At 32.4% G+C, this 72,089-nt stretch overlaps 2 protein-coding genes and 1 non-coding gene across 3 annotated transcripts; 2 read left to right on the top strand and 1 right to left on the bottom strand.

Moving 5' to 3' along the window:
- Positions 1-20,925: 20,925 nt before the first annotated feature.
- Positions 20,926-20,997, bottom strand: TRNAK-UUU. Its single transcript has one exon. It is a non-coding gene; the product is annotated as a tRNA-Lys (tRNA).
- Positions 20,998-33,351: 12,354 nt separating this feature from the next.
- LOC116024757 (carbamoyl-phosphate synthase large chain, chloroplastic-like) lies at positions 33,352-38,742 on the top strand. The gene is made up of 3 exons (XM_031265744.1): positions 33,352-35,051; positions 35,478-36,170; positions 36,928-38,742. The coding sequence occupies exons 1-3, from the start codon at positions 33,735-33,737 to the stop codon at positions 38,482-38,484; spliced, it is 3,567 nt and encodes a 1,188-aa protein (XP_031121604.1). The 5' UTR covers positions 33,352-33,734; the 3' UTR covers positions 38,485-38,742.
- Positions 38,743-55,166: 16,424 nt separating this feature from the next.
- Positions 55,167-56,664, top strand: LOC116025733 (LOB domain-containing protein 1-like). The gene is made up of 2 exons (XM_031267067.1): positions 55,167-55,454; positions 56,163-56,664. Exons 1-2 carry the CDS (start codon positions 55,212-55,214, stop codon positions 56,538-56,540), a joined length of 621 nt encoding a protein of 206 aa, XP_031122927.1. The 5' UTR covers positions 55,167-55,211; the 3' UTR covers positions 56,541-56,664.
- The last annotated feature ends 15,425 nt before the right edge of the window (positions 56,665-72,089 follow it).

Consider the following 72,089-nt stretch of genomic DNA (forward strand, 5'->3'; position numbering starts at 1 on the left):
GTAATAAAAATTAACAAAGGACATAACGGGTAAAATAGTCTATCCATACCACTTTTTCTTCCCATCTTCCATGGGAAACAAAATCCCACAAAATCCTTAGTCCAACCGAGGATTTTGTTTTCCTTAAATTTGAGGTATTCATTTTTCAATGGAAAATGAATTCCATGAACCAAACATAAATAAATAAATAAATAACAACATTATATTTTCCTTCCCTCTAAGGAAAATAATTTCCATGGAAAAAATTTTCCACCAACCAACACATCCCCTTAGTAATTATAGTCCTAAGTTTGACTTATTGTAAGAGGTGTCTATTGATATTCTTCATTTGAGCCGATCAACTTCAGTAATAAACAACTTTATGATTTTTTTTGAGTTTATAAACAACTTTATGATGGTTTGTCTTATTGTGTCATTTGTCAGCTAAGATCTAAAGACAAGCTAAGCTTCACTTAGAGCACACAATTACAATAGTGAGTGTGGACTTTCTCCCAAATCAAATGGAGTTTTAAGACTCCAAACATAGATGTTTAGTATTTTCTCAACAATTAAATTCCAGTAAAAATATTGTCAAGAAATGAATTTGATGGAATAACTTTACAATTAATAATAATAATAATAATTAACATGTTTAGTGTTACATTGAAAACATTGGAATTAAATTAACTAGAAAATTAATTAAAATGTTTGGTCCATTTAAGCTCTCCTATAAAAAAAAATTAACCTCTAATATATCATTGTTATATACAAACATTTAAAAATAAATAATTAATAGTTTAATAAATCACTTGTAAATTAATAAATCATATGCCAAAAGATTTTAGTATGCAACAAGAACATTCAAAATCCAAAATAGTATGTATGTAAAAAGTGTTGAGAGAATAATTTTCTTCATAAATTTTTTATATTTATAAGAAACTTTTATCATGACGCAAAAATAAAAAGTTAAATATTTAATTGAATATATTCTCTAAGTGAGATTTACTTTTCTTGATATCATTGAATTAGATACACGAACTTTCATATTAAAGATTATACCAAATGTGGGAATAACTTTCCGGCTTTTTAAATTCTCATAACTTTCTGACTTTTTAAATTCTCATAACTTTCCGACTTTTTAAATTCTCATAAGAAAAATGACTTCTAGAAAATGACTCATTTTCAATAAAATGTTTTCCTCTGGTTGCATTTCAAAAAACTGTCTTGGTGTGTTTGGTTCATTATCCAGAAAATGAACAAAATTGTATAATTAAACATTGATTCCATAAACATTGTTCGAACAATGGTTTCATTAAAAAAAATGGTTCCAATTCGAATTGGTCTCTAACGAAAACTATAAAGGTTCCGTCGATTTTTCTGGTTCCCATAAAAAACCAGAAAACTAGTTTCGGTTTGTCGCAAACCAGTTTTTTTTCGTTAAAAACCAATTTGAGGGATGCTAGTGAAGTCTTTGCTTGACCTTCTCTACCTAAGAAACAATGAAGTCTTTCGTGTGGAGAAGCTTCATGAAAAATGACTTCCCTAAAAAAAAAAAAAAAAAGGAAAGTCATTTTCTAAAAAATTGACTTAGTTTTTCTTTGATGATTTTTCATTGACTTTAATATTTTCTCCTTTTTCAAACACGAGAAAATCAATAAATAATTTTCATAAATTATTTTTCAAATTTTTAAACACACTCTTAGTTACTAAACTCTCTCTAAAAATAATCTTATTTATGTCTGGGAAGAATTTCAAAATATCATAAAGCACTCCCTCATGGTTGCATGTCCTCATTTTGATTCCACTTGTCCGCACCTCACCACAATTTTTGGCCGTCCCTTGCATTATTATTCACCCCATGGTTTTCTATTTTAGTGTGTATGTGTTTTTTTTTAAAGACAAAACGCTACACACTTACATAGCATTTATACATAGCATTTATATTAAAATAAAACCTTTAAAAATTGATAAATTAATATAAAATATTTGTATTTTGTAATAATTATAATTTCTAATTTAAAAAATTCAATCTAACCCAAATTTTTTGAGTTTGTATACAAATTATTTAAAAAATTACAATATAACATCATATTATATATATATATATATATATATATATATATATATATATATATATATATATATATATATANTATATATATATATATATATATATATATATATATATATATATATATATATATATATATATAATATTAAAATATAACTTTATAAGACTAAAAGTTTAAATTAAACTATTTAAAAATATTTTACATATATAAATATATATTTAAATATTATAGCTACCAATTAATATATACTTACATCAAGAGTGGACTTAAATTTTTTAAAAGGTTAAATATTATAATTGATTAATTGAGTATAATTGTCATACATACAAAAGTTTAGAATTTTTCATCAAGTTTTAAATGGTAGATAGGATAGTCACAAAACACAAATATTTGAACTTTTTCGCCATCTTATATAAATAACTTTTGATTTATATGATATGTTATAATTTATTGTATATTCGTCTATATTTGATTATTAAGGATATATTTTTATTAACTCATAGTAGTTGTTGTCCAATTCATAAATAATACATACAAACAGAGTTTTTTAATCAATGTTACATCATGTAAGGATATTATGTAGTGATTCGAATAAGAGATTTTTCTTTTTAAAAACTTTGGTCTTTTTACCTTTTGTTTTCTATTTTTATTCTTTTTTTTTCCTCTCAATTTAGGAAACATGTTTTTTTTTTTTTTTGCAAAAACTTGTGTGAGACCGTCTCACCATGAGATGGGTCGGGTCGGGTCGGGTCAAGATGCAAATACAGCACTTATATGCACAAATGACATACTTATATGCTCAAATGTAATACTAATTAGGAATAAAATTTCTGTTACTTATTAGGGTAAATGTAATACTTTTAAGGGAAAATACAATACTTTTACATTTCGATTTAAAAGTATTACATTTTTTTTCAAAAGTATTATATTTGCCCTTATAAGTGAGAGGCACTTGTCAACATTACTTATTATGAAAAATGTATTACTTTTTCTCTTATAAGTAACAAAAATTATATTTTTGATTAGTGTTACATTTGAGCATATAAGTGTGAGATTTGCATGGTGCTTTGACCCGACCCGTCTCACGTCTTGAGACGGTCTCACACAAGTGTGACCCTTTTTTTTTTGAATACTACTAACTCTATTACAATGCAGTATCTGTTCATAACTACTTTCTCAACCTATTGAAGCACAAGAAGCACAAGAGTCAGCATTGCCTTCACTGAGGCTCGAACCCACCACCTCCCGTATAAAGGAAAGGGTTTGATGCCACTGAACTACAAGGTCCTTGGCAGGAAACATGTTTATCAACACTCATTTTTCAAATTAAAAAAAAAAAGAACTATAATGGTATAAAAATAATCACAAATTCAAAAATTTAAGTGATTTTTTTAGATCTAATCTTTAAATATATTTGATTTGACCAACATTTATTAAAAAATTATTTCCAGTTTAATATATGTAAAATTTTAGCTTTCAACAAATTGACCAAAATTATATTTAGATATAATATAACTAAAATAATTCAAACCAATAATTTTATCATGTTCACCCAAAATGTAAATTGAAACTGGTAACTATAGGTACAGAATGTATTAACTGACAGTATATAATTTTTATGTTAGGGTTCACAATGCAATATGGACCCTTGTCCATGGTATATATAACAATTGTTGCACGGGGTCTTCCTAATTCATAGTGCTACTTACGGGCCATTACACAATATTTGAGTATGCACACTCTTGAATAGTGGTTGATGATTTCCTTAGTTATAAAAAAAATTGTTTGCATTTTTCACTTATATATACTTGTCAAATTACAAATAAAAATATTATCTTTGTTAGTTAACTTATAGAAAATTACTATAAATTAATTTGTACTAAAAAGTACTCCGTATTATATTACCTTCAAAAAAAGTACTCCGTATTATATATTTAACATTCCTCTGTGTGCAACAATATTACAAAAACTTTTATGTCATAAGTATAATGATTCAAAATTAGAGAGAGTAACATGGGGCAGAATACAAACTCCCACGAACTAATCAATTGCTCCATATTAAATATGAGCTGATAAAGGGGGAAAAGCAAAATAAATGATTAGAAGATGTTAACGTTGACCAACCAAAATACTTTAATTATCCATTTAAGATAATTACAATGCTGAAAAACCAAACAAACTAATCAATTACGTTAGGAATCATCATTAGAAATCTAGTTAATCACTACAATATTAATTTTTAAGGTTCTCTAAGGATCAAAACTCTCAAGTTGTAACACAGTCTGTGAATCTAAGTTTTATTAGTTTAGCTAGAAAATTTGGTTCTATATCAGATTGTATAGAATGACTTTACATTTCATTGAACCTTGTTGTAATTGTTTCTAATGTTTATTAATGCAATCTATCGTTCAAAAAAAATTCATAAATTTTATTTGTGTTAGAAATATGTTTGTTGTGTCCGTTGACCTGTTAGCTCCTAACTGGTGAATCATTTGCAGGATTGGATCAATAATCTAATATGAGTAAAACAATATAATAGAGATAGGGAAGAAATGAGAGTCTTTCATTAGATCAATCTTGCCAATACAAAGAGGATACACACATATATATAACACTAGTAATAATACAATCATAATGGTGACCGTTACAACGGTTACAAAATAGTGGCCACTAAATAGAGATCTAAAATTGCAACAAAACTAAAGATAGAAATAGTGATTACCTAATCAAGATCAAGGTAGAATCCAAATCAATGCTTGAAAGTAGATTGTCTTCACAAATTGAAATCAAATTGAACTAGTCTCTCTCTACAAGCTGGGATTTAGTTCTCCCTTCTCTCTACAATGTTCTAAGTGATAAAATGTAATAAAATTTGGCTCTCTCTAATTTCCCTTGGCATTTAATTTTCGGATTGACCCGTCCATCCATAGGCCCACGCGTGGACACCGGCGTGGATCGTCTCTGGACTTTCTCCACGCCGTGTTCCACGCTTCGGTCTTTCTCCTTCGCTTTGTTTCGCTTGCCAAGTTTACATGCTTCGTGTTCACATCTCCAAAACTACAAAACCATTCCAAGTGTACCAAAATAGATCTTGCACTAGATTTACATATTAGAGCTTAGAAATGCCATAAATAGTTCACAAAAAGACACCAATTCATTCCTAAATTGCCCCAACTTAGACCCTTAGCCTAGTTATCTTTGGCGCTTATCATTAGTCACCATCTTGAAGTTGCTTGAACTGAGCTAACTACTGTTCTGTTACGCTTCGGTCTTTCAGATGTTGAGATAGATACTCCTGCAACTGAGAGCGGAGGATTTACTCCTGTGGTTTGATGCTCGCTTTGGCCATTATCTAGAAAAACGGGGGAGTAATATGGACTTAGGGGGAGTAATAATGAAAAATGGAGTTTGTTTTTGTTACTTGTGTTACAGACCTAACACTGAATGTTTTTTTGTGCTTAGTTTATGGTATAAATGGTCTATATTTTGGTTTTTGTATTAAATTGTTATAGTCGTTTTGAATATGGACTTTCTTTGTTATGTTTTAGTAGAACTGCTCTTTGCAATGGAATTGTATCTTTGTCTTTATTGAGTTGTTTTGCCAACTAATAGCCAATGTGGGAGTTTGTTAGTATTTTAAGTCTAAACCCCATTCTTGTAAGTTGTAATTGGCTAAATTATTATTGCAAGTTAGATAGGTTTTAGTTTAGAGTTTGTCAGTGTTAAGAGTAAAGACCTGATTGATCAGACTCTACACCAGAGCGGCCAAAATGTATCTGTTGGACTTCATCAACTTATGTCAAGAGGTGATATTACAAGAAAATCTCTATTTCTTGAACACCTCAAAGAATATAACGGTAATCATTTACATGGACATTCAAATTAAGATTACCATGTTTACCTAGAATCAGAATTCTCTTTAAAGGGAGTTAATTCAAGAGTTAAGCAGATTGATCGAAGCCAATCAAACTTGAATCACAACTATCTCTCCCTTAGTTTTTTTTTTTTTTAAAATATACTCTGATCATCTCATCTTCTAAAGACCTAACTTCTGGATATCTAAAGAAGAAGAACTTGAGAAGATATTCACTTATGCTTAATTTGTGGACGCAAAGACCATGCAGTTGTGGTACAGTGTAGAGTGAGTCAGCAAATCGGACAACGGCAGAGCAACTCTCCAAGAAAGGGATTTCTTTGGACTTCTGTTGCACCGATCTCCAAGTTCGACAATCTACTATAAGCCTTGGACAGTTTGGTACTTACCTTGTGGGGATCACTTAGATGTGATTGTATCACCTCTTACCTTTTGTACAATTGGTATTGGAGATAGTAGATTGGACGCACTAATGGTCGTCCCCCAAATGTAGATACATGTTGTATCGAACTAGGTAACCAATATGTATGTCAGTTTATATTCTGCCTTTACATTTCCACACTAAATATCTATACTGTTGAATTCTCTGATTGATATATTGTTTAGGGTTTTTACATGTTAGAGAATAACATATAAGTTAAGCAAAATCCATGTCAGTCATTAGGGATTATCAAAATAAGTAAAATCACACGTCTAATTTTTCCCTTGTGAAAATGAAATTGTTTCGCCATTTCCATAGCAACCAGAGAATAATAGAAAAGGTTCACGGCTAACCAATGCCATTGCCAATAATTTCATTCTCGGCCATTAGGTTGCGCCTTATCCAAACATCAAAGCTGGTGTGTACGTTATGACCTTCCGGTTGATAAAGCGCATCCCAAATTGCCATGGCTTTAGGGAATTTATGAAGGATATATATGATCAAACGTTTCATCACAACGTGTCTTGTAAAAAGTGAGGAAAGATCTCAGCAACTCATCACGATTCATTAATGGTTTGTAAAGTTTTTAGTAAAAAAATATGGAGTCAATTTTATAATTATTGAAAACTTTCAAAATTTTAGTACTTATAATAAGAACCCCATATTATATAGGAAAAATAATCATATGAGAACTAAAAACCAATCCTTTTTTTTTTTTTGAAATAACTAAAAAACAATCTTAGCTTTACATCTGGAGAAATCACATTATTTAGATTAAATTTTTTTAAAAGGGTGACGTTTTTGTAAATTTTATTAACTTTAAAGTGCATTTTTAAACACTGTAGAGTGCACATTTTAATACTATGGAATGTACTTTTTAACAATATAATGTGCAATCACACAGTTCTAATGATTTTTTAAAAACAAATACGGTGGCATTTTTTAAATTTCATCAACATTAAAATGCATTTCTCAACACTATGGAGTGCACTTTTATGACGATATAATGTGCATTTCTAAATAATCCAATGCACTTTGGTTTTATTTGATGTTTTGGTTTTACGATTAGTTTAGGAATTCACATTTTACTATTTAGGGTTTAGTATTTATGACTTAAGTAAATGCCATCTAAGGTCCTTCGAGTTTGATGGTTTCACCACGTTTAGTCCTAAACTTTTAAATCAACCACTTGTGGTTCTTTGAGTTTCGAATTTCGACTTGCTATACACTTTCCGTTAACATCTGTCGTTTGCCGTACATCTTCTTCATAACAAACCTATTGACCAATAATGTCATCTTGTTCAAGTAGTACTAGGAGGAGATATAATTTTGGGAAATCCATAGACATTCGAGAGTGTGAATGTGGGAATGAGCTTGTTATTCAAACATCTTGGACGAATTGAAATCCCAGAAGGAGGTTTTAGCATTGTTATGAATCATCGGTGAGTATTTTCTTTATATTACTTATGCTGGATTAATTTTTTTTTTTGTTTCATTACAACTGTTTTTTAGGGAAGGGTTGTGGTTTTTTGACTGGGCATATCCTCCAATGTGTCCAAGAGCAATAAGTATAATACTAGGCCTATTGAAGATGATAAATAGAGACAGAGAAGAAATTGAGAAATTAAAGGCCATGTTATACCTCATTGTTAAGGAAAAAGAAGTGAAGCTTAAGGAAAAGAGTTGTTGCAAAATCATAATTTTAATTGTGTTTGCAAATTTGTTTAGAGTAAGTAATTCCCCTTTCTTACTTGCCTAGCAACCTACTTGTTCGGATGGGTGTTCACCCCAAAGTGTTCCTGGACCGCTGTATTTCATATCTTTAGCTATTATAGTACTCAATCAGTAGGAAGTGTTAGAATGCTCCCAGTCAATTGATGTTGTAACTTTAAAGTCTTTTTTTGACCAGTTAGTGTAAGTTTGTATTGTTGATTTTATTGGTTTCAATAAGTAATTGTCTACAGGAAGTGGAGATACTGGCTTTGACAGAAAAAAAGATTAGCAACTGTCTACCACTTGCCAATACTTAACCAAAATGATACTATCATACACAATGATAAGGAGAAGAAATACCAATTCGATATTAGGGCTAATTCTTAAAGGAAATCAACGCATTTGGCTGGGACTGGGATGAACCTAAAAATACTCTTTTGCCCATACTTTTCACAGTGCAGGTGGAAAATGTTAACAGAAAGAATATGGTAGGTCGAAATACGAAATTCAGAGGACTATAGGTGGTCGATTTAAAATTTTACGACTAAACGTTGCGAAACCATCAAACTCGAATGACCTTAGATGGCATTTACTCTTATGATTTAGATTTAAATTTTAGTTTTTTCATTGATATGTTTAAAAGTTATCTAGAAATGCATTACCTATTGTGAAAAAAATGCACTATATAGTTGTTAATAATTACAATAATGCTATCGCATTTATATATGATCCATTCAATTTTTACAAATGTAAGATTGAATTGGGGCATAGATTCATTGAACTATAACCCTATATATATATATATATATATATATATATATATACATATATATATATATATAAAGATGGTTCAAGAACATCCCTCTCTTGTAAAAGGTGTGAACACCACACCCTCCATTCATAAAGTTATTGTGGTTTTTGTTTTTTTGAGTAGATTTAAAGTTTTTTTTTTAAATTTTTTTTAAAAAAAAATAACTACTATTGAATTAATTGTAAATTTATTAAGCAACCGTCTAGAAACCATAAAAATGACTTACTGAAGTCATTTTTTTCGGATTTGTCAGTGTGTACTCAAGGAAAATATTCATTTTGGTTAATAGAAAAAAGGTCCAATTTGCTAAAAAATATCCTCCTAATTTTTTATTCAAAAGATATTTTTCGAATTCTTTATTGTTAGTGTTTATGATTGTAAACCCTTATTATTTAATTGGCTATTTTGTGGCAAATTAGATTAGTGCAGATTTCTACTACTAAAGAATTCACTAACAGACCAGAGCCTACACCATTGAAGGAGTAATAATTTTTTGGCGCACAAACTACTGTGTGGGTCATTTGTGACAAATGGAGAGTAATATGAAACCTCTGGAGATGGACGACACCAACTATACATTCTGGAAAGCCAGGATGCAAATCTATCTTTAAGCTCAAGGGACTACAATTTGGTGTGTTGTGGTCATTGGTTGGGCACGTCTCACCAATCCTGGACCAACAATACGACAATTGTCAAACCATAAGCAAAATGGTCAGAGGCTGAGATTGCTTTGTCAGACTACAAGAACAAGGCTCTAAACTCCATTGTTGGATCATTACATGAATATGTGTTTACTCTTGTTACTAGTATTGGTGAGGACAAGACAGCTTGGGAAGTGCTACACACCGTATTTGAAGGGATTGATGATGTTAAACAGTCCAAGCTATAAATGGTACTTTCAGAATTTGAAGGACTAGAAATGGGTAAATAGGAGACAATCACAGATTTCCATAGTCGTGTTTAAGATTTGATGAACCGTGCATTTGTCCTGGGTGAACTTTTCACTCAGTCTAGAGTTGTGAAGAAAGTCCTTAGGTCTTTACCTAAAAGATATTGAATGAAGGTCACGACTATTCAAGAGAATGCTGGATGGAAAACAAGACTCTTGGAGAACTTATGGGAAGTCTACACACTTATGAACTACAAGTGCTGGTCGAGGATAACCATAGTGCATCATAGAAGCGTAAGTCAATTGCTTTTATATCACAAGAGAAGTATATGACGAATCTAATCAAGAAATTCAAAATGGAATCTTGAAAATTTCCTAGAACCCCCATATCAACATCCTCAAAAATTTCAAAGGATGATTCTCGTTAACTAGTTGATCCAATAGTGTACAGAAGTTTGATTATAAATCTTCTATACTTAACAGCATGTCAACCAGACATTATGTATAGTGTTAGGATATGTGCAAGGTACCTATCTGCTCCTAAAGTATCACATATGATTGCATCTAAGAGAATTATGAAATATGTGAAAGGAACAGAGACATATGGCCTATGATACTCAAAGGAGAGTGAAGTGTGTTTGGTTGGGTACTATGATGCTGATTGTGTTGGAAAAATTGATGATACAAAGAGTACCTCTGATGGATGTTTTTCATTGGCAAGAATCTTGTGTCATGATTAAGCAAGAAACAAAATTTCATCTCACTAAGTGCAACTAAGGTTGAGTACATTGGAACTGGTAGATGTTGCACACAACTCCTATGGATGAAACAAATGTTGATGGACTATGGTATTAATCAAGATTCAATGAAACTTTATTGTGACAACATCAATGCTATAAATATCTCAAAGAACCTAGTGCAACATTCCATAACCAAACATATAGATATCCGACTTCACTTATAAGAGAAGTAGTTGAAGACAAGGAGATTGAGCTTGAGTATATTCAGACATAAATGCAACTGCCATACATATTGACTAAGCTACTTGATACACAATGATTTGAGATTCTCAAATCTGCTCTAGGAGTTTGTCGAAGGGATTTCTAAGCCAGTCAGTAGACCAGGAGGTCAGATCATACCACTACTTACCTTAAGTATATTTATTTATTAATGATATTGATCAATCTTCTTGCCTTAATCCTTGACCTCCCATATACGAATTTTCATCCAAATTCAAAAACGCCACATTTCAATTATTGATTTATCTCCTGAAAATCACGAGTAGCTCTAATGTTCCATCTAATGATAAAATGTCTACTGGTTGTTTCTGAATCATTGAATGAGATGAATGATGATTTACCTTTTGTGCCTAATTCAGAAAGTCTGATTGTTAAATATTTTGATTTGTTTGCCCCTGATTTTGTTGGTACTGAGGTTACTCATGTTCTGCCTGTCACTGGAAGTGTCTCACCTATTCGAATCTATACACTAAAAACCTTGGGTAACCTGTATATTTCTGCCCACACTAAATTGGCCACTGTTTTACTTATGTTGAACCTGCAGTATTGATTTTCTTTGCCTATTATTATGCCAAGAAGGTGGAGAAGCCAAGCATTCTTTGAGGGTGAGCATTTGATGGTTTATGATTGTTGAGCATTTGATGGTTTTGTTTTGATCTGACTTCTTTTATTTATGTTTTATGGTTTGTACTGGTTTAAACACTCTGTATACTTGGTATTTTAATGCTCATTATTATGAGTACTCTATTGTTAGTTGGTTAGTCTGTTTTATGCTTTGATAGTCTTTTGCCAAATAATAGCCAAAGGGTAAACTTGTTAGTGTTTATGATTGTAAACCCTTATTATTTAATTGGCTATATTGTGAAAAATTATATCATTGTAAGTTTCTAATACTGAAGAAGTCACTGACGGACCATGGCCTACACCATTGAAGATTTGTAAACGAGCTGACTATCTTCACCGATTTACCTTCAGAACCAACAGAGCATATTTCCATATTCATGCTTTTGGAAACAAGAGTTGGAGTCAGAATTTTCTTTTTTTTTTTTTGGGTGTAACCCAGGGTATTTTCTTTAAAGAAGTATGGCAAGTGATCTACGTCTACATGGTAACCTTAGAGGATTTCTTGCCATCCAAGAGTTGAAGACTCATTAGATATTTGAAGAAGTTTGCAACCTTGAGACTTTACACACGAGAGAATATTCTACATTTTGAGAGGCTTCTTCTTCCATGTGCGTCTAATAGTTTATAATTCCAATCATCATCTTCTCAATACCATCATGTGTTGTGCTAAGCTTCTTTGTTGAGAAGACAAGTTTCTCTATGTTGAATTGAGGACCATACTACATACAACTGTGGTGTAGTGGTGAGTAAGTTAGTGTGTCGGACAGTGACAACGTGGATCTCCAAACGATGGGACTCTTTGGACAGCTGGTTGCTTAGATCTCCGCCTCTACAATCCTCTATAGGCTTCATCAGATTGGGTTGCTACCTTGTGAGGTATAACACACATTGGATTGAGATTGCGATCTCTTTACCATCTGTATGATTGACTGGTTGAGATAGTAGATTAAACTTACTGATGGTGGTCCCCTAGACGTAGATACTATTATATCGAACTGGGTACGTAAACAATATCGTGTGTCATTTTCTTCTGTTTGTGTTTTAATTTCCACGTCTAATCTTATCACTGGTTCACTTACTGATTGATGTTGCGGTTTTAGTGATGAGGAAGGTTATAGTGATAAAACGGAGAAGAAGTTCCCCGAGTGTCGTGTTCTCAAAGATGACAAATTGGAATCGAATTAAGTGTGTGGCATTTAGGATGTTAAGAGGTAAGAGATACAAGAGTCACTCAATACAAAAGAAGTCATGGAGAAGAGATTTGGCAAAAGCAAAACAAATGCAAACAATTAAAGGAAGCAAGGAGATGGATGGCCTCTCTAATTCCCATGTTTGATACTAAAACGGGGTTCTAGGCAATGCAACTAGGACTCGATCAAGGGAGCCCAAGGCACCATCACGGGTGGTGTCACACTCCGGACTCCCAGTTCCTCATTCGGATGGGGCATTTTAACAAGTACTTGGTCTACCACTCCTCCCAGACCTCATCCTCCCGGACCAAGGGCGGGGATGTAGCCGATTAGGGCTCATATAGACTCGCTATTGCGCAATCTATACTACCCCTAACTCTACTATCTATCCCAGTCGGAAATAGAAGCAAATCAAGATATACATCAACCACACAAGATATAAGAACCATAAATCAACATTTCTAGAATCAATGGAAGAATTGAATCAAATCAAACATAATAACTAGATTGGAACATCCAATCGCCAAGTCTAAACTAGCTAATCATTGCAAAAGAAATCAAAGCAATTGGAAAACTAAAATCAAATAAGAACCAAAATAGAAATTGTAATTAAAACTAAAGAAAATATAGAGATAGAGTAGAGATTACCAATCTAGAACATAGCAGTGTAACACTTCAATCATCAATTCCAAAAGCAAATCTAGATCTAATCTAATTTCCCTATCTAAGAATCTAGAACTGAGAGTGGGGAAACTCCCCAAATGGAAGAAAAATCAGATCTAACAATTCAAGATCGCCCCTCACAAAAATTAGGGTTTGCTTTAAATAGTCTTCAACATTCGTCATTCCCGATTTGCCCTTACTGAGCGCGCCCACGCAGAGGTCCACGTGTGGACACACGCGTGGATCCTTTCTAGAAATTTTCCACGTGTGTTCCACGCGTGGAAGCAAGCGTGGGGCCTCTACTGTCCGCCTTGCTTCTTCGTTGTTTCTTCCTTTGGCCTCGTGCCTTGCTTAGTCCTACGAGAATGGCTTCGAAACATAACATATGGTACAGTTTTGCAAGAATGAACACATCAAAGCTTATTATATATACACAAATTGATCACAAATGGGCATAAAAACATTACATTCAAGTCCTAAATCCGACCCTTTCTATAGCTATTTTTGGCGCTTATCAAAGTTTTCACACTTAAACTATTGCTTGTCCTCAAACAATTCACAATCTAAACTTTAATCATTTAAGTGCCAAAAATAGTTATGCAATTTATCAATTGATCGGTCAAGTAATTCTAGGGTGTAACCGATTGGAGATGGTGAGATCCCCTATACTATTTACCAAAAGTGTTAAGCATATGCCATTTCAATTTGAAAAGTATTCAATGGAAGCAAAAATCTCTAAAGATCATCAAATTCAAGCACTAGAAAACCAATCCACACCATTCCAAACATGCAATTCAATTCGGGGTTCACCTTCTATTTTGCCAAGGCCTTAAGCCAATCCCCTAGTGGGAACGATGTGCACAATTAACCAACTATCCAACCAAATGCCAAATCCCTTTTTCATAAAACTAAATGAGGCTAGGGGCATGGACCGCTCACCGCCATGGCTTGGGCGATCTCTCCTTCTTCTCAACCCCCTCGGATCACGTCATCGGGCACTCGACTTCACATGGAGACCCATGTTTTTTCGAATGTCAGTGTAATGGGTATCCAAATCCAAGCGGGTAGCTCACCTCCTCTCAATTTTCTCATCTTCTAGGATCTCGTTGGGACAACCGACTTCACGTAGAACTCTATGCTTGTTTGAAGAATGGTTGCCCTAAATCCTAGCAAGATGGCTCACCTCGAATCTTATCTCTAGGAGTGGCCATACTTAGCATTTTTCTAATTTCACCAAATCAACCCCTCATGCCTTTTTCTTCGGGATAGGAGATTTCTCTCTAGCTCACAATATGCTCACCTTTTGCCCCATGCCCTACCAAAATTAGTTCATTTTCCTACTTTCGCTTGCATTATATTTCTCAAGTTAAAGGGTACACACTTCCACTTCGAGAGATCCTTGACTAAGGTCCTAACGAAATAAAAGGTGAACAACATGCAAGCATACAAGAATAAGAACCTGTTTGGTTCCGAACATTTCAATATTTTGGTGCAAAAGGCAACTTCCAAAGAATATTTCCAAAATTTTATTGGCACATGATTAAAACTTCTCCTAGATAGTATAGACAATGACATATTCTCCTAGATTCAAACACACCCACAAACAAAACCAATCAATCAATTCAAGCAATAAACATTTTTAGCATGCAATGCATCATTTCCACACTTCAAAAACAAACATCATCCTCGATGTTGCCATGAGAACCGGTGGAAAAAGGAGCAAGGGTTTATAGGGAAAACAAAGGACACATTTCCACACTTTAGAAGTGCTTCTAGGCTTAGGACAATAAAAAATGCATCCATATATAGATCAATAATCATGCCAAGCTCATCCTATGTGCATCAAACAAGCAAAACTCATAGATAACATTTCCACACTCTAAAAATCAAATGGGGTACCCAAAAAAATGAGAAGGGATAGAAGATATACCACCACATGAATATCGCTCCTTTAGACAATTCAAGTATCCTGCAAAGTCATTACCCCTCACAAATTCCTACAATCAAAGGTTAGTGAAAAGAATAAAGAATATGAATATCAACCTTTCTACCTATTGCTCCTCTTCTCTCTTGCTTGCTATTGTTCTTTCTCTCTCTCTATTTTTTGCTTGGGGTGCCTCCCAAGAGCGTCATGTTTAACATCATTGGCTAGACTAAACTTCATCAACAACAAAACATAACAACCTACCAAAGTTCTCAACTAAATAATACCAAGAAAAAGAAATTAAACAAACTACTCATTGTCCACAATTTTCATCAAATATCCAAAGCCAAATAAAAGCATTCAACTCCAAGGAATCATTCTTTCTTCAAATTTATTCTCATTTGGGTGGGTTGGACCGCGCCTTTTCATACTCCCTCCGAAGTCTATCCATCATTACTCTTTGCTCATCAAGGATCTCGCGGCGTCGTTCCTCCCATTCTCTCTAGCTTACTTCCCACTCTTGTAGCTTCTTCAAACTCTCTAGGTGCAGTTGGTATTGGAAGATTTGCATTGACTCCCAATCGGTCACCTTAATGAAATGGGTCGGCACTGTAGGAAATTGTAAAGATGAAGATGGTGTCGGATCTGTAGGTGGTGGAACCACCGGTACAGAAGAAGTTGAAATGTGAGGTGACACGATTGGAAATGGTGGGGGTATAGAGGATGTGGCAGAAGATGCCTGACAAGGGGGTGATGTTGTTGGAGATGTGGAGCCGTGGAGGATAATGGTGGAGTCCGGGGCCGTGCAATTGGGACTTGTGGAACGAGTGGAGCGGGTAAGCTCTTCCCTTACCCTAAGTGTGCGGGTAAGCTTCATTGCAATCAACTCCTCAAGTGGTATAGGGGCCATTTGTGCCTCCGACAATCTATATTTCGTCCAGTCGATCTTTGCTTGATACCCCAATGCAATGCACAACCGGGTTACCAATGACCCTATGAACATGGAATGTACTTTCTCCTTTTGTTGTTCCAAGAGTCATCCACGACACACCATGCCCATGTTTATGGGTTTCCCCGTATCTATACTCCATAGTGCAAACAAATCCGCCTTGTACATCTTTGCATAATTTCCTTGTCGGCATCCCCACGAATGGGAAATCACTCTTCTCACTACCTGGAGATCCTCCCTTTTGATGTGGGAACCAAGGACTCTAGAACCACTCCAATCAACTCCGTGTCTAGCTATGGATTCCCAATAATTTATTGGTGTGTCGATGTCCTCGAAATCCCACTTGAGTTTTCAATACCAATACCTCGTCTGACCATCCCAGTTGTAAAACCCCAAGAGTTGCCCCAAAGTGTTGACTGATATGTGATGGTCATTGTTGAAAAGTCGAAACCGAATAGTGGGGCTTATCAAATCTCCGTTCCTTCCTATTACTTCAAGACTTGCCACAAACTCGTGAACCGTCGAGGTGAACATAGCGTGACGCCATCCAAAAATGGTACTCCAATATAGTTGGTGGATAAGGTGTTCCAGCCCTTGCCAGCAGTTAAAAGAATTAAGGGTGGACAAGTCTATGAACTTGTGAATTACCACCACCACCACAACACAACACAACCACAACATTACCACCACCGCCACAACACAACACAACCACAACATCACCACCACCACCACTACCACACTATCAACACACCATCACCACCACCACTATCATCAACATGAATACCACCACCACAACACCACAATCACCATATTATTATTATTATTATTATTATTATTACAAATAATATGTCCATTTTTAGGAAAATGAACCAAATAGAGAAAATTCAATTTCTTAACTTTTTGCCATACAAAATAGATAATTTTCTAACATTCAGTCAAACACTAGAAAATTAAAATATTTTCCAAAAAAATGATTTATTTTCTGGAAATTATTTTTCAGATTTCCAAACGGAGCCTAAATTACAATTTTGCACAAGTTAATTATGATAAAATCATAGCCATTGATTTGTCAATATAAACATCATGATATGTCCATACTTTTTTACAAATGAGGTGTTCTCACTTGAACCCTCTTCTCTCTCTATGTGTGTGTGTGTGTTAATGAAGTTATGAAGAATTGAAGAATCAACTTAAGTACTTACACTGATATTTGAATTTGGTAGTTTAGAATGAGAATTTAATATTTGAAATTTTAATTAAATATTAAAAGTTGTACTAAATTAAACTACTAATTTGACTACGTGCTTGAGCTTGACTGGGGGTGGGATTCTTTATCCATAAAGTTCCCCCTGGGGATGTACGTGGATGAGGAACAATTTTTATCCTGGGTGGGGATAGGGAGTGGGATATGAGTATACTCTTAGCTTGTCGCCCGCCATGTTGACATCCATAATTTTGTCATCTTAAGGTATTTTAAAGGATTTTTTTTTCTTTCATTAGGAGACCCATTTGCATTTTTCATTGGACTTGGAGGTCCAATTTAACACATTTTTCAATGATAAATGATAATTATACTTTAATTACTAATGGTTAAGAGCAAGACCAACAATTGAGTTTCTTCACTTGAATTTTGGTTGCCAACAAGGAAAGAGAGTGAGGGAAAATAAATGCACATAACTCCTACAAGATGAGAGCATGAGTTAAAGGGCAGAGTCAATTTTTTTTCCAAGTGGGGACAAGCTAAAAATTAAAACACTCAAAACTAATGGATTTAACATATTAGCCTTTAATACATCTAATACATAATTGATCAACTACATTAGCACACTTTTTGGTAGTTTATATTTATATAACTTACTTATATCTAAATATTTAGTGTATATACACACACACATAACAAGGATCTACTATATATAAGGGGATGGGAGTGGGGGTGTGGGTGTGGGAAAACAATTGCCCCCATTACTCTCCATCTAATGGATTACATGTTCGGTAAGTTAGTACTTCATAAACTTTGTAAAACTACATATAACTTATTGTTTCTTATTAATTTTTTTTAATTGTATTGTAATTCAAATGTAGTGTGTCTTACAAAGAGAAATTACCGAATATGACTATTATGTGATGAAATTAATGTTGAAAATTGTTTCCAACCAAGCATACAAAAGAATGAATAAGCAAGTAATTTAATAAATTATTTCTCTTTCAAATTTTTGAAAATACTAACTTATTGACTATTTATCTCTTTTCAACTTTGTAGAGTTTGGGGAGAAATGGAATATTGCCCTACAATCAACAAGAGATTGATGAAATTAGAGATGTATGGTCTAAGTTGCTTATTGATGAATGGGTTAATAAAATGCTTCTTTAGAACATTAAATAATTGATTTTCATAATTTAAGTTTCAAATTATTATTAATTACTATCAATTATAGAATTTATTAGCTTGATTAATTGTGATATTTATTAGTTTGATTAATTGAGAAATTTATTAGCTTGATCAATTGTGAGATTTTGAATTTCCAATTGTTGCACAGGTTCTGAAAATTGATGTGAATTATAAAATTATATAGGTTATGGTTGGAAATCATAAAATAAATTTAATAATTTAAAAAACACTATAAACTACATCGGTTTTTTAAGCAAGCCAATGTTGTTTATTATTTTTTTTTTAAAAAAATAAACATACGCCGTCGTTTTTCTTTTCTTTTCTTTTTCCTTGTTGTTGTAAAAATCAACGTAATTTTTTTTAAATTTTAAAACAAGACATATGACGTCGGTTTTTAGTATGTAAAATTAATTTTTTTAAAAATAAACGACGTCGATTTTCAGTAAAAAACCGACGTCGTAAGTATTATTTTTAAAAAATTTAAAAAAATGACATCGGTTATTTTCAACCAACGTCGTATCATTTATTTACTATGTTTGCTAGAATAACGTCGAAAAAAATTGACGTTAAAAGTGTTATTTGTAATAGTGATCCACCTCTACTCACATCTACATCATCTCATTTACCTCAAAAACCAAGACGAAATCCATTGTTGAATTGCAACAAGATTTTGGTTTGCATGCAAAGTCGATCCATATATAAGTATATAGCACACATCTATATTATATATAAAAGCAATATCCTCCTCTAAAATTTTTCCGCCCAAATGTAGGGGTATTTTAGTAATATGGTAATTATTATTATTATTATTATAAAATAATTTAATTATTGATTGTAATTCATTATTAGTAATTATGGCAATGGTAAGCAATAATTATGGTAATTATTATGATAGAATTTAGTTGTATTTCGTTATTAGTAATTATGGTAATGGTAATTAGTAATTATGGTAATAGTAATTATTATGATAGAATTTATTATCATTATGATAGAATAATAATAATAGAATAATAGAAAATAATAGTATGGAGGTTAATAATTTAGAATGCACGGATGATTAAAAATTTCATTTAGAATTAATAATTAAAAATGTTAAGTAATTAATTATACTTTTCTTTTGAAAAATTAAAAAATTTATAATTCTCACCCTTTCTACCTATAAATACAATTTGAAAGTGCATCCATTATAATATCGATCATATATTGGCGGCTCTCTCTTATTTTCTTCTTCCACCGCCCTGTAGTGTTGCTGGAGTTGCTAAACAAGGGTCATCTAGAGTTGGGGAAGAAGATATGCAAAGGAGTAATTCCCTGTATTTCTGGAGTTGCTAAACAAGGGTCATACCCGTGTTCCACCACCCGCCCTGTAGTGTTGCATCCATTATAATATCGATAGTGTTGTTGGAGTTGCTAAATGCATCCATTATAATATCGATAGTGTTGTTGGAGTTGCTAAACAAGGGTCATCTAGAGGTGATAGTGTTGTTGGAGTTGCTAAACAAGGGTCATCTAGAGGTCTGGAGTTGCTAAACAAGGGTCATACCCGTGTTCCACCACCCGCCCTGTAGTGTTGCATCCATTATAATATCGATAGTGTTGTTGGAGTTGCTAAATGCATCCATTATAATATCGATAGTGTTGTTGGAGTTGCTAAACAAGGGTCATCTAGAGGTGATAGTGTTGTTGGAGTTGCTAAACAAGGGTCATCTAGAGGTCTGGAGTTGCTAAACAAGGGTCATACCCGTGTTCCACCACCCGCCCTGTAGTGTTGCATCCATTATAATATCGATAGTGTTGTTGGAGTTGCTAAACAAGGGTCATCTAGAGGTATTCGTGTTCCACCGCCCGCTCGGGTTATACCCGCCCTGTAGTGTTGCATCCATTATAATATCGATAGTGTTGTTGGAGTTGGTAAACAAGGAGGTGTTCATGTTCCACCGCCCGCCCGGGTCATACCCGCCGTATGCCGTATTTCTGGAGTGTTCCACCGCCCGCCCTGTAGTTGCGAAACAAGGGTCATCTAGAGGTATTTCTAGTGTGGGTCATACCCATGTTCCACCGCCTGCCCTGTAGTGTTGCATCCATTATAATATGGTCATCTAGACCGGTATTTCTAAGTGTGGGTCATACCACCGCCCGCCCTGTAGTGTTGCATCCATTATAATATGGTCATCCGCCGTATGCCGTATTTCTGGAGTGTTCCACCGCCCGCCTTGTAGTTGCGAAACAAGGGTCATCTAGAGGTATTTCTAGTGTGGGTCATACCCGCCCGCCCTGTAGTGTTGCATCCATTATAATATGGATAGTGTCGTTGGAGTTGCTAAACAAGGGTATTTATAATAGAATTTTCCACCCGTGTTCGCTCCGAGCTGGCCCAGCCCCATTAGGTTCACAAAGTTATTTTTTCACGTCGTTTGTGGGGATCGAACCCACGACCATGTGGTTAAAAGCCACGCGCTCTACCACTGAGCTAAGACGACTTGATAATATTATATCTTATTTATAAAAATTTAAAATAATACTTTTAGTACTACAGATGTGACTAAGGATTATCTTAATTATTAAGGATATGCATTTAGCTCGGTAATAAAAAGACTTAAAAAATATGAATTATAGTAGCATGGTAGTCAATTAGTAAGACAATTATATTAGGCAATCTAATTGATGATTTACTTTTTAAATTATATCATCTTTCTAACGATGAATATGAATATTTTCCTAAAGTAAATATACAAATTATACTAATAAATATAGAGTAAGAAGTGTGTGTGTATATATATATATAACCATAAAAGTATCATAATAATTAAATGGAAGAATGAGAATATAATTTATTTTGTAATAATATTATACCTTAAATATAAAAAAAAGTATATTAGGCAATTACTAATAGATAATTAATATTTATGTCCATTAATTTTGACCGTTATTACAAAAAATTAATTTCTAATAACTGCCGAAATTAATGTACCTAAATATTAATTATCTATTAGCAAAATTGCCTAATATACTTATTTTATATTTAAGGTATAATATTATTAGTACAAAATAAATTATATTCTCATTCTTCCATTTAATTATTATGATACTTTTACGGTTATATATATATATATATATATATATATATATATATGCACCTAAGGTATAATATTATAATAACGTACAAAATAAATTATTCTTCCTATTTTTCTATGTAATTACTATTGTAATTTTATGCTACTTTCTCTCTATATATTTTTATACTTAAAGAATAAATGTATAATTACACAATATTTTTTTGCAAACATAATTAAACAATATTAATTTAATTGACTAATATTTATTATGGTAATTATAGTAATAATTACCATAATAATAGTATAATTACAATTATATATATATATATATATATATATATATATATATATATATATATATATATAAATTAAAGTATAATACTATAAGAACAAAATAAATTATCATTTTTATTCTTCTATCCAATTACTAGGGTAATCTCCCTATATATATTTTTATACTTAAAATATAAAATAATAATTGTACAATATTAGTATAATTACCTAATAATTATTGTGGTAACTAAAAAAAATAATTACACATATATTAGTATAATTTACTAATAATTGTTATGATAATTAAGCTACTAATTATACAAATATTAATATAATTATAATTAAACATGGATCGTTGGATGTTTATATATATACTAGTTGTATACGCGCATTGCGCGAATGAGTTAATGCCCAATGTTTATATTTAAATAAATATTTGAAAGTATATCAGTGCAAGATTATATAGGAGAATTGAAGTTTATACATGGGTAATTGAATGTCGAATTTTTTTATTTAAATATCTAACTCAAAGTATATGAATCCAAGATAAAATAGAAAATTCATTATAATTATTACTAAAATAAATGTTTGCAACCTTGTAAAATCGATAGTCTAAATATTTGGTCTAAAAATGATAGTCTAAATAAATACTATTTTTAGTTTGAATTTTTCTAAGTGTTCTTAATTCTCTTTTGAGTAACATTGTCATTGTCTTCATCTTTACTATTTGTTTTTTTACTTTTTGTTGGTAGTGTGTTATTTGCAATTCGGTTATTGTTGGTAGCATAGATGACAACGTCATGCAATGAGATTATGATATAGGAGCTATGGACTTTCCTTTAGGTGTTCTGCTTGGGGTTCATTTGGTTCAACTATTATTGTTGAATGAGTTATTGTGGATAAAGAAATCTCCAGTTTAAGAAAAAAGATTAAATAAATTAATAAAAAATTGAAAATTTAAAATATTATGTATTCCAAATATATTAAAAGGTAGTTTCTCGCTTCAATTTGCTGGGTAATGGGTTATTTGAGTACTTTCATTATCAACCAATCCCCCAAGTAGTTAATATGATTGGTTTCAAACTATTCTTTTTTATTTTTTTCATGGTATTAAAGAAATACATATGTATCTTTTTTTGGTGTAACTACTAATTTATTTAATTCAATAAGAGTAAAATAGAGTGATTCCGCTTCAATTCGTTGGGTTATTTGAGTACTCTCTTTGTCCACCAATCCCCAAGTAGTTAATATAATTAGCTTCAAATTATTTTTTTTTAAAAATTTCATAGTATTAATAAAATACTTGGTAAATAAATATATAACATTATTTTGCACTATAACTTTGATATTTAATTACAAGATATTGTAAAAATAAGATGATGTACAATGTAATGAATATCAATTGATAAATTTGAATGTAAAAAAATCTTTGCATGAGAGAAAATAAAGACAATATAACTAATGAAATTATTTCTCTTATTTAATTTGATTGAGATGAGGTTCGAACCTAAGACCTTTCTTATAGAAATTAATGGGTAAGTTAAAAGTTAACGGAATATTAACGGAGAAGAGAATATTTAACGGAAAACTTAACTGATAATCATAAAAGTAAGGTTAAATTAGGTAATCTCTATTAATAATATTAATCTGAATTATCTTAATCATCTATTTGATTAAATAATTCATCTGAACCATCCATTTGATTAAATGATTTGACCGCCATTTTTTCTACCCATTTTAGGCCTAACTCTCTTTGGCTCTTATTAGTATAGTAGATATAATTAAAAAATTAATTTCGCATATATTAGTATAATTGACTAATATTTGTTATGGGGATAATAATTACATAGATATTACTATAAGAGTTAATACCCAAAATGGTCCTCCGACTATTGGCTAATACTCGATTTAGTCCCAAAGTATTTTTCGTACCCAATTTAATCCTCTGTCTTTTGAAACGGTACCCAATGTTGTCCACCGTTAAAAATTGATTGTTTCCGCTGTTATTATCAAAGGCAAAGAAGTCTTTTAAAGTAATTTGCATCAACTGGGGGCTTTCAAGTCTGCTTTGTTCCTAAAATGGCCGAATTCTTGGCTTTTCTCGTTCTCTAGTACCAAAAGAACTTGGATAGAATCGTAAACCAACCACTGCACAATGACACTTCAAACCCTGCTCCTTAACTCAAAACTCACACCGCCTCACCAACCACTGCTTCAATCAAATTTTAAATAGAAAATGAAAACAAAAACGCAACATTTTTACAACATTCAGCTATTTCTAACAAATTCAAAAACTCTTATGTTTACCCGAAGATGAAAAATTGATATTAAACAAATTCCATGAGAATTCAAAAGAAGACAAGAGAGGAACACCGAGCACCATATACGCAATGAAAGACGTGTTTGGCGAGAGCAACTAAATTCCGAAAAAGAAGCAATTGCAGGCTGTAAGGCGGCCATTAAAGGCAGGCCTGTGTGAATAACAAAGTATTTTGATGGCTCACACACAGGAAGAATACGAACGCAGAGCAAAAAAGCGTGCGTCCGGGAGGGCATAAAGTAAATACGGACCCTACGAATCAGGTCACTTGCTTCCCGCGTTAGCTTCGTCGTCCTCACCACACAGAGTCGGCGACGGATTTGCCGTCATCAATACACAGAGCTAGCGACGGCGAATGGTTCCAATTTTGGTTCGATTTTCGGCACAATCGTAGCGACGGCGACGACTCCCCCCTTCTTTCAACCTTTCCTTACAAATAACGACTCACCACTCCCTCGCCTAATCGGTGGCTCATGAACAGTGACAGAACAACAGTTTCCGGCAGCGATTTGTGTTTAAGCGACAGACATGGAGCGGCGACAGAGACCAGAGGGAGATACTAGAGGAAGAAACGGGTTTTGCCCAAATAAAATGACAATTTTGCCCTCAAAATAACGGTTCATTGACGGCAATTGTAACGGTGGACGAAATTGGGTGTGATTTTAAAAGACAGAGGATTAAATTGGGTACGAAAAATACTTTGGGACTAAATCGAGTATTAGCCCATAGTCGGAGGACCATTTTGGGTATTAACTCTTACTATAATTACAATTAAACATAGGTGTTGGATTTTGAGAACAATAAACAATCATTTATATTCTTCTGTGTAATTACTATGGTAATCTCTCAATGTATATTTTTTATATACTTAAGGTATAAATGTATAATTGCACAAAATTAATTTAATTATTTGATAATTATTATAGTAATTAAGGAATTAATTGAATAGATATTAGTATAATTGACTAATAATTATTATGCTAATTGAGTTAATAAATACACGAATGTTAGTATAGATTAAGCTAAACATGGGTTGTTGTATTTAGTTTTATAATAATTACAATTAAATTATTTCCCTTTTTAACCATATTTATTTTAGTAATAATATAATTATACTTAGATTTTTCCAAGATAATTGCAGACAAACGAGTCATATATTGTTCAATTAATTGAGTGATACTTTTGCATTAATCTTATAATCAGATAAATGCACACTTTCAAATATTAAAATTGTTTATAATTTTATTTTTTATTTTATTATTTAATTATATAATAAAAAAAATTATTCGTGCATCGCACGGGTAAATTGAGAGATGAGCGAAATTGATTTTTCAGATTAAGTGAGAGGGGCGAACGATCTTGGTAGAGGTGGGTAAATTATGCTATGGACCAAGGTCCACCTTGCAAGGTAGACTCGGGTTTATGTTCATCATTTTAGAAACAATTTAAAAAAAATTAAATGTATTTTTTTAAAATGTTAATAAATAAATTAGCTTACCTAATGTAGTTTTTTATATTATTTTATTCCAAGCTATACAGTTTTCATCCGATTACCATATTATTTGCAAACATCATTATTTTACTCTAAGAAGTCTAACTATAACACGTTAAAAAAAAATTAACCAAATTAACTACACAGATAAAACCCTAAGGATATAAAGTATAACCTAAAGAGCCAAAATTTGACATGTTTAGGTAGAATTATAGCTCTTAACACATTATACATCGCAACTATTAGGCAAAAACAAACAACAAATAAAACATGCCCACAAATCAAACATTCATGAACAAGGTTAATATATACACTTAAAAAAAATAGAGATAATCTATACACACCTGCTTTAGAAATATCTTATAATCCATGAAGTACTAAGGTTCTGGATATTTTACTCCAGTAATTCTAAAATAAAACACTAAAAAGCTATAATTCTAGATAATTTACTTCATTAGTGATGTAAATTAAAATAAGTATAAAAATTTACAATAACAATATATAATATACTATCAATGTCGTCTACAAAAAAGTTTTCAATAATGTGTAATTCAAAACAGTTACATTGATATACTATTATGTTTTCTTTTTATACAAAGATGACAAAATTGTTATATATTTACATAGAAAATATATCATTTGTATAAATAATTTCTATAACTGAGTTGCTGGACAACGAGATAATTAGCCCAATTAATACAAATCATAAACATTGATATATAAAATGTCTAAAGTTTCAGCACCGGATGCATATATATACACATTGGCTATTAATTGGGCAATTATTTGCTCAAATTCAATCAATGATAACATCAGAAAACATAATCGATCAAACTCAATTCTTCAATTGCACTATATAATATTCGATATTATAATTTACATAATTGTATATCGATCTAAATATTCTTAACATATTATAGCAAATCTATTCCGTACAACGCACGGTAAAAATATTAGTTTAAGGTAAAAGAAATCAATATACGTGTTGCGCACACAAAAAAAAAAAAAAAAAAAAGAAATCAATATACGTGTTGCGCACACAAAAAAAAAAAAAATCAATATATGAAATAACAATAAATTCCCAATACCCCACCACCAATGTTGTGGATAGTGGGCCGGCAAGTGCTTTCTCTATCACCATGAATCCTTCAATGTGATGTCAAAACATATCATTCTTACTATATATATATATATATATATATATATATATATATATATATATATATTCATTAATCCCTAATAACCTCTCAGGTTCTTAGTGAGATTTAAATCCTTGTATGATTGTCCAATAACCTCTCAGGTTTCCAATGGAATTTGAACATCCATACTATTGTTGAAGCAAGACTTTAGGATGATCGGTCAAACCAACTAAATTAGTCCTGCAGGGTATATTTTAATTTTTAATTCAACATGAGATGAGGAGCACAAGACAACATCTTTTTCTTTTCTTTTTTTTTTTTTTTGCAAAAAATAAGTAAAAAAAAAACATTTCATGTCATAAAATCAATTCAATATACGCAAATTATACTGTGGACCATGGTCATGGCTGATACTGTAGTTGTGTTGAACGGATACTGCAATTGTGTTGGAAAAGATACTGCAGTTGTGTTGAAAGGAAATTGCACTTGCGCGGAATAGATGTCGTTCATCCGTTCAACACAACTGCAGTTCCAAACGGATGAAACGGCCTCTGTTCCACGCAATTGCAGTTCCCTTTCAACATAACTGTAGTATCAGCCATGATCCATGGTCTACGGTATAACGACGGTTCAATATATGCCATAACTTGATTTGGTATTAGTTGCATCTTAGAGGAAACATAAAAAAAAAAAAAAAAAAAAAGAAACAAAAACATTGTGCGCTTTGTGCCTTATGGACTAAAGAATCTTATAAATATTCCTTAAATAAATTAAATAAAAAATAAAATTTGTGGGTCATTTTATTTAATAATAATAATAATAATAATAATAATAACAATAATAATAATAATAATAATAATTATTATTATTATTATTATTATTGTGAACAAAGAAAATTGAATAATCTATATGGGATTCAAAATTCATGTTACATATAATATATCAATATGGGGTGTGGGTATGGGTACAAGCTCTGGATATGTGGTCCTCTTATTCTTCAGTTGATGTCTTGATGCTCCATTGAAGGGCCTCCGGGTTTCTAGTGGCTTGATCTTCAAAGAAGAACTTATATGCTTGTTCTTTTGAAGGACCTCCGGATTTCAAATGGCTTGATCTTCAGGATGTTTGGATCAACATGATAGCCATGATTTTCAAGGAGGAACTTTTACATTTAGGATCATGGGGCTTTTATTTTCATGATCATGATCTCTAATTCTCTAAATAAGCTTCAAAGCTATTTCTATGATTTTTCCTAGGATGAATACATAGAAATAAAAGGTCCTATTTATAGTTGTAGGATAAAGAGTTTTGATAGGTTCAAACTCTTTTGATATTATCTAATTAACAAATTAGATAATATCAATATTATCCAAATACATTTAAATATACTAATATTAAAAAATAAAGATATTTTGCAAATTTTCAGTGTCAACAAATGCCCCCTCGAGACTTGCTTGTACGCCATTTGAGAGCATATACCACTCAAAAGTATGTAGTGCAAGTAAGTCCCGACACTACAGTTAAGATATAATAAGGCCGTTTTAACTCGTGCCAAGGAGTATCATTTAGCTTCCTCCATTTCAAATTTCATATGGGGTTTGCCCCCATATTGGTGCCTATGAAGAGATGAGAGGCAGGGCTGTCCATCTGGGCGTGCCAATTTGTGAACAAAGAAAATTTTGAATATATATATATGGGATTCAAAATTCTGTTACATGTATATGTCAATATGGGGTGTGGGTACAAGCTCTATATAGAAGCCCTTTGATTCTCTACTAGAAGTATGCTGATCGGAAGTATGCCTAGTTTAGAATATGTTAACTGGAAGTATGTCGATTGGAAGCGTACTGAATTCGGAATATGCCGAATTAGAAGTGTGCTGAGTTGGAAGTATGCCAACTGGAAGCGTGCCGAGTTGGAAGTATACTAACTAGAAGTATACCGAGTTCAGAGTATGCTGAACTAGAAGTGTACCGAGTTGGGAGTATGCCAACTGGAAGGGTGCCGAGTTGGAAGTATGCCAACTGGAAGTGTACCGAGTTCAGAGTATGCTAAACTGGAAGGGTGCCGAGTTGGAAGTATGCCAACTGGAAGTGTACCGAGTTCAGAGTATGCTGAACTGGAAGCGTACCGAGTTGGAAGTATGCAACTGTAGGTATGCCGAGTTGGAAGTATGCCAACTGGAAGGGTTCCTTGGTGCAAATAAATTGCAGGCGTACCCCTCGGTGCAAATAAATTGCAAGCGTGTTTCAGACAATATTCTGGCGAGATTTCGGCAGAGCTTTGCTATGTAGATCTTCAGAGCTCCATTTCCTTGGAAATGAAACCACTATTTATAGTGGTGAGGAGTTAGGAAAAAAATCTAACCAACTTTATCCATTTGGATAATTCTCAATTTAATTTAATTATTTGAATTAAATATGAGAATGTATCGGGACACCATCACGTCCAGGTTCGTGATTTTATATTTTCGAACCAATTTATCATATCACATCTTTCCCAAAATTATGCAATTCACATATATTCTTGATGGGTCAAACCAAGTCAAAACCCGCCAATTTAAGCGGCCCAATTAATCCAATTAGCCTGATCCAACTCAATTAATTATTCCTTCAATTTGGACCGACATCCAATTACATTTAATTAAATAATTAAACCAATTAATTATTCAATGGGCCATTTAATTAACTCAATTAAATAAACATTAGTTCAATTAATTAATTAAAGCAATTAATTTAATAACCGATTATCTGTCACGGCCCAATAATATTGTTTAAATTTTCAGTGTCGACAATAATAATAATAATAATAATAATAATTATTATTATTATTATTATTATTATTATTATCAAATATATCTATAACTGTGAGACTAATGCATATTCAATAGGATTCACAACAACTTTTGTTCCTTACAATTGTATTAGTAACTTGTTTACTAACGGTCTTCATATGTTTTTTTTTTTTTACTGCTGACTCTGTTACAATGTAGTATCTGTTCATAGTTACTTTCTCAACCTATTAAAGAACAAAGAGTCAACAGTCATCTCTACTGAGGCTCGAACCCACTTCCTACCACATGGGAGCGTAACGGTCTTCATATGTTGAGATAGTCATTTTTAATTTTTTAAAATTAATTAAAACATGTCACTTTATTAATTGTATTTGACTTCGTTTGGCTTTCAAAAAGAAAATGTCACTTTATTAGGGAATAAAAGATAAAGTTGATAGTGGAATTTCAGTAATATTACTTTTATTAGTCTCTCATTTACTAGTGTCTCAATATGTTAATTTAGTCACTTTTTGGGACAATTCCAACCAAATTGGGTAGACACTTTAGTTTGAATATTACAAGATTACAAATTTGATGCTTAATGAAACTTTCTATTGACTTTTTTTATTTGAGTCGGTCAATTATGCTTAATGAAAGTTTTATATCCTTAATGATTATTTGCTAACTAAAATTACAGTGTGAGCTTCACTCGAAGGGCACATTCAAATAATAACAATAAATTTTTTCATAAATCAAAACTAATTTTTTTCTTTAAATTAATCAAAACGCATCACTTTAATGGATAAAAAGATAAGTTGATTGTTAAATTTCAGTAATATTATTTTTATTAGTATAGTAGCTCATTTACTAGTGTCTCAATATGTTAATTTAGTCACTTTTTGAGACTATCCCAACCAAGTTGGATAAACACTTTAGTTTGGATATTACGGAGTACAAGATTATAAATTTGACGCTTAATGAAAGTTTTTTTATTGATTTTTTTTTTTTGGTTTGACTCAATCAATTATGTACAATATAAATTGATTTATATCCTTATAATTATTTGCCAATTAAAATTACAAGGTGAACTTCACCCGGAGGACACATTCAAATAATAATGATACATTTTTTTTCATAAATCAAAATCGATTTTTTATATAAAAAAATAATCAAAACGCATCACTTTAACCGATAAAAAGATACTTTTCAAAAAAAAATAACCGATAAAAAGATAAGTTTTTTTTTTGAAAATTATAAAAAGATTAGTATTCTTTATGCTCGATGCGAATAGGTGCCCAATATTAATATCTTATATTAAAATTTTAAATTTATTTATATTTTAAATATTTAAATTATTTTAAATAATAATAATAATGTAAAACATTTTTATAAATTTATATTTATATTTTAGGAAATAACTAACATATAACTCCAATATATAATGTGTATATATTATTATTATCTACTATATATATACTAATAAGAGCCAAAGAGAGTTAGGCCTAAAATGGGTAGAAAAAATGGCGGTCAAATTATTTAATCAAATTGATGGTTCAGATAAATTATTTAATCAAATAGATGGTTAAGATAATTCAGATAAATATTATTAATAGAGATTACCTAATTTAACCTTACTTTTATGATTATCCGTTAAGTTTTCCGTTAAATATTCTCTTCTTCGTTAACATTCGGTTAACTTTTAACTTACCCATTAATTTCTATAAGAAAGGTCTTAGGTTCGAACCTCATCCCAATCAAATTTGACATAATTAATTTTCTCACTCTATTTTACTCTTATTAAATTAAATAAATTAGTAGCTACAACAAAAAATGATACATATGTATTTCTTTAATTTAGAATTATGTGTCTACAATACCTTTATTTGAAAAAAATATTCATTATCAAAAAATTAAATAAGAGAAATAATTTCATTAGTTATATTGTCTTTATTTTCTCTCATACAAAGATTCTTTACATTCAAATTTATCAATTGATATTCATTACATTGTCCATTATCTTATTTTTACAATATCTTGTAATTAAATATCAAAGTTATAGTACAAAATAATGTTATATATTTAGTTACCAAGTATTTTATTAATACTATGAAAAAAAATTAAAATAATTTGAAATTAATTATATTAATTACTTGGGGATTGGTTGACAAAGAGAGTACTCAAATAATAACCCAACAAATTGAAGCGGAATCACTCTATTTTACTTTTATTGAATTAAATAAATTAGTAGTTACACCAAAAAATGATACATATGTATTTCTTTAATACCATGAAAAAAATAAAAAATAAAATAGTTTGAAACCAATCACATTAACTACTTAGGGGATTTGTTGACAATGAAAGTACTCAAATAGCCCATTACCCAACAAATTGAAGCGAGAAACTACCTTTTAATATCTTTAAAATACATAATTTTTTAAATTTTTATTAATTTATTTAATCTTTTTTCTTAAACTAGGGATTTCTTTATCCACAATAACTCATTCAACAATAATGGTTGAACCAAATGAACTCCAAGCAGAACATCTAAAGGAAAGTCCATAGCTCCTATATCATAATCTCATTGCATGACGTTGTCATCTATGCTACCAACAATAACCGAATTGCAAATAACACACTACCAACAAAAAGGAAGAGAACAAATAGTAAAGATGAAGACAATGACAATGTTACTCAAAAGAGAATTAAGAACACTTAGAAAAATTCAAATTAAAAGTAGTATTTATTTAGACTATCATTTTTAGACCAAATTTTTAGACTATTAATTTTACAAGGTTACAAACATTTATTTTAGTAATAATTATAATGAATTTTCTATATTATCTTGGATTCATATATTTTGAGTTAGATATTTAAATAAAAAAAATACGACATTCAATTACCCATGTATAAATTTCTCCTATATAATCTTGCATTGATATACTTTCAAATATTTATTTAAATATAAACATTGGACATTAACTCATTCGCGCAATGCGCGTATAAAACTAGTTATTGAATAAGATAAGAAAATATATGGTGGATGGATGTACATGGTAACAATAGTGGAAAGTTAACGGAAGTTAAAACGGTAAGTGTATATTTGTCCAAAATATTGTAAAGTACAACTTTTATAGCACAACGTATAAAAAAAACTTAACGGAAAAAACAGACATAACCTTCGTTTACACTTATTTTTAGAGTCATTTCCATTTTTGGTCCTACTGTTATTAGGGCATTGTCAATTTTAGTCTACTTCATTAATTTTTGCTACATTACAACCAGTCTTATTTAGTTCTCACCACTTTTAGTCCACCGTTAAAATTTTCGTCAAATAATCTTCCAAAATAGGGATATTTTAGTCTTTTCATGCTTTGATCATCTCCTTTACCCTTTGCAGTGATCTTCCTTACACATTTTCATCCAATGAAGAGGTCCGGTGAAAGCCATGGCTTTGTAATGTGGCTCACATGGCTTCCGCCGGACCTCTTCATTGGATGAAAAATGTGTAAGGAAGACCACTACAAAGAGTAAAAGAGATGACCAAAGCATGAAAAGACAAAAAATACCCCTGTTTTGGACGATCATTTGACGAAAATTTTAACGGTGGACTAAAAGTGACAAGAACTAAATAAGACTGACCGTAATGTGGCAAAAATTAATGAAGTGGACTAAAATTGAAAATGCTCCGTAACAATAGGACCAAAAATGAAAATATTCCTTATTTTTATGTTTTTAGATAAGTTGATAGCGGGATTTGGGTAATTTACTCTTTTATTTTTATTTTCTTTTCAAAGAAAGCAGGAAAAAGCTGCCTAGGTATTCTGCAATGCGGCGACAGGGATCATGAAAACGCTAACGTTGAGCGTTTACATACGGCGCCTCTCTTCTTCTTCTCCTTTCTTCTTCTTCTTCTAACCACTCGCTCGTGAACCTCCATAGAACAACGCAAGAATCTACCCAAAGGTATTCTCTTTGGAATTCCCAATTTCTTTTTTACATTTTCACAAACATACAAACGTCCATACCCGTAAAGGTTCGGTTTTTATCCCCCCAAGGCGCCACCTTCAAGGTTCTATCTTATCTTTCTCTCTATCTATTGTATCTCTGTGTTTTTCTTCACATTTAATCGTTTAGACTGTTCTTTGCGAAGTTAAGAGAACGAAGATGGGTTATTGTATGAATCGCTGTGAGAATGTTTCATCTAAGCTCATTTCCTCTTCATCTTTGAAGTCCCATTCAAATAAAGCTAATGCTTTTCGGGTTTCTACCCATTTCGCAAAACCAAGTGTGAAGAAAGATTATTCATGTTTGAACCTTCAATATGGGTCCCCTGTTTTGCATGAGAGTAAATTTAGGATCAGTGTGAGCTCGATTCGATGTGAAAAAGGTGTTGTGGGTAAGCAGGAACTGGGGAAGAGGACAGATATAAAGAAGATTTTGATTTTAGGAGCAGGGCCTATAGTGATTGGGCAAGCCTGTGAGTTTGATTATTCTGGGACACAAGCTTGTAAGGCTCTTAGGGAAGAGGGGTATGAGGTGATTCTGATTAATTCCAATCCTGCTACTATTATGACTGATCCGGAAATGGCGGATAGGACTTATATTGAGCCATTGACGCCCGAGATTGTTGAGCAAGTGCTCGAGAAGGAGAGACCGGATGCTTTGCTGCCCACTATGGGTGGCCAGACTGCTCTTAACCTTGCAGTGGCATTGGCTGAGAGCGGGGCACTTGAGAAGTATGGTGTTGAGTTGATTGGGGCGAAGCTTGATTGCATCAAGAAGGCGGAGGATAGGGATCTGTTTAAGCAGGCAATGAGCAATATTGGGCTCAAGACACCTCCTTCTGGGATCGGGACAACTCTCGAGGAGTGTTTTGAGATTGCTAATGTGATAGGGGAGTTCCCGTTGATTATACGTCCAGCATTCACGCTGGGTGGAACTGGAGGTGGGATTGCCTACAACAGAGAGGAATTCGAGGCCATATGTAAGTCGGGGCTTGCTGCTAGTTTGACATCACAGGTTCTGGTTGAAAAGTCTTTGTTGGGATGGAAAGAGTACGAGCTCGAGGTTATGAGAGATTTAGCAGATAATGTGGTTATCATTTGCTCGATCGAGAATATTGATCCAATGGGTGTCCACACCGGGGATTCCATCACTGTGGCTCCTGCTCAGACTTTGACTGATAAAGAGTACCAACGGCTTCGGGACTACTCCATTGCCATTATCAGGGAAATTGGGGTTGAATGTGGCGGTTCGAATGTACAATTTGCTATTAATCCAGAAGACGGAGAGGTGATGGTAATTGAAATGAATCCCAGGGTTTCAAGATCCTCAGCTTTAGCCTCGAAAGCTACTGGATTCCCTATAGCAAAGATGGCTGCAAAGCTTTCTATTGGCTACTCATTGGATCAGATTCCTAATGACATAACAAAAAAGACACCAGCGAGCTTTGAACCTTCCATAGACTATGTCGTCACAAAGGCAAGATTTCTTTCCTTCTTACTCTACTTCTGTACTTCAACACCATTTGGCTTATATTTAGACTGGTGTGTGAGTTTAATTCTTTAATTACTGCATTAAAAAGTGGTAGTTTCTTTTCTAGGTATCTAACAATGTGATTAGTATTTATTAAGCATCTATATTCAGTGCTTGATATCTACAGGAAGATGTTTTCTCTATCACCTCTGTGGTTTTCATGGGTTAACGGGACTTACTCTTTGAAAGAAAATCTGTAGTGAATATATTGTTCTTTAAAAAAAGATCACCTCAGCCACTCATTTGATCCCTATCAAAATTTCAGGGTTCTTTTTCTCATTGTTTGCTTAGATTAGATGTACTTGAATTATTGAGTAGTTTTATGCCATCTAATGTCTTTTTTTTTTTGGGCATATAATGTAATTTGGACAGATACCTCGCTTTGCATTTGAGAAATTTCCAGGATCGGAACCAGTACTGACAACCCAGATGAAATCTGTTGGAGAATCCATGGCAGTAGGCCGAACATTCCAAGAATCATTTCAGAAAGCAGTTCGATCTTTAGAAACTGGCTACTCGGGATGGGGTTGTGCCTCCATCAAGGAACTGGACTGGGATTGGGAGAAATTGAGGTACAGCCTTCGAGTTCCGAATCCTGATCGTATTCATGCCATATATGCTGCAATGAAGAGGGGAATGGCAATTGATGAGATAGGGGAAATAAGTTACATTGATAGCTGGTTCCTAAGACAACTCAAAGAGCTAGTAGATGTTGAACAGTATCTTTTGACTCGCACTTTATCCAGCTTGACTAAGGATGATTTGTATGAGGTTAAAAAACGAGGTTTTAGTGATAGACAGATAGCTTTTGCGACAAAGACAACTGAGAGAGATGTTCGTTCAAAGCGCCTATCCTTGGGCATCAAACCAGCTTATAAGCGAGTCGATACATGTGCTGCAGAATTTGAGGCTGATACACCTTATATGTATTCGTCTTATGACTTAGAGTGTGAATCAGCTCCTACCCAAAGGAAGAAAGTTTTGATTTTAGGTGGGGGACCAAACCGAATTGGACAAGGAATTGAGTTTGATTACTGCTGCTGCCACACATCTTTTGCCCTTCAGGTTTGTTCTTTTTGTTTTTTTTGTTTTTTTTTTTTGTTTTTTGTTTTTTTTTTTTTTTTTTTTTTTGTTTTGTTTTTGTTTTTTTTTGTTTTTTTGTTTTTTGTTTTTGTTTTTGTTTTTGTTTTTGTTTTTTTTTTTGTTTTGTTTTTTTTCTGGTACAAGTAATCATCAACCTGCAACCATGCCTAGTGATATCTGTATGACCTTGGATTTAAAAAATACTGGAATCAAAAGGCAATACTATAAGAACACACATCTTTTCTTCTATCAAATTGTCAATCTGGGCTATTTTGTAAATCATAAAGCCATGAGCTAAAAAAGCTGTCTAGGGGTGTGCACAGTTTGGTTAACTGACCAAACCAATAAATTTTGGTTGACCGTTTTTCAACCGAAATATTTCGGTTCGGTTAATGGTTAAGAATCTTTTAAAATTTTGGTTAACAGTTAATTCGGTTCAAAAATGTCGGTTAACCGAATTGCATGTACAATTGTATGTTTTAATTTTTTATTAATTCAGTAATCATACTATTAGACTAGTTTTTATTAATTTTTTATTAATTCAGTAATCATACTATTAGACTAAAATATTTCGGTTAATCGACCGATTAACCGAAAAAAAAAAAGACAGTTCGGTTAATTTGGAAATAGGAATTTTGTTTGGTTAATGGTTAATTTGGTTTGAACTGGATGAACACCCCTAAGCTGTCTGGTCCAGTGTTGTCTTTTAATAAACGTACTTGATGTTGATTTTGTGCAGGATGCCGGCTATGAAACAATCATGATGAATTCCAATCCCGAGACAGTATCTACAGATTACGACACGAGTGACCGTCTCTATTTTGAACCTCTGACAGTTGAAGATGTCCTCAACGTTATCGACTTGGAGAGACCTGATGGCATCATTGTGCAGTTTGGTGGTCAAACGCCGTTGAAACTCTCTCTTCCCATTCAACAGTACTTAGATGAAAACAAGCCAAAGTGTAGAAGTGGAGTGGGATATGTTTGCATATGGGGCACTTCGCCCGATTCCATTGATGCTGCTGAGGATAGGGAGAGATTCAATGCGATTCTGAACGAACTAAGGATTGAGCAGCCGAAAGGAGGCATTGCCAAGAGTGAAAAAGACGCTCTTGCCATCGCGGCGGATATAGGGTATCCTGTTGTTGTCCGACCTTCGTATGTGTTGGGTGGCCGTGCAATGGAGATTGTTTACGACGATGACAAGCTTGTTACGTACCTTGAAAATGCTGTTGAGGTGGACCCCGAGCGCCCCGTTTTGATTGACAGATATTTGTCCGATGCCATTGAGATTGATGTTGATGCACTCGCGGATTTACATGGTAATGTCGTGATTGGTGGAATAATGGAGCATATTGAACAGGCCGGGGTTCATTCTGGCGACTCAGCTTGCATGATTCCCACCCAAACAGTTTCGCCATCGTGCTTGGAAACGATCAGGTCGTGGACGACAAAATTAGCAAAGCGGCTAAATGTGTGTGGGCTTATGAACTGTCAGTATGCCATCACAGCCTCGGGGGATGTTTTCTTGCTCGAGGCTAATCCACGTGCCTCGAGAACAGTTCCTTTTGTGTCCAAGGCAATCGGACACCCATTGGCTAAATATGCTTCGCTAGTTATGTCGGGAAAATCTCTCCACGACCTAGGGTTCACTAAAGAGGTTATCCCAAGACACGTATCTGTCAAAGAGGCAGTTCTCCCGTTTGAGAAATTCCAAGGCTGTGATGTTCTCCTCGGTCCCGAGATGCGGAGCACTGGCGAGGTAATGGGTATATGCTTCGAGTCATCAATTGCTTTCGCTAAAGCGCAAATAGCTACCGGCCAGCGAGTACCACTTTCGGGAACCCTGTTTCTTAGCCTAAATGACTTAACCAAGCGCCATCTCGCCACAATTGCTAACGCTTTCCTGTCAGTCGGATATCAAGTAGTTGCGACTTCCGGGACCGCATATGTACTCGAATCCGAAGGCATTCCAGTGGAGCGAGTGTTGAAAATGCACGAAGGGAGACCCCATGCTGGTGACCTGATCGCGAATGGGAAGATTCAGTTGATGGTGATTACAAGTTCGGGAGACGCACTCGACCAGATTGATGGACGAAAGCTGAGGAGAATGGCACTTGCATACAAGATTCCCGTGATAACAACAGTTGCTGGTGCTCTAGCCACAGCTGAGGCAATCAAAAGCCTGAAATGTAACAAGCTCGAGATTTCAGCTCTTCAGGACTACTTCGATGTCCCAAAGGAGACCGAGAGTAGCAAAAACCTGCAATCTGCATACTACTCGTCTTCTAGTTGATTATAAATTAGGTAAAAACGCAAACTCCTTTTTCTATCATCAAACTCTTCTCAATTCCAGAATGCGTTTTACTTTTACAGTTTACTTGATTGCTCCGGTCATTATGAATTCTCACTTCCACCTTGCATGTGAGCTCGATTTTATCTTCCTTTTAGATTAAGATGGTGTTACTGAAATTCTAAATATTTAGTGCAAATTCTGTTCTCTGTGATAGACTGCCATTTTCTGCTGTGCTTATGAAGATGAACTGATTCTACTTTTCGCGGGTTTGCTTATGGCCCTGTTTGGTAACATAGTTAGTTTATTAGCCAATTTTGGCTTATTTGGCCACTATTAGCTGTTTGACTTGGTTAAACAATCAATATGAGTGTTTGATTAATTAGTGTTTATAACAACTTATTGCTCCAAAATGCTAAAATTCAATAAGCTGCTCAAAACATCTTTTCTGATAATCTTTTTGAGAAAATTATTTTGCACGCAATCAGCTAACAACTAATTTACCAAATACTTTTCTACAATTAGCTAATGCTATCAACTAGTTAAACCCACTAATCTAATCAGCTAACAGCTATTTACCAAACACTCCTATGGCTATGGAGCTTTGATTGGATAAATGTTTTTCCTTCTTTGATAGGGACTTGCATCTTTTCTCAAACTGAACCACCTTAATTTAGTCTGTCATATAATTGTCAAGCCGGACCTAACACAACAACTAGCTTATACTGACTTTGTAGTTTGTACAGATTAAACAAATGTGGTTAGGAGTTTAAGAATGGGATAATGACTTTTAATTTGATGCCAGAAATTCAAACTACTTGATGTCTGCTGTCTGGAACTGAAAGGAAAAAAAATTCCCTGTTTCATACTAAATTAGTGTACTTATAATGTCTAGTTGGAAAGGGTTTGGTATAGATGCTTAGTGCGAGGAAAACATTGTTTGGTAGGACACTCTGACATTGGTTTGGCTGTTGGACTAGGTAGAGTTTCAACCTTTGATCCTTGTCTGTCTCCTTGGGGAGGTTAAGATGTGGTTTCTTCTACTCTATAGGTGTTCTAGAACTTTGGATTCACCATAGGGTAGGGTAGGGTAGGGTAGAGTAACTAGACGTAAATCGTAGTATCGAGTACAATCATGTATGGTATACTTGATTGTATCAAGTACTACACTCAACAACTTATTAGGTGAGAGGACTAGTGCCTCCTAATATTCACATGGAGTCACGCCCACAAGAGGGTTGTTACTAGGGTTCAATCATACGTCATTGCTTATAATCTGTCACCCAGGAAGGCAAGAACTATAATTGAGCTATATATGGTAATAATGTTGATAATATTCAATACTAATAGTATACAATAAAAAGAAATAGTATATATTATTGTACTTGGTACTATTGACATTTGACACTATTGAGGCTTGGTAATGTAGACTGTGTTTACAATCTTTCCTTACTATTAATAGCCACTATTAAAATTTGGCAGTCATAACATAACAATCATCTTTTGGTCATCCGTCAACAAAATCTTCGAAAAGTCGTTAAATACAAAGGCATTTCGATCATTTTTATACAAAGTGAGTTGATCTCTCTATATTTTTATTTATTTTTTTTTTTGAAAAAATTCGTAATTGAATACCGAAATGCCTTTGTATTTAACGTCATTAAAACTGTTTTGTTGATAAAGGACAAAAAATGGTCATGTCACAATAATATTAGGACCAAATATGGATGTTATGATAAAAAAAAGAAATAAAACATGATTGCCACTTATAAATTTAGGATAAAAAATAGAATTAACCTGAGAAACACAAACAGTGAATAAAATAGTGTGAGATGAATTAAATGTGTTAGCATTTACCTTCAAAAAAAATGTGTTAGCATTTAGGCATGCATGACATCACACATTTATTTCCATGGTTGGACTTGTTGTAGCTAAAGTATTGAGAAGTAAACATCACCGTACCCAATCTTGATCTCACTCAATCTCTTGTTGTAAGTATGATTTTGGTGAACTATTGTTTGACATTTTACATAGAATGGTCCCATAGTCGAAACATAGTACACCATAAGTATTAAATTTATGTAATCCTGCTCCCATTTCTTTTGCTTCAAGTCTAAAGTCTAAACACAAAATCTAGAACAAGTATGACTTCAAGTTAATAAGTAGCTGTACATACATTGTAATTGAGAGAATTTGTGTTTCATAGACTTTAGCGGTCTCCATGGGAAACTGGTTTCAACCTTGCATAAAACTCAACTCCGTGTGGGCTGCTACTTCCAACCCCACCCCCCCAAAAAAAACATTGTTGATTAGGTCTAGAAAGTATATATGAAAATGATTTTTTTTTTCTTTTTTTCCAAATGTACGATGTATTACAATTAATTAGTAGATAGTACATGAACATAAATAGTGATAAATAACAATTAACAACGAGCTCCATTTGTTTCCTTCCTATGTGCCGTGTGTGTATATATATCGAGACCGGTTTATGTGAGAACAAGCTTTCCTATAGAAAGTGACGCAAGTGAAAGTGCATCAAACAAAACTATAAAGTTCATCTAATGATATGCAAACTTGTACTAACAAAACAAACAAACTCTAGAAGTGCATTGAGCAAAACTAAACAGTATATTCGTTTTTCAGTTGTACTTTTACATATCATCAGATGCACTTTGTAGTTTTGTGTGACACATGTCACACTTCTTACAAGTAGATATTGATATATTCATTTGGGTAGATCAACAATTGATGACGGTTGAAAAATAAAGAGAAATACGAATGTAGTCAGTTTTATAAATATTACAAACTTAAAATTTTGTAATAATTATAAAATGGACTCTATGTTTTTTTTTTAATATTAAAACCATCAACCATTGATGAATTCTTATGAACGATTATGATTAGTCATCACTTTTTATAAAAGGAACATGTTCTCATTTGAACAAATATATATATATATATATATATAACTTCGAGTGCATAATTTTCCTTCTTTGAGTGCATAATTTCCCTTTTTTGAGTGAATAGTTTTCTTCTTCCAGTGCACATTGTAATGTGTACGTGTCTGTGTGTGTGTATTTGAGTGCATAATTTTCCTTCTTCGAGTGTACATTTTTCCCTCTTCGAATACATAATTTCTCTTCTTTTTTTTTTTAGTTCATAGTTTACTTCTTTTAGTGCACATTGTCTCTCTAGCTTCTAGTACACATTGTTCTCCCTTAAATAATGGATTAACTAAATCCCCATTAAACTCAGGATTCCTGATTAACACCATAGGCATTGGTCTGTACAAAATAGTTTTTATCTAAACAAGACCATTGAATTGAATTGAATTATGGAATATAATGAAAATCACAGCCGAATTAAAGGAGAATGGGTTGAGAATGATCGCACAACAACATAATTGAAGGAGAATGGGTTGAGAATGTTTGCACAGAGATTGAAGCTTACGTACGTAGAATTTTTATTTTAGATGTCCAGATTAACGACTCAGGTCTCAACACATTTTTTACTTGAAAAGTGCGGTGAAATCTCAGTCATAGATAAACTCTTCGTTTAAAAAACCATTCGACACATACGTGATCTATAACAATGTGCTCTAAAAGCATGAACAATATGTACACTAAGGCAACATAATATACAATTCGAAGGCACAATAATATGATCAGGAAGAACCAATAATGTGCTCAAGAAGGCACAACAATATGCTTTGGAGGCTCAACAATGTGCTCTGTAATACAAAACAATGTGCACATGAAGGCATATTAGGGTGCTCTAGAAGACACAACATTGTGCTTTATAAGACATAACATTGTGCTCTGCAAAAAGGGAAAATATGCACCAGAAGACAAAAAAAACTAACTTATGTAAACAAAATTACCATATTGCCACCTTGTTTTTTAAAAAAATATCTCTAATTTGGACTCAATAATCTACGGATATAATTAGACCCTATTTTTCACCTAAGGCAATTATTTCACATGATTCGCTATTTATACATATATTGCCAAGTAAAAAATGAGGTGAGATATGAGCTATTGGTCTAATCCAGATCAACCACCTAAAATGAAAGGAAATTTAGAAGAAAAAAAAAACAAACGCTTCGTGAAAGTTGAATTCTTCAAATATTGTCTGTATATTGTTATGGCAGTCATTCAAAAGTGAAGTCCATTTCCAGCAAACATATATTGTTCTTGCACAGTTTGTTCATAACAAAAATAAATAAATAAATAAATGCGGTGAATATACTTGTCGTAATTTGTATCCACTCAAAGTTTAGTATAGTAAGCTATGCATACCCATTCAAAAGTGAAGTTCATGTATATCTAAAGCGAAAGGATCATCAAACAAAGTTAATTTGCATAGATAATAACAAGATCATCATACATACGCAACAAAATCATGCAAATTAACTTCAAAACCATGTATTTTAAGTTTCAAATTATGCACATGCAGGTTCAAAGTTATGCACACATATATTTAAAATTATGTACCACAAATATTCTTTTGAGAAGCTAATATAGAATATACACTCGAAGAAAAACTATGCACTTGAAGAATGAAAATAATGCACCCATATATTGAGAAGCTAACAAAATAAATATGCACTCGAAAAGAAATTATGCACTTGAAGAGACAAACATACACTTGAAGAAATAAAAATATGCACTTGAAAAAGGGAAATAATACACCCATCTATTGAGAAGCTAATAAAATAAATATGCACTCCAAGAGAAACTATGCACTCGTAGAAACAAATATATGCACTCGTAGAGACAAACATATGCACTCGAAGAAGGAAAATAATGCACCCTAAGTCAAAAAACATCTGAACGTACACAAAAATGCCATAATATCACTGTGTATTTAAAAATAATTTATTCTGGTTGATTTGAATTAGATCAATGACTAAGATTTAACCTTATTTTTTTTTGTCTAAGATCCCTTTCACATTTGATCTCTTTTATATATATATATATATATATATATATATATATATATATATATATATATATATATATATATATTTATATTTTAAAAAATTAAAATAATAGTGGAATACCAAACAATACGATGGTTGTTACCAAAACACCAACCAAATTATATATATATATATATATATATATATGTATGTATGTATGTATGTATATGTGGCATGTATTCATTCAATAGAGTAATGATAACCATGGAATTTGTAAGAAAATGAAGACTATATAAATAAATCCTATGAGTATTAAGACCGGCAATAGATGTTTAGGTACGAGAACTAGAATTTCATCCCCCACGTGATTGAGCCTACTAAATTACTAATTCTACTAACATAGTCATGGAAGAGAATTTTAGCAGCGTTTATAAAATTATTATCTAAAAATTAATAAGTGTGAATGAATATTATATACCATTCATTTATGTTCATTCATTTTTTTTTTGTTTTGTTTTTTCTTTTTTTAATTTTTTTTGTCATTATACTATAAAATTTATACTATACAATATTTTAGTAAAAAATACATATATTATTATAATTTTCGTTACCTTTTCTAACTATTGTTACCATGCGCATTCATCCACAGTACATTTTCTTATCTTCTTCAATGATAATAATATATAGACATTATATATTGGAATACTATATAATTTATTTCCTAAAATATAAATATTAAATGTATAAAAATGGTTTGCATTATTATTACTATTATAAAATAATATAAATATTTAAAATCTAAATAAATCTAAGATTTTAATATAGATTACTAATATTGGACATCTATTTTTGTGCATCACGCATAACAAATATTAGTATATTATATATTATTATTCAATTCAAAGTCATTTTCCAACTTTAAATTAAATATAATAAAGTTGAAAGGTCAATCGATAAAGTTGGCAATTTATACATCATTTAATTTCCAGAAGTTTTATTGTTAAAAGTGAGAGATAAATCCATGGACACCAACGTATTAATTAGGCATACAACTTAGGTTCAGCTCATAGATGTTATCAATAAATACTACCTTTTGGTCAAGAATGTTTGGTCGTGGCCCTTGTCGTACATGTACAATTGGTCTTCTAGTTGCTATAGATAAGTATTGGATGAAGAAATTAATGTAATTAGGTATTGTTTATATCTTGAATATTCTTAAGACACGGATTTCATATACACCTATATACATTTTTTTGTATTGTATAATTATGTATATCATTTAATTTAAATTGTACCAGATCGGATACTATTATCACTTGTCTTTATCATACCTTGTGTAACAATGCATACCATGCGTGGTTGCATTTGTTGTACGTCCTTGAAAATTTAGTTTAAGAAAAAAGTAGTTGAATAAGTTCTTGGACATTATTTTTCTGTAATTGGGTGGTTGAGCCGTTAAACTTAAAATGTGTACAATTGAATATTTGAATAATCAAACAAGCAAAATACACGCAAACGCAATTGAGGTATTTTATGTTTTTTCTCAGTAGAATTCAGTTGTATTGTTATATTACATGGTATGTAGTAAGGGTTTCCTTTTCATCTACCATGCTCGTTAGGATCGAGGAAAGATTATTGAAATGTTTTTAACAGAATTTACACCAAAAAATTTTCAATTATACATATTTGTTTTTATTACTTTTAACTCAAATTGCAGTGTGAATTTACCTTGAGATGACAATATATCGGTAAGAATAAAAGTCAAGACTCAAGAGTTGTATTCTATATATCTATACCATAAGAGGGAATTAAGTTTGGTTCCCTTGAATGCCACTTGTCACATATATACATTGTATCATCCCCAAGTCTCCGTGCTTAGCTTAGCTCATGCATGCATCTTGTTCTTTATTCATCTCGTTTCTAGGCTAATGTTCATCTATCCCAACCCCAACATTAAACTTCCAAGAAGGTGGGGCAACCTCAGCTAAACTTGATAACCACAATAAGATTTCAAGTTTAATTTGACTCCCAATGAGAATAGTCAGATCTATTGGCATTCTTGATTTGATTAAGCCAGTCAGTTATGAATAGTTTAAATTGATTTATCTTATTGCGATCCTTTGTCACTTAGGATTACAAGATAAAGTTTACTCCGTGCAAACCTTAAGTAATGACTGTGAGTTCCCCTCGCCACTAAAAGACAAAAAACAAAACTTTTCAGAAGGCAATAAACATCGTAACTTTTGAAATTCATTGGTCAACCAAATTAAAGATGTTCAAAGAACTAAACACATCAGTACATTAATTATAGATAGATGATTCAATTCTAGTAACCAATTCTTTGTTCCATTTGGGTGATCCATTTGTTGATGAATTAAATGGTTTGATGGGAATGGAAATGGGTTGGCAAATAAATGCTCGAAAAACCGACAACCAAACACGGCCGATGGATTCTGGAATGCACAAAAATACCAGTCAAATCTACGAACACACTGTCTGATCTCAGACGGAGGATTTGTTATGCTGTTTTTTTGGTCTTTTAATTGGGGTCGGAATGTTTGATTTTTTTGCTGTTAAAATTCCTGATTATATTGTAATAATCATTCTTCGTTTGAAACTTTAGTCAATTGCCCATCATGATTCATGACTCTATATACACTAAATTTTGTATCGTTTGAATGTTTCGTATGAGCTTATTCACCAATTTGTCTATAATTTTATAGTTTAACTTTGACTTACGAGAAAGCTCGCAGTCGCTATCTAAATGCAGAAAAATCCGTCTTGTGAGTTGTGACCCTAGCCGATACAAGTTAAGACTAAAAAAAGATAAACTAGTTTAGGTTGTTCATAGTTAATTGACTCAAATCAAGAATGACAATAAATAAGTTCCATGTAGAGTCGAATTTGGAACCTTGTAGTTATAGGGAGTGTTTGGCAAATAATTATTGTCTATTAGCGGATTGGATTAGCGGGTTTGACTAGTTGATATCATTAGCTGCTTATAGAAAAATATTTGGTAAATTAGTTGTTAACTATTGTAGTTGATTACATGTAAAATGATCTTTAATAGTATAATTTATTTTCTCAAAAAGAAGATCGAAAAAGCTATTTTGAACACATTTTTAAATTTTAGCATTTTGAAGTAATAAGTTGTTACAAAAAACTGATTAACTAAATACTCATATTGACTATTCAACCAAGTCAAACGGTTAATAGTGATCAGACAAATTAAAATTAGCCGATACGCTAACTATGTTACAAAACAGAGTCATAGTCTAAGATAAGATTGTACTTTTATTGAGTTTTTGAGACTTTTTGAGTTTATAAATAAATAATAAAGACTTATCTTCTAAAATTGTATATTAATTAAGTTTTTCTTTCATAATTTCCTGCTTAATCGTCTGACTTGTAGTGCACAGAGAATTAACCCATCGTCATTAGTCGCCATCCATCATCATGTGAAACTCGAGACTTAAAAGTTCTCAATTTTCAACTTTGCATGTCCTGGTCCACACGCAATGGACTATAGCAAAAAGGAAAAATAAAGCAAAAAAAGAGACTTTGATAATAATATTTGTCAATTTTTACATGAATTATAACATAGACATTAAATTGACTAATGTATTCGGTCTCAATTAAAATGCTAAACTAATAATTGAACTATACATTTATATATTATATGCTCAATATTTCAACCAGCACAAATCATAGTTGGTGTAAATGTGTAATTTATGTTTTGATTAACTAATTAATTGTTTAATCGAAAAGTCTTTTAAAATCACTAACAAGTCATTCGAATATGCCACGGTAAACAATAATTCTAAAGTTCATCAAGCATTATATATATAAGACTTTGTCGTGCTGGCAGGCTAACCCGCGACCCGCCAAGCCCACGGGGCGGGCTAATAAATCGTGTTCTTTGGCAGACCTCTATTTTCGAAACCCACCCCTACTTAAGCAAGGAAAGTGGCGGTTCAACGGACAAAATCCGTTTTGACGGCTCTAGTTAAATCTGATTTACCGTGACCATATATATGTCAATCAGCCCTTTAATACGTTACATCAAAAAGAATTTGTATGGATTGGGTATATGTCCATCAATCCCCTCCACTTGTTTATCTTACCATAGGTAGAAGTTGGAAGTTTTGATGGAAAAGTTGGAACTGAGTGGGTTTGTCAGTTTGTGTTTGGAAGTATTGGTTTTCATACATATAATATACATACCTGGTTGGTTTCAAAAAAAAAATATACATACCTGGCCTATACCTACATCTATTACTAAACCAATACCAATCCCTATCTTATAGGTATTCAAATTGGAAGATTAACTAATATATAATTATACACGCGCTAATGCAACTACTTAACCGCTGGAATCCACATAGTATATTGTCTATATGCATGCCAAGAATGGAAAATGGAATGACAGTATGACACAAGTTTATACTGTCTTAATTTTATCATAGACTTATAAGTAGGTAATTCACTTTTAATCCTTTTTTTTAAACATCTCCTTTTAATTCTAGTATTATTGTAACATGCATGATCATTTTTTGTTCTCTTCAACAAATCATTTAAATTCTATAAATACAAGGGCATTTAGACATTCAATTATGATTTTTTTTTCAAAATATACAAAGAAAATATAGCGGGCCAACTCATGCATTATATATATATATATATATATATAAAAGATCAAAATACATTTATATTTAACGACATTTCAACGATTTTGTTAACGGAGAACAAAAAATGGTCATGCTACAATAATATTGGGAACAAAGGTAAATGTTTAAAAAAAAAAAAAAAAACTAAAAGCAAACTGCAACCTATAAATCTAGGACAAAACATGAAATTAATTAACTCTTTAGTTTTTCATTTATCTAATTTTTTATTATTCATTTTCAAATTTTATAAGTATACAAGTAAACTGTTGTAGTATATGTTTACTCAATTTTTCATTGTTTTTTTTTTTAAATAAAAAACTCTCCTATTAATAAATGTTTGTATATATTACATATGTTTTTGAACCGACACAATTTTTTTGGAGCGATGAGAGAAATTTACGTTCATTGAGTAAATACCACTTTTGTATAATAGTCTACCAATTACAATGGAGAGATAACCCTCACTAGGATGATTATGTGTGATGAGTTTAACTAACCAAAACAAATTGACAAAAATAACTAAAATAAGTGCTATTGGACATGAGAAGGACAGTATACGGAACGGAGATTCAAACCCTGGTGGTACAAATGTAAAAATATATTCCAACTCAAAAAACACAATCCAGGCCAAATTACAATTCGCATCCCTAGTTTTTCCAACTATATATTATAGGTTTACAATTTAAATGATCAAATTTATACATAAATTATCTAGCTAAAGTTTATATATATACTATCGAGGCAGGTCCATGCTTTGGTGTGGCATTGCTCTCCCGTGCGGTCGTACAAACATGTCGAAGTTGTAGGATGAGCTGAGATCAAACTGATAGAAATCAATAAAGAGAAGAAAATACGTTGTGACAATTTTGTAATTTCCTGCAACATGTATATTTGACAGTACTTACTAGTGTGTGGAGCACTTATGAGTGCTTTGTGGTGCACTTTTGATCGATACGTGGTGCACTTAATATTGCACCACTCAATTGGTCTATTGAACCCACTGCGTTTTTATTTTTCTTTTCTGTGTTGCACCACAAATCACTCATAAGTGCATTACATCACAGAAAAGTGCACCACACACCAGCACTTAGTGCACCATCGAAATATACCAAGTGTAATTTTGTGGTGCGCTAAGTGCTGGTATGTGATGCGCTTATGAGTGCTCTGTGGTTATCATGCTGAGCCACAAATGGTTAATCTTTACCATCCATTCCGAAGTGTGCAACGTTTGTTAATGTCCTTCACCTGAAAACGTGTTACTGAGAGATACTATTGTTTAGCCATCCCTTCTGAATATCCAAAAAGAGATACATAAACGAAATGATTCCTGATACATCCAACCACATAACTTTTGTTTTTACCAATTAAAGAAGGCTGCCAAAGATTATTAGTCAATTGATCACCAAGGAGAAGGAAACAATGGAGCAACTTGCCTGTCATACTAGAAACTAAATATTATTGGTACTTTGTTTAAAGCATAAATTCACCACCATTATTTTTTTCATATAATATAATTCCAAATTAAAATATTTTTACCAATTAAAGAAGGCTGCCACTCTGCCCGAGATTATTAGTCATTAATCACCAATTAAGGAAAAGGAAACAATGCAACACCTTGCCTGCCACACTAGAAACTTGCTATTATTAGAGCTTTGTTTAAAGCACACGAAATGTAGTGGGACCCTAATTTGTATATTGTAACAATATTCATGCATGCATGTCGCGAGGCAATCACTCGTGGAAAGTGCATGGGAAGATAATTTTTTCTTTCTTGGATATGGTCCACTTATTATCCATCTTATTGGAAGCATTCAACTTGAAAAGATTAATTGTACTAGGAACACCTCTGTAATTAAGAGGAGTATATGTTATGGTAATATGGTATAACAAATAATATGACAATGACCCTATTTAGCAATTGATCTGAATACTAGTAGATAATGTTAACAATTAGTTGTTAGCTTTTTGTATTAGATCGTTTAACCAATGAGTAGTATTAGCGGTTTGTAGAGAAGTATTTGATATAATTAGCTATTAATTATTTCAACTTATATATATTAGGGAAAATGTACAAATAAGCCATCGAACTATTTGGGAATTAGCAATTAAGCCATCGAACTCAAATAAGCTCCAAATAAGCTACTGAACTAAAATAAAAATAAAAAATTAAGCCACTTAACCGGAAAAAGAATAGCAATTAACATTTTTAACAGGTCATTTGCTTATCCCAGCTACCGGCGACGACTTTTCCGGTGATCGGCGAAAAATTCTGGCGACCGGCAACGATGGAGATCGTCGCCGGAGAAGACGACCAAAGGTCAAAATGCGACCGGCGACGACCTCCATCGTTGCTGGAATTTTTCGTCGGTCACCGGAAAGTCGTCGTCGGTGTCGAAATAGGCAAATGACCTGTTAAAAATGTTAATTGTTACTTTTTTTTATTTAGTGGCTTAATTGCTTTGTTTTTTGAGTTCAGTGGCTTATTTGGAGCTTATTTGAGTTCGATGGCTTAATTGCTAATTCCCAAATAGTTCGATGTCTTGTTTGTACCTTTTCCCTATATATTATGTAAAATGACTTTTTGCATACATGAATTTGTTTTATAAAAATAATTTATATATTAATTATTAATAATCACATATAAATATAAACTCTTTTAATAATTACTTTATAATAATAAAATTAAAGAACATTTAATTAAAAATATTATTATTTTTCACTTTTTTCATAACCACATTAAAATTGAAAATAAAATAAAAATATGTGGGTTAAAATTTAAAAAAAAAATTAAAAATGAGGGGAAGAAATTCTACAATTTGAGAAGAAAAGCCCGTGTATCAAATGTGGAACTAGCTTTCAAGTATTGTTGTGTAGGAGAGCATTAAATTCTTCGTCCATTGTTGTTCGCCATTCGAGGCTCTTAAGACTTGGGAATGACATGTGAGTTAGGAGTCATCTATACATGAAATTAGATTTTGTTACCAGTGGAGTCACGAGTCATGTGTCGGAGGATCATAGGATGTGTACATTAAGTAGGGGGTGGTGGTCAACGTCACTCGGGTCTAGAAGGAGCAGCTGGAGAGTGATTAGGAGGAAAAACCACCAGGGTGGAGGGTCGGGGGGATTGGCGACACGCTTGTGTCAATTTTCTGGCAAGTTGCCTGTTTCACTTGGTGTGTTGACGGCAGCCCATGGCATTACATCACGAGCACAAGTAGGTTCCTATATGGAGGCTTTGTAGCTGCAAAAGAAAAAACATTCCCATCAAATTGGACATAGTGAATAGTAAGAATTTTTTTAGTATTGGGATTCAGACAACGATATCCTTTAAATGAATTTGGATACCCGAGAAAGACAAACGGGGCAGAACGAAACTATATTTTGTGTTTATTATAAAGACAAAGATAGGGGAAACAAAGACAACCAAAGACATGGAGGAAAGACTCATCAAGATTTCGTTTGTTAAATGTGACATAAGGGCTCAGGTTGTTTAATGTTGCGGAGGGCATACAATTGATTAGAAAAATTGCATAAGTCCATGATCTATTAGGAGGTATAGAGGCTTGGGCAAGTAACGTGAGACTAGTTTCGACAATAATGCCTATGACGTCTTTCAACACTCCATTTTTCTCATGTGTATAAGCACATGATTGACAATGGTCAATTCCAAAACTGGAAAAGAGTGTGCCTAATTTTTTGTATTCACCTCCTAGTTCAAATTGAATGGCTTTTATTTTAATTGCAGGAGAAATCACTGCTCAACTAGTGCTTTAAATCTGTGAAAAATGACATAGATATCTATTTTTAGTTTGATGGGAAAGAACCAAGTATAACAAGAATAGTCATCAACAAATATATTGTAAAATAGGATTTTTTGAAAAACATTTTGTCAAACACAAGTTATTTTCTAGTTTCATAAATACACTTTGAGCAATTTTATGGACACCAGTGTTAAATTATACAAATATACACACATATATTACATATACCAATATACTCCTTAGTCCACACCAATTTGTTTGAAAATTTTAGAGAAAGCGTCATTGTCGATCTCGAAAGGTAGCTAAAAAAGTAGAAATTTAAAGGAATTTGTAGTGAAAGATGAGAGAGAAGGCAGAAATATACTCTCAATAGGTATATATTTCCTGTCACGTGCCAAACGAGCTGACCATCCATTTTCTCAATCAATATATATTTCCCAACCCAACTTATTTTTATTATTAATATTTACATTCTCACCATATAATTGACACGTAGCTATGGGTAGTTAGGAGTAGGAAATGTGCATTTGTCTCGATACTGATGGCATTCACAAATTCTTCCCTCGCAAAACCAATGTTCAATCATTTGTGAAATTATATAATGTTTTACAGATATTATATTTTAAGAAAATTCTAAGAAAAATATAAGGGTCACACTTGTGTGAGACCGTCTCACGAATCCTTATTCGTGAGACGGGTCGGGTTGGGTCAAAGCACTATGCAAATGTCATACTTATATGTGCAAATGTCATACTTATATGCTCAAATATAACACTAATCAAGAATACAATTTTTATTACTTCTTAGAGAAAAAGTAATACATTTTTCATAATAAGTAATGTTGACAAGTGCCCCTTACTTATAAGGGCAAATATAAAACTTTTGTGGAAAAATGTAATACTTTTAAATCGAAATGTAAAAGTATTGTATTTTCCCTTAAAAGTATTACATTTACCCTTATAAGTAACAAAATTTTTATTGCTGATTAGTATTACATTTGAGCATATAAGTATGACATTTGTACATATAAGTGCTACAGTTGCATCTTGACCCGACCCGTCTCATGGTGAGACGGTCTCACACAAGTTTTTGCCAAAATATAATGCATATAATTGTAAATAAATTAAAAAGTCAGTGGTACTTTTATAAATAAAATTATCTTTATTTTTCTTTTTGAGTACTCATCATATCGTAAAAAGGACCAGTGTGCAAAGGCTTCAGCGATCTTGGGTTGGGCCTAGGGTCGGGCGTATATAGTGGCAATAAAGGGAAAATGTGTAAATAAGTCATCGAACTATTTGGGAATTAGAAATTAAGTCATCGAATTCAAATAAGCTACAAATAAATTACTGAACTCAGAAAAACAAAGCAATTAAGTCACTAAATCGGAAAAAAATAACAATTAACATTTTTAACATATCATTTGCTTATTCCGGATATCGGCAATGACTTTACACGGATATAATTTGTTGTGTTATTGGGCATTATGCACGGACCGACTTTGCCCCCATTTACTAAGCAACTTTGGTTCCCTAGTCTTATCTTTGTTTATTACAGAGGGGCAAAACTTTTTCTACATTAGACTGAATGATGAACCGCTTGACTTTTTAGTTAGTCCCACTAAGTCCAAGAAAGCAGGAGATCTGGACAAGCCATTGTCATTTTTTGTACTGTACCCTAGTAAAAAGGTAACCAAAATCCCACCCAAAAAAAAAAAAAAAAAAAATAGCAATTAATTAAATATTTATAAATTCATTAATAATCTCGCTATAAATTAATCAAATACGGAGTATCAATTAATATAAATTACATTAACGACTTTAACAAGATTTCAATTATTTACATGTTCAGTATTTTACCCATTTGTAAGTTTTGGTGCCATTTAATTCAATCTTTTGTTTTCCTCTCTCTATTTTTTACCCTCTGGTTTTGTATTTCAATTTTTTTAAACTGTTTTTTTTTTTGTTAAATAAAAAATTAATATTTTATCCGGTTAAGCAACCATATTGGTTGTAATTTTTACAATGGATTTTTTTGTAATATTCTCAATTTTGGAGGGGGAGAGGGGTAACAGACTAACATGTGGAAAAATAAAAATTGCAGAATTGACGGATACCTTGATGACTCGCCTATTGGGCACACTCGTTATAATCTATGTGATGTTTTTTTTTTTTTTTTTTTGTTTTTGCTCTACTCCAAAAACTTGATTAGCATAGGTTGTCTCTCTTCTCTCGCATTATCTCTCCTCCACATATATGAAAATTTGACAACAAATTCTAAGAATATTAGTCTAGTGAATGAAAAGTTTCACTTAAGATTTGCTTCCAACAACAATGGTACAATTCGAATGTTGGGGGTTTAGGTTTAGGTTAGACTTATTGTGTACATAATTATATTGCTTGATTTTGAATAGTGAAAGTAGATTGTTTGACGAAATTGGGGAACATGAGTTATAAAAAATGACAAAAAAAAGAAAAAAACTCAATATTTTGAAGCAATAGGATGTAATTAAGAAAAAAAAAAAAAAAAAAAAGAAGAGAGAGGATGTTTTAGTAAATAAAGCGTTGGAAATGGAAAAGCCAAAGGTCCTCCAGACAATTGACAAACAATAGTAAGTCCCTTTGTGGAAACGTGGGATAGATCGCCGCAGCCATTCAAATAATTTCAACCAATAGATAGCCGAGCAGTAAAATTTGACAAATAAAACAAACAATTTAAAAAAGGCAAAAACTTGTGTGAGACTGTTTCACCATGAGAAGGTCGGGTCGGGTTAAGATGCAAATGTAACACTTAAATGTACAAATGTCATACTTATATGATCAAATGTAATACTAATTAGGAATTGTTACTTATAAGGGTAAATGTAATACTTTTAAGGGAAAATATAATACTTTTACATTTCGATTTAAAAGTATTACATTTTTCCACAAAAGTATTATATTTGCCCTTATAAGTAAGGGACACTTGTCAACATCACTTATTATGAAAAATGCATTATTTTTTCTCTAATAAGTAATAAAAATTTTATTCTTGATTAGTGTTATATTTGAGCATATAAGTATGAGATTTGCACATATAAGTATGACATTTGCATGGTGTTTTGACCCGACCCGACCTGTCTCACGAATAAGGATCCGTGAGACGGTCTCACACAAGTGTGACCCTTTAAAAAAAGAATAAGGAGAAAATTGTTCTTTTTTTATTCCCTTAAAATAACGATGATGTCAGGATACTAATTTATACGTCACTAGTCACTATATCCCTTTATTTCCCCCCCTATATATAACTCGTTGAATCAGCAAAATATTAGCGCAGACGTCTACACTTACTCTGAAAATTAAAACACAAATTGTCTCTGCAATCACGCTTTGAGACAATACAATGGAGTCAAGCGACACCACCAATTCTCCGCCGTCCTCCCGCTCCGTGTCGCCGCCGTCCTCTCCGGCGTCGCCCACCACCCCATTGCCGGTGGTGATGAGCCCCTGCGCCGCCTGCAAGATCTTGCGGCGGCGCTGCGCCGAGAAATGTGTTCTGGCGCCCTATTTCCCTCCCAACGATCCCATCAAGTTCACCACCGCTCACCGCGTCTTCGGCGCCAGCAATATTATCAAATTCTTGCAGGTCAGTTCAAAATTTCAAATGCTTCTAAACCTAATTAATGAATCAAAACATTTTTGTATTTCAAATTAATAACAGTATGTAGTCACATATTCCATGGAACTACTGCTATAATGTTAGGTCAGAAGTAGTTATAACTTATAACCCACTATTATTTATTTCAATTTTTTAAATACATCACCGTGCCTCAAAAACATTAAATTTTTCGGAGGATAGTCTAATAAAGTATGCAACCAGGTCTTAACTTCCAGGTAGGTTACGGTTAGTAATGAAGAAACAAAAATAGAAAATGTATTTATTTATCAACTTTTTCAATTAAAACTAAAAAAAAAAGGTAAAGAACAGAGAATTGAATGAAGTAAATTGCATGGTACTGAATATATAGTAATAAATTTTACGAGTAATGTTGTTCTTCCCGCCAAGAGGTGAAATCATACTTAATGCTGAGAGTATTCAATGGCAAAGTAATAAATATTTTATTGTCAATATAAATATATATATTTTTTTAGAGTCTTACAATATTGGGTTTAAAATTTGAATAATGAGCATGGAAAGTAATTTTCAAACTTTATATTGTGGCATCCAAATCAAATTTAATACTGATGCATTGACCAACTACTTCTGGCTTTTGGCATTGAAGTAAACACATATATATATTTTATGTGGTCCTGATTATAATTATATTTTTATTTATTAATTTTGAATATTTAGGAGTTACCGGAGAATCAGAGGGCGGACGCCGTGAGCAGCATGGTGTACGAGGCGAACGCGCGGCTGAGAGATCCGGTGTACGGCTGCGCCGGCGCGATCGATCAGCTCCAGAAGCAAGTGAACATGCTTCAGGCGCAGCTCGCCAAGGCTCAAGCCGAGGTGTTCAATATGCAGTGCCAACACGCCAATATAATGGCGCTTTACTGCGAGATGGCTCGATCTTCTTCTCCGCCGCCGCAGCAATTTTCTTTCGACGATTTTTCTGGCCGGAATGGACTCCGCAGCGGCGGCGACGGCGGCTATTGCGACTACATCGACGAAGACAACAGCTTGGATTCGTTCTGGGACCAATTAAACACCCTCGGCATGAGCATGTGATGATCCGATCTCGCGATATCGCCACCGCCCGCCGGCGACGAAACTAGTCGACCTAACTTTTTAGTTTGAATTTCACGAAGTGAAATTTAGTTTTTATGCCAATAAAATTAAATATAATGTAAAATATTATAAAGAGTTTGTTGAGTTTGTTAATCCGACTTTGGATAAGTCAAATATAATCAATTAATTTTTCTTAGAGTTAATTATTGAATGGTTACTTGATTATTATACCCAAATTATCTGGTTCTTGACTTTTTTCTTCTTTTTTTTTTGCCTAATTAAGTTCTTAATTTTTAAATTTTCAATTAATTTGATCCTCCGTGTGGTCAACGCCAGAAATCTATTTAATTTGAGGGTATTGCTTAAATTTCACATCACATGCACAATTTTCCTTTCTTATTAAATCGAAGAGTTAATTACTGAAATTATCCATGGACTATAGTGAAATTATAATTTGGTCCCGAGCAGCCCGGGAAGCAATGTGAAGTTCTAGCAATACCCTCGAATTAAACATACGTCTGACGACTAAACAAGCGGAAGATCAAATTGGTTAAAATTTCTAAAGTTGATGACCTAATTAGGCAAGGAAAAAAAAAGTCAATGACCAAATTGATAATTTCGCTATAGTCAAGATAATTAACTCCTTTTTTTTTTTTTAATAATATCCCGACAAAACTTATCATAACTTACAATCAAATTACACATAATATTAGATAATTAATTATGAACGAGACCTCGGACTGCTTTTTTGAATTTGAAGTAGCAAGTCCTCGTTTGTGATTGAATACAGGCTGCTTTTTGGTGACCTAACAATTTTAATCAGTAATTATGTATCTATCAAAATTAATTGAGAGGGTGTTTGGATTCCCTTCCCAACAAGTTTTTGACTCTCTAGAGCAACTGGTCTTTGGCTGCTGCTTTCTTAATCTTGAATTCATACTTATATGGCGCCTAATTGCTTGCCAAACATGACACTGTTCACTCCTGTCTATTCACATAACCAACCACTTGTCATCATTTCATAACTAACTCTCAACTTTATTTGATTATTTTTTGCTTTTGTTTTTTAATTCACATCAAATTATTAGCTTCATCAGACTAATTTTCTAAGTTCGAAAATCTTGCTCAAAGTTGTTCCCAACTAATTGGTCAACTCCTCTACTGCACCCACCCCATTATATTCTCAATGAGATTCGAACTCCTGTCATGTAATTGTAAGCAATATTTAAGTTGATTTATTCAGGACCGTTCCATTAAAAATAAAAGTTATGTCTATTTGTAAAAACAAAAAGCATAATTCCAAAAGACCTTTGAAAGATAACGAAGAAGTATAGAAGATTTCTATAACTGAGGTATAGTAATTGAGTACAAATCTATTTGACTTGAAGTTATTGTATTCTATAACAAAAAATAAAAATGTAATAAACCAATGAAAAAAATCCAATTCAAAATTTAATTTAAAAGTGACATTTTTCTTGCATATTTAAATACAAAATTATTCACCAAATTTGAAATGTCAATTCCTTCTTGAATTTTATTTTCAGTTCAAATTAAGACTGATCTATGGATTCTAAAAACATATATAACTATCAGTTATACAAATAATGGCTTTATATATAAAATATTTTTTTTTTTAAAATTGAACCCCCAATTTGAGGCTCTGAGTTGTTGTCCTGGCCGCACATGGTCAGGGTCGGCCCGGGATTTATCCAACCACTTGAGCTAGACTTGGGGGTATTTTTTTACTTTTTTTTTTTTTTTTTTGTAGCAATGTGTAGTTGAATTGGGTGGTACTAGCAATAGTAGCAACATGTTACATCCATATTTTACACATAGATGATTATGATTCAGTTCGAATTAAACAGGGCATTATGTAAATCTAACCGAAATTAGAATCGCTAGTAGGAAATTCGAATTAAACAGGGCATTATGTAAATCTAACCGAAATTAGAATCGCTAGTAGGAAACTTTTGGCTCCAAACAAGATTATGGTTCTAGTTTGCATTTTATAGGAACTCGATAATTAAAGTATATTAAAAATTAATATTAAGCTAGCCTTTGTAAAATTAAGTTCAAGTATTTTATAAAAAATGTCAATAAAAAAAAAAGAAAAAAGAGAGAGAGAGAGAGGTAAGACTTAAGAAAACTATGTAGTGGAAGTCCAAATTTATTATTATTTTTGTTTTAACTCAAAATTGTTGAATTTGAATAATTTAAAAAAGTATAATTTGATTTTTTTTTTGGTGGCTTTTTCCCCCCTTTCTTGAACACCCCCCCCCCCCCCCCCCAAAAAAAAAAAAGAAAAAGAAGTGACTATTCATTTTACTTTGTTAAATGTAAATTTGGGTGGGTCAGAAATGTAGAAAAACTTGTAATTAGCACTGATTTAGGAAAATTAAATTGAAGAATTTTCATACGAACGCGTCAAAGTATTAAGTCTTTGGTGATGAATAGAAAACTACAAGTTCTACAAATCTACAATTTTCTTCCAGAAGTTCGGTTATTAATATGATTTTATTCTTCTAAAATAAAGATTTTATTGTTATTTGTTTAATTTGTTGTTGGTTATAATAACAAATATTAGCCTCAAAACAGGTGGTCCAATGGGGAAAGCATAACTCCCATACTTAAAAATTTACAAGTTCATTTTTAACTAAAATTCTTTTAGTTGAGTATATTGCACAAAGTCTTTTTTTCGTGTGATTTATATATTATTAGTTATTACATTGGAGTTAATTATACCAGCTATGTGATCTGTAGGTGATTAGGACCATAATTTATCGTACATATTCTGGGGGTATTTGGTAAATAGCTATTAGCGGATTGGGTTAGTGCATTTGACTAGTTGATAGTATTAGTAATTGTAGAAAGATGTTTGGTAATTAAGTTGTTAGCTGATAGTTGATTACATTTAAAATGATTTTCTCAAAAAACTAATCGAAAAAATTTTTTTTAGCAGCATTTTGAAGCAATAAACTGTTAAAAAAAACTAATTAATCATACACTAATTATATTGACTGCTTAACCAAATCAAACAGTTAATAGTAATCAAATAAGTCAAAATTAAGCTAATTATGTTACCAAACATGACCTTTATATTGTAATTGTAAGCTTTTTTTTTTTTTTAAATAAATAATTGTAAGTTTCTTTCTTCGTACAAAAAAATATAATAATGAAGACTATAACTTTGAAATTGGAATTTAATTTCAACCTTTGTCGCCGTCAAAGTAGGTATAGGTTTGAAATTCAGTCGTCGGATGATTATTTTTTACCGTTCTTTTCGGTGGCAACCTTATAGAACGGGTCCATTCCTTCGTTTAGTTTTTACGCCAAAAAAGGGTAAAACTTTCAATTTACTTGAAGTTTTGGACTCATAAAAGTTTAAATAAGTGAAAATGTATTCTTTATTAACTAAAAATCATGTTGGAATTGTATTTGATACAAAATTAAATAATATATTTCATCTCAACTAAAAATCTAAATTAATTATTATTATTATTGTTATATATTATGTGATAAATATAAATTGTTATCGAGGTTGAACTTAAATTATATATATATATAGATATATATATATAGAGAGAGAGAGAGGGGGGGGGAGGGAGGGAGGTGTATTTATATTTATATATTCATTAGGTTTGAAATTTGTATTGACTTTAAAGTATAATAGTTTTTTCACACCTTTTTTTTTGTATAACAAGAAAAATATGTCGTTATTATCAAATAGTGTACACTAGATTAGAGAAACTACAGTCCTTTTTAATAATTTACAAATCACATATGAAAAATAAATCACACTAAACGACTCTTAAGTAAGAACGTTTTCATGTTTTGAATATGTATTTCTCCTAAAAATTTTCAAAAACATTATTTTGACCCATTTTCATAATTAATAGCATTTGGCCGCTCATTTCCTAAACACATTTTAAGGGTCTAATGATTTTCTTCTTTTAATATCATTTCATTGATAAGAATAATAATGAAAATATTGACTCCTTCACACCTTCATCCATGGGAATTGAAGAAAGAATTTTAAGAACATTGACTCGGCTTATTATAATCTCTATTTGGATGACGATGCATGTACGTTTCCTTCAGTACTACATTTCTACTGCGTATGTAATGAGTAATGACCATCTTTCATGTTTCCTTAAACAGGAACGTTTGTCGAGCATGCAATTAAATTCAAAATTGCGGGTCTAACACGAACATGAAATTAAGTATGTGTCTATATATATATATATATATATATATATATATATTTGGTCCTTGGAGGGAAGGAATTAGTTGGGAAAGGAATTGTAATTTCTTGGGAAAAGAATAATGTGGGAATTAAGTGGGAGTTTAAATTCCAGTGTTTGATTGGAAGGAATAAAATTACTGGGAATTTCAATTCCAATGTTTGGTATACGTTGGAATTGAAAGGGAATAAGTAGTGTAAAGTCCAAAATGCCCATTGTTATTGTTATTATTAATCTTAAATGACAAGTAACTCTTGGACTCATTGCATATTTAAACATAAAAAAATATAACATATTAAATTTAAATACCACTCATCTACCGTATCTCTTGAACTAGACATATTGTAATTAATTTTTTCATGCAAATACGTCATCAAATGTTAAGCTTCATAAGCTCTATCCAAAAAAAAAATCATAAAATCATCAAAGGTTGGCCTAGAATGATTATTGCTCATGAATGACGTTCTCTGTTGACAGTAGTTGAAAAATAATACACGTTATAATGTATAAGGGAATGTCAGATATCAATTTTAGGTTAACAAAAAGGGAAGGGTAATTTTGTCTCAGACTTATCTTTTTTCTTCCTAAAGTCCATGGAATTAAAATCCCGGGGGACCATGGGATTCTAATTCCATGAAAATGAGGGAATTGCAATTCCGTGAAATTGTAATTCCCTCCAACCAAACGAATGAATTTAGTTGCCCGCGGAATTAGGTGGGAATTAAGTGAGAATGGAATTGTAATTCCCACCAACCAAACGCTCTGTAAAGGTCATGATTGGATGTGGCAGTATGAGAGTTTGAATCCCACTGTAACCATGTTTGGAAAAAACCAATTTGAGCTGTTCATATATATATGAATCACATGATACATATGAACATTTAATTTGTATTGGTCTTATAAGTCTGCTCATCACAGACGATGATTCATACCCTGATACCAGTGGTTTTTTGTTAATAATTGTAGTCATTTATTCATTTGGTCTTAATTTTTTTTTTTTAGTCAAAATATTCGAGATTAGTAGCATTATCTTAAACTTAATGAGTACTCAAAAAAAAATCTTGAACTTAATGATAAATATTTTGTATTTTTTATAATAAGATACATGCATGGTACAATAAAGTCTTATTTGATGACTAATTGTTAGCAATTAGCTGGTAATAGTTAATATTAGTTGTTTGTAGGAAATATTTAGTAAAATTAGCTATTAAATTTAGTTAATAACATGTAAAATATAATGACTATTATTGAGAAAATGTTTTTTATTTGAAATCAATAAGTTATTAATTATTACTCCGTAATAATTATGTATAACTAAAGAGATATTTTAATAATTACTGTATAATAAAAAAATTTTAAAAAAAACTTTTAATTAAGAAAATTATTTTCCACTATTTTTTATAAACAAACACATGCATGGAATAACACATTAATGTTTTTGTCCAAATATTCGGTGTGTGGACTAGTATTCCTTCAACCTTTGTCCTTAATTGTACCCCAAAAATGTACTAAATCTGAAAATCACAATGATGTAACCTTTGACCTGTATGTGTTGGGTAATAAGCATTTGAAGACCGGCAATCCAACATATTCTTTAATTTGACCGTCTAGAATATAGGAATTGTAACTTAGGGGACCATAATCAATCTTATTAATTGAGTATAACCCGTGTAATGTAAATATTAAAATATTATATGATATTTTTAAATAAATGTTACGTTACCTTAAAATATTACCGGAACATATTGTAATTAAGGAGTTTGACCAACTGCAATCATTTACATTGAAAAATGTCAATGAGAAACACGACATAATTGTTGAAATTAAATATCAAAGGGATTTTGCAATGCCACTCAAAAGTCTTAGGTTGCCTTTTCTTGTCTATACTATCATAATGATTATTGACCAAATGGGTCCAATCTTAAAGCTTCGAACCTTCATTCATTCATATTGCACTCTTACGGGGTGAGATCTTGTATAACAAGATTTCGGTGTGAAAATGTGAAATGTGTACTTTATGTTATAGAAGTTGTATTTTTATATAATATAAGATGTGTGTCTTCTATTGAACCACTTAATATGGACGGTTCATTTCATACTTACTTAATAATAATGTTTACGAGATATTTTCACTTTAATTACTATGTTATTTTCTTCAAATGACGCATTCTCTTATTATTACCAATAAATATGCAAAGACCTTAGAGGGTGCGCCATATTAAAGAGTTCTATGTTAAACTTTCTCCCAAATAAAAATCAAACTCTACAAGCGCGTTCTAAATCAAGTCCAGATTATTAGTTTTATAGTGGTCGAGATACTAATTAAATGTTATATGTCAAAAAAAAAAAAAAAAAAAGATCTCGTTGTCTAACTAAAGAGACATGCACACATGCATATGCTTAGTTGTTGATCTATATATCATTATAAGTTTGAACATGATAATGTGTTATTTTGAAACCATCACTCAATGAATATAATTAGACCATTTAAATAACAATTACTTTAAAGGGAAAAAATATTTTGACTATAACGGGATTGAATAGAAAGCAATAATTAAATAAATTTAATTTGTGGAATCTGTCCATTGGCCTTCACGGTCTACTTAAACCAGTCAGCTATGAACAACTTAAGTTGAATTATCTTTTTGTGGTATTTTATTGACTAGTGTCGTAAGACGAACTACTTCACTCAAATCATACCATCAAGTAATGACTGTGAGTTTTTCAATTAATAAATTAAAGAAAGCAATCAAATCTTTACGACGGGCCGGGATTAAACTTAACATTATCATAGCATCAAATAGTGATGGTGAGTTTTTCCATTAATCATAGAAAGCAATCAAATCTTTAAGACGAGCAGGGATTAAACTCAACATTATCATAGCATGCATCAAATACTGGCTGTGAGTTTTTCAATTAATAAATCAAAGAAAGCAATCCAAGTCTTTAAGACGGCCCGGGATCAAACTCAACATTCCCATTGTGATTGAGTAATATATATATACATAGGCAGTGTGCACGAGTGTGTACACTCATATTTGGATGGCCTGCCTTTATGAGGGACAATAAAGAGGTTAAAAGTTGTAGAAAAAATTTATTATGATTGGCATGGATTGCGACTCATGTATGGTGATGATTAATTATAATTCGCAAAGACGCGTTTTCGGTTGATATTTGATAACTTGACACTGAGTGTATATATCATGAACATATGAATTCCTTTTTTCTTTATTTGGTAGAATTGATGAAAAGTCTACATATTATGATCTAACCCTATCTACCACACTATACAATTCATGCCATATATGTATTTTAATAATGGGAAAATAATATTCTAATTCTTTGATGGTCAATAGTATAAATTTAATCTCGGCACTATAGGAATCAAATTGAAATATGAGATTTGGTTCTTAAAATTTTTAATGAAATCCTAATGTATAGTAATAGTGACCTTATTATTGTCCTAATTACAAAGTATGGGAAGGTTTAACCATATCTGCTTGGGAAGTTTCGATTGGTATACTACTAAGCTAAATATACATAGTGAAATAACTAATAAGAGAATGCAAACTAAAATGGTGACTAGGAAATTAAAGTAGGAGGCTCATGTCAAATTGCTAGAGATTAGACTTCTTTACACTAGAAGAGAAGCCCTATTTATACTGTAGTAACATGCTGACATAGTGATGACAAGCTCTTAACGAAGCTAGCGTGACGTCTCTTGATTGAAAACTCATATTAGTCACAACAAGTGTAGGCTATTAATGTGATGGCCAGTAAAGTAGTGACGGAGTTAACCTATTCAACGGTAACTTGACTGGTTTCATAACCAATCATGACCAAAATCGCAACCAAATGTAACCAAAAAGAAACCAGAATAATACAATATTTGAATTATTAGGCCAGTAGATTAGAGTTGTCTTATCTATTCTACTTCAACTTGAACTGAAACGGTTGGTTTTATGACTTTGGGTAATCAGCGGCGGGTCAACATCACTCTTAAAATAACGAGTATATATGAAAAATATAGAGTAATATATGAAGAGGATATAGGTATTTTATATTGATGAATATTGCTTGTGAAAAGCGAAAATTGCCCCCTCCCTCCCCATGTATATGGGGATTGATTTATACATATTTTGGGCCTAGAACCCTACAAGGAATAAGAATCTTAAACTGCATCATATTAAGACTTAAGAGTCATTGTTACATTGAGCTAATAAGCTCTAACCCTACTACATTAGAAATAATGAACTTAATCTTTATTACATTATAAATACTAAGCTCAATTCTTATTAAACTCCTAAGTTGCCCTATACTGTGTATCTTTGTTGGACTTCCTAGATCCAATAATTTTCTTGGATCGATCCATGCGACTCAAACCCAGTATACTGTCCATCGGAAACTTACCAACACCATGAACGCATACACCCATAACCCAAGTTGGGGGAGGTGATATATGATCAATGTAGTGGAATTATTTCCTTCTTAAGTTATTTAAACTTATGGGCTGTTAGAACTGGAAAAAATCAAATTTAGAAAAAATGCATTATATATATATATAGTTAATTTGTACAATTTATATTGAAATCTGTGGATTGTCAACGTGTAGTTTAAGGACAAGTTGGGGATGTTAAGTGCAGAGTAACCTATATTTGTTTTGAATTATTGGAGCATTATTTTCAAACACTACACTGCCCTATCAATAAAATCCAAATTGTTTGGCCAATCCTTGGAAAAATAAAGAGTGATGCACACTTATTTCAACTACATATATATATATATATATATATATAACTTCTAATTGCCATTATTTAACTTTTCCACTTGTGCATCAATTTGAAAATATAATGTTACATTGCCTGCTAGACACCTAACACGTTTTCGTTCCATTTTCTTAAACAAAATGAATTATTCATAACATTAGGCCAGAATGAGGTGATGAAATTAATGGAGCTCAATTTTTCAACTATTGCGTAAACTAGTTAATTAGCTTCACGTATAATGATTGAATAGCAAATAATATTTAACACGTAAAAATTGTATTGGAGTTATGCGAGCTGATGTGTTATTGATTGGCCATGTGTCTTTGATCCTAGGCATACTGGAACAAGGTATAGGGATACAAGATTCTTTAGGACAAGAGTTTACTTAGTGCACAATGCATAGTGACTACAAATTTCTCTCGTCATTCAAAAAAGAAAATCGAATTTATTTCCTTCATGCTCTTACCTTATCTTAGACATGTTAGGGATACACCAATCGTTATACCGTGGACCAGGGTCCACAATGCATGTGGACCCTGGTCCAAAACGAGCGTGTGTAGGGTGACTGGATGAGAGCCGTTTCGAATGACTTTAGGGAATATACAAAATCTTTGTCTAAAATACACAGAATGACTTCAGGAAATACACATAATATTGACACAACTACACAGAAATCATCCTCCTAACATTCGAATACACAAAACACGTCACAACCTATGTTTAAGTACCCCTAACATGAATACACAGAATCGTAATCTACAATACACAGAATGCCTTCAAAAGATACACAAAATATTAACACAAATACACAAACCTATCCTCCTAACCTCCAGATCATCTAGTTGTTTCAAAAACAATCCTATAACTATTCTCATATAGTTCAATCAACGAATATCACATACGAATTCATTTATTTGCATCAACAACAAACAAATCAAAACTGCCAATTTGAACAACACAAATTTTTTTATTTGGAAGTTAACGGCCGAAACGGAAAACATGATTTAAAAAAACAAACCGTTAATTAAAATACCAAAAAAACAATGTGATTTCCACGATATAAATACACTACTCTTTTGTTTCCATTTATCTTAGACAGATTAGTAAATTGCAGGCTCTCACCTTATCTTAGACATTTTAGAGATACACTCTTGAGTTTCTATTTGTCTTAGACCGTTTAGTAAATTATGGACTCAATTCTCATCTTATCAATTCAATCACTTTTAATTCTGCACATTTTTGTTTCCCTCTCTTAATTTCTGCACAAAAAAAGTCATTAACCCTCAAAATTCTTGATTCAATCAAATATTTAACACAATATTATATTTCAAATGGATCTTATATTATTACTCTAGTTGGGATCCTTTTCTTTTCTTCGTTGGTTAGGTTATAAGAATTATTTTTATTGTTTTATAACACCTTTTTATTCCCCCTACTTCATAGACTAATTGTTATATTCTTTGGGAGTAGAAGTATAAAATACTTCATAGAGCTGAGTATATTCATTCCGCTTGACAGTTGTGTTCATTTAACACTGACAGGTATTTCATTCCAACAAACGTTACGTTCATTTGGTAGTGAAATGAAAATTCAATTTATCCAAAGCTAAAGTGCAATTATCAATTAAAACAATATTAAGTTCATTTAATTTAATTTTTTTTAAAGTCTCTTTTATTTAATTAATTATTTATTTTTGTAATGAGGGAAACTAGTCTTCTCTATTACCTAATATTATGCATTGAATAAACCTTATTCCTATGCAATAGCTCACAAATCATATATGAAAAATTAACCACACTATGTAAAATTAATAAACTATTTTTTAGTATATAAAATGGTAGAAAGATTGGATTGATTAATATATATATATAATTGAATTATTTAAAAAAAAAAGTAAAATATGTGTAATTGAGGCATTTTTCTATTTTTCATTTTTTCTAGTGCAGTTTGAGGGGAAAAGATTTCAATATTTCCTTCCAACTAGCAAAGCAAAGGAAATGATCAAATGAATACTCTTAGTACATGTCATGTAAGTAATGACTGTATTATATTGAAAGAAACCATAATAGGGACTAAAAAAACTAGAAAGAATATTTGAGAGACTGAAATCACATTTTTCCCTTAATACAAAATAATACACTTCTTCAAAAAAAAAAAAAAATTAAAAGTAAAAAACTAATACGCTTTTTCAAAAATAATAATAATAATAATAATACGCTGTAATATCTTTATTTGTTAAATGGGCTGTATTATACAATTAGTTGGGCTTTGTTAAAGCCCATATGGTCTTCTACATTACCCAATTAACAACAATGTTGTGGGGAAATGCCACCTATCTTACTAGTTTGGGCCAAAATGTAATCACAATTATATTACCCAATAATATCTTCGTTAAATTTTGTAAAAATTTATAAATGCTTCATATCAACAATTTAAATTTAAATTTTATAAATTTTTTAATTTTAATAAGTCAATAAAAGTCATTAAAATTCTAAATTTAATACACCCTTACAAATTTTCATTGTTTTTACTTAATTATTTGTAATTTTGTTCAAAAACTTTTATGATATTCCATATATAGTTTTAAATAAGTTTATGTATTGCAAATGATGAGAAAACAAATTAAAGGTGATTGTCACAAAAATAAAGTGTATTATTCTATCTGTCTCATTTTACATGTTTTATTTAGTATCCATTGATTAAACCAACTCTTTCTTCTTTATTTATTTTCATTAGTATTTTGTAATTATTTTTAAGTTTGATTTTGTTTTGTTTTATAGTATTTTTAATGTAGTTTCTAAATATATAAATGTTATATACTAATAATAAACTGAATATTAAAAATATTGAATTCAAAATAACTTCAGTCAAATCTTGTTAACTAATTAAACCAGACACATAAAATGGGATGAAGCTGGGAGTATAAATTTAAAAACATGTCAGTAAATAATATAACCAATAAAAATGTTTCTTAAATTAGTTTTATTAAATTTTAAAAAATAAAACTAGTGCTGAGGAAGTAGATGAAAACTTTCTTGCATTGCAAATTTGGAATTCGTTTATTAACTACATTAACTATTGGGTTAAATATTAATAGACTTTAAAAACTCTTTAAAAGTAATAATTGAATGCCATTTCTAAAAGATTTTTTAAAAGTTTGAATATTTTAATTGTATACCTTAAAACATTAAAGTCTGTATACGTTCTTATTACATCCCTTTATGGAGAAGACGGTAGAATAAATAGTAGTCCATGTTATACCTTTATCCATATTCTTGACATGTGCACAATTATTATGCTCCATACTAGTTTTTCATAGGCAAGTTTATTCTAACGAAGCATTTGGTTGAAAGGGGAATTAGGGGAGAAAAGAATTACAATTCTCCAATTGTAATTTCATAGGGGAAGAATAATAGGCTTTTTTGGTTTTTTTTGGTAAGTTTCCCGCGCCGGGTCTGGGGCGGTGCGATGGAAGTTGAGGAGACGCCTCCGCCACCCACCGATGGAGGGATGGCTGGGGGTGTCGACGGTGGTGCTAGGACAATGAAACGCTTCAAGCATCTCAAATGATCCTTTGTGGAAGTTACGGATGACTCCCCGAACCTTGAAGACGATACCCCGGCACGGGTGGAAGAATCCAACTAGTTCGATGAGGAGATAACAGTTGATTCTGACAAGGAAGACGATCCTAGTGACAGAGATTGCGGTATCCCGGTGGTTAAATTCTTTAAGCAATTTAGGGAGGAGCTCATTAAGCCATGGAAGAATGCTCTCTTAGTTAAGTAACTAGGGAAACCGGTGGCTTTCTCGCTATTTCAACAACGCATGTTGCATCTATGAATCCACAAGGCAGGGCTGAGTTTGTGGACTTGGGTTGGGGATGGTTTGTTATCAAGTTCCAACTCCAGGTTAATTGTCTTCATGTGCTTGTGGATGGTCCTTGGAAGTTATTTGATCAGTATGTGGTCGCTCAAAGGTGGAAGCTTAAATTTGATCCCTCGAAATCGAAAATCGAGCGGATGGCAATCTAGGTTCGTATACCTCGCATTTTGATGGAATACTACAGAGAAGATGCGATCAAAACGATCTTGATGAAGGTGGGAACACCTCTGAAACTGGATATGCCTACTGCGGGAGTTGCGCGGGGGAGATTCGCGAGGGCTGCGGTTGAGATTGATATAACTAAACCTGTGGTCGCAATAGTGATGGTGGATGACTTCCCCAGAACGTCGAGTTTGACGGGCTGCACGTAATTTGCTTCGATTGTGGGGAGGTCGGGCACTGCTCGGACATGTGTCCGAAAAGCCAAAGCGGCGGTGAAGGGGCTCCGGAAACTCAGCAGGAGGGAGGTTTGCATGATAGTATGCATGTGGAGGAAGATCCAGGTGCCTGTTCCCATTCCTAAACACGGTGCTTGGATGATTGTTAATCACAAGTCGAAACGAAGGGCTCATGCGTCAGCCAAATCTAAATCTAAGCAAAAGGGAGAAGGGAAGCCTAACTCTCAGAACCTGCCTCAGAATCGGTCCAAGGTCGGCTTTGGAGTGGGAGTGGTTCCTCATACTCCCAAGATTTCTGCACAGTCCATGCACGTCCCTGATGAACCACCAGGTATGCGCAACCAGACAACTTCCATCCCTGTAGCTAATGTTTTCGGCTTCTTGCAGGACTTAGAAGACTTAATAGAGACTCCGGTGTTGCTGGAAAAGGAGCTTCGGAATAAATCTGTGCCTAATGCAAAAATCCAAAGAAGTCTAGTAAAAGCAAAAAACATGCCTCCAAGGCGCTGGAGACGAATCACGATAGAACTGGTTTACTCAACAAGGGTAGCACTGTCTATCTCCCGAGCCAGCCCTTCATCTTTGATAATGTTCTAGTTCTATTGTTGGTGCTAATGGGGAGTAATGGTGTAACACCCCCATTTTTCAAGACCAGTTTAGACCAAATTTCCTTAATTTTTTTTCTTTATTAATTGAAAATTTCTACAACCATAGCGAAAGCATAAACTAACCAAAATAAAAGGGGTATTAACGCCACGCTCAGGTATTTCTCTATACCCAAACGCTAAGGCTAAGGTTTACAACTTACAAAGATATCTCCAAGCTAATACTAATACAACAAATCAAATATACCCATCTAAAAACAACTTCTAGATTTTCTATAAAAATGGAACTTTAACCAACTATCTAAGAAGTGGCGTCTATAAAAATGGAACTTTAACCAACTATCTAAGAAGTGGCGAATCGCTCTCATAATCCATGCTCATGCAGATGCACCTGGGCGAATCGCTCTCATAATCCATGCTCATGCAGATGCACCTGAAATATACTCACTCATAATCCATGCTCATGCAGATGCACCTGAAATATACTCATAGAGTATCCAAAGTTAGCGCAAAGCTAAGTGAGATTTAATTCACCTCCTAAAATAACTATTTACACATAGCACACAGGAGCACAACTTGTAGATAATAATATGTATAAATGTTTACATTAAAACTATTGGAACATATAGATGCAAATAAGCAATACTCACAATATTCTAAGTACCCACAATTCTCCAACAATACTCAAGACTTCCAAAACCAATAATTACTCAAAAATACTCATAATTCATAATTTCCAAATCAGTATTTCTCATAATAGAAATTTTAGGAACATTTCAAACGTAATATATCTTTCAAAATCACTGTTAATATATATATGTACACATTCATGGAGGAACACCAATCTTAATACAATGGGCAGGGTCTTGTTTCATCAAGCCCTAGTGAACAATAATCTCTCTATTGAACACTACACAAAATCCCATTCAATCTCAAATAATGGACATGGTCTTAATTAATAAGCCCTAGTGAACAGTAATCACTCTACTGAACACTACACAACAATCCCATTTAATCTCAAATAATGGGCAGGGTCTTAATTAATAAGCCCTAGTGAACAGTAATCACTCTACTGAACACTACACAAAAATCTCATTTAAGTGGAACAGAACTAATACCTTAAGTGTGCACACCCCCAATGGGTTTCCAAGTCCAATGGGTAGTAACTAGTCCTAGTAGTCATGATACGTTTCTAATGACTACTACTCAACAGGGTAAATACCCTTGTGGTAGACTCCGCTAACCACTCCTCAAAATAACAAAACCAAAAGTGATATGGAGACAGGATACGTTTCTACTGCTCATTATACAACCAACTGGGTCTTAACCCAAGTATCAAGAATCTCATAACAGGATACTACACATCTTATAATTCATTAAGGGCATCACAACCCACCCAAACCTTTTATCCTCCATCTTTATAAAAATAAAGATAACAATATTTCTCATATGTCACTCCAAGATGATAGATTTGTTGGTCCCAAGGGGATGGGGTACAAGTCTAGAGGGGGGGGGGGTGAATAGACTTGTATAAGATTTTGCAAATCTTTTCAACCTCTCGTGTGTATTGAACTTAGGATGTTTAGGTTCGATACCTCACGAGGTGAAGACAAAGTTTTATGCGCAGCGGAAATGTTATCCCCTTTTAGTTAGCACG

The sequence above is a fragment of the Ipomoea triloba genome, chromosome 7 (assembly GCF_003576645.1).
Source record: "Ipomoea triloba cultivar NCNSP0323 chromosome 7, ASM357664v1".
In the NCBI taxonomy this organism is placed as follows: domain Eukaryota; kingdom Viridiplantae; phylum Streptophyta; class Magnoliopsida; order Solanales; family Convolvulaceae; genus Ipomoea; species Ipomoea triloba.

Bases quoted from the DNA above. Each gene is read 5' to 3' on its own strand.
- LOC116024757 (XM_031265744.1), top strand. From the start codon at position 33,735: ATGGGTTATTGTATGAATCGCTGTGAGAATGTTTCATCTAAGCTCATT. The intron at 35,052-35,477 runs GCAAGATTTCTT...TAATTTGGACAG, and splicing joins TAGACTATGTCGTCACAAAG to ATACCTCGCTTTGCATTTGA. The intron at 36,171-36,927 runs GTTTGTTCTTTT...GATTTTGTGCAG, and splicing joins ACACATCTTTTGCCCTTCAG to GATGCCGGCTATGAAACAAT.
- LOC116025733 (XM_031267067.1), top strand. From the start codon at position 55,212: ATGGAGTCAAGCGACACCACCAATTCTCCGCCGTCCTCCCGCTCCGTG. The intron at 55,455-56,162 runs GTCAGTTCAAAA...TTGAATATTTAG, and splicing joins ATATTATCAAATTCTTGCAG to GAGTTACCGGAGAATCAGAG.